This window comes from Oryzias latipes (genome assembly GCF_053564925.1).
Source record: "Oryzias latipes strain Hd-rR chromosome 1 unlocalized genomic scaffold, Olatipes_Hd-rR_3.1 chr1_Y".
NCBI classification, from domain to species: Eukaryota; Metazoa; Chordata; class Actinopteri; order Beloniformes; family Adrianichthyidae; genus Oryzias; species Oryzias latipes.
Genome location: NW_027616335.1, coordinates 6,757,782 through 6,818,729, shown reverse-complemented (window position 1 = coordinate 6,818,729; position 60,948 = coordinate 6,757,782). Strand labels below are relative to the sequence as shown.

At 42.1% G+C, this 60,948-nt stretch overlaps 1 protein-coding gene and 1 long non-coding RNA gene across 2 annotated transcripts; one reads left to right on the top strand and one right to left on the bottom strand.

Annotated features, from left to right (window-relative positions):
* The first annotated feature begins 555 nt into the window (after positions 1-555).
* On the top strand, positions 556-29,418 carry LOC144990322 (uncharacterized). Its single transcript, XM_078943505.1, has 2 exons — positions 556-963; positions 28,211-29,418. The coding sequence occupies exons 1-2, from the start codon at positions 792-794 to the stop codon at positions 29,401-29,403; spliced, it is 1,365 nt and encodes a 454-aa protein (XP_078799631.1). The 5' UTR covers positions 556-791; the 3' UTR covers positions 29,404-29,418.
* A 22,597-nt stretch (positions 29,419-52,015) lies between these two features.
* LOC144990326 (uncharacterized) lies at positions 52,016-58,990 on the bottom strand. Its single transcript, XR_013654325.1, has 2 exons — positions 54,110-58,990; positions 52,016-54,031 (listed from the first exon to the last, which is right to left on the bottom strand). It is a non-coding gene; the product is annotated as an uncharacterized LOC144990326 (long non-coding RNA).
* Between the last annotated feature and the right edge of the window lie 1,958 nt (positions 58,991-60,948).

Genomic DNA, 60,948 nt, shown 5'->3' with positions numbered 1-60,948 from the left:
TAGCCGCAACCAAAACATTTGAAAGAGTCAGAGGTAGCATAAAGCACGTAGTCATAGTCATCCACACGCACATTGAACACAGAATTCAAGTTTTCCTCCTTCTGGAAGATCATGAAGACCTGTCTGTCTGAGAGAGCGGAATGAATGACGGGGTTCAAACACGCCATTTTGATGGGGATGCGTGTTCGCCCTTCAACCCTCTCCACAAAGAAAACAACGCTCCGTTCATTCGGGCAGCAGATTTAATAGAAGCATGTCCGATTATTTGCCCCGCGGCCAAGGCCACATCCTCCCCGCTGTGCAGGGAGCGGCACCTGTTTAAATGCCGGGTTTCCTGGTAGTGAAGTGAAGTGAGAGCCTTGGCGGCTCCACACCCACCACCCGATAAACCCCCCGAAAACACCACACAACCAAAATAAATGCACCAACAATACACCGTTATCACAGAAAACTAACACCAAAGTGAAAAAGTAAAGAAAAAACAAAGGAAAGACCAACAGAATCGCACACTCCCCAGCTCCTTCAATCACAGTCCTCCCACACAGAAGAAGAAGGAAAAGCGCGGGAGGAGATGCTAGCATCGTTAGCTTGTCGTTGGAAAACGCTGGTGTTTCGTGAGGACGTTTGTGAGTTTTTTCAGACAGAAAGGGGGATACGTGGTTGGTGTCCGAACTCTCAGCAAATTTCAAAGTGCCATAAAGACAACGTTGCTGTGGTTATCGGAGCTGCAGCGTAGGGGACAGCGGTGTTTGTGTGAGTTTAGGCTGAAGATCAGAGCGGTTGCAGTAACCATGTCTTCACTTCAGTCTCTGAGAGAACTGATCAGGGAGAGACTAGCTGCTGCTGCAGAAGAAATCTTCCGACTCTGTGAAGGAACTATCCTCCAGTACGAGCAGGAGCTGTGTCGTCAGCGCAGACTGCTGGATCTCATCTGGAAACCACAGGTTCAGCTGCACGATATAGGTATGTAGGAAAAGTTTTTTTTTTTCTTATGGAGTCCCAAACTGTCCATAATATAATTAATTAATAAATAAATATGACCTTGTGCAAATACAAAAACATGTGTGAAACCTGCACTCAGATTTGAAATTAGCAATTATATTATTAAATATATTTCATTTTGCTTTAAAAGCCTGTTCATTATTTTAAAACAGCTTTTTAATATATTCAGTTTTAATCACATTGAGTATTATTATAATTCTACTGCTTTTTTCAGACACTAAGATTTCAAAATCAATATTTTACGAAATATCTTTGTTTTTATTTCACATTTCTGTTCTTCAGAATGATTTGTTTATTTCATAAGAGCTTTTTCAGCTGAATTAGCTTGTCTGTCAATCAAACCGGAATAGGCGGAGACGCTTTTGTGATTGGCTACTCCTTTACATAGACATAAGCAGTAACACCCTAACTACATCGATCAAAGTTGCAGCAGACAAATTGCTTGTTTCTATTTGATCATCTAATGTCAGCAAAGCCGTGCAATGTCCCCAAAATATGTCATCTTTCTAACTTTTTTTATATAACTTTATTGTTTAAAACAGAATTACAATACAAAACACAATTCTACAAAATAAACTTCAGATATGCCAGGGGAGCATACATATTATAGGCATTTTACATAAAGCGCTTTGGGATTTTATCTAAAATGTAAAGCGCATTCTAAATAAAATTTATTATTATTATTATTATTATTAAAACATTCAGGTTTCTACAACTTTCATATAAACATACAGCTTTCTGATTAAGACTCTTAGAGATGTTACTGATACATTTCAATTTGTTTGATTAACACAGGGGAAAAATAGAAGTTGAAGAAAATTTACATTTATGAATATAACATTTGCCACAAATAATAAGATTGATTATAAGTTTATTATTAGAGTCCAAGTTTTTATTATGAAAGCCAAAAATTATATATTCAAACTTCAGAGTAAAGTTGGGGTGAACATAATTTCTAATAAATTGTAAACACTTTTTCCAAAAAATTCTAATTTTAGTACAATTCCAAAAAAGATGGTTAATTGTTTCTAGATATTCTTTGCAAAAAGTATAATTACGATCAATTGTTTTAATGTATTTTAGCATGAATTGATTAGTGGGGTAAATTATTTTAAAAGAAACTTCTTTCATTTTATTATTTATCATAAATTTTTTGGGTCACACTCCAGACTTTCCTCCAAAAACTGTCAGGAACAAAATGTCTCTAGTAGGTTTTAGTACACGGTACAGAAATGACATCCCTTTGAAACAACACACTTTTTTTGTTGTTGTTCTTGTGGGTAATGGGGTAAATCAAATTTTTCCTGTGGTGGTGTCAGTTGCATCAATAGAGGACATTTCTTTATTGGTAGCAGTTGTTTTAAACATTTGGCATATTTCTTTGGAAACAGCATCAAACACAATGGCATATTCTTTACAGGGCTCCAGACTAACTTTTTTCACTAGGAGCACTGTGGCCCCGAACTGAAAATTAGAAAAATAGAGCCAGCCGTCTGTCTGTCAGCCACAACCTTCCTCATGTTTCTTTTTCTCTGTGACCCACTTTGAAGGCTCAATGTCCCTCAAAAACCCGAGAGGGAAAATAATAACAAAAATAAAATTAGGGGGCCTTTTTATTATTATTATTATTATTATTCTCACCATTAAAATAAGAAAAATATCAGTTTGGTAAAGTTTGAAAGAAATTCACAGATTTAGTCTTCCGGCCTCTATAACTCTTCTGATAAATAAATAGATTTAAATGTGACAACAAGTATCTCAATAATTTTGTAATAACACGGAGAGTAAATTACAAATGCATTTCAAAAGAAAAAAGATAGTTTTTCCCTTTGATGAGAAGTATTCTTTTCCAGACATGTAGCAAGCTTTTTCTGTTGAAGAGCTGAGCCGGAAAGAAGCTAGGGTTAGCAGTATGCTAACACGGGCTAACAACATTAGCTTTGGGTGGTGCTGCAATCTGCATCCTGGCTGCACGTAAACATGTGGGAATAACATCAGCCTTTATTTTGTTGGGACGCGACTGCAAACACTAATCCACGTGATTGTTTGACTGGGGCAGTCCGCATGTGAGCCAGTTTCTTAGTCAGGGCTCCAGACTAACTTTTTTCACTAGGAGCACAGTGGCCCCTAACTGAAAATTTTAGGGGCACAACCAGAAAATTTAGGGGCGCATATCGTAAATCAACATTCTAACCAAATCTACTAATTTCCACTGTATTACTAATAAATACTTTAATAATAGATGCAGAAATTACAATGTGCTGTTTAAAATTCAGTGTCACATTTTATTCTACACTTTTGAAGATGCAACAAGAAGGTAAACTGACAGCACCATCGCTGTCATGACAGTACAAATAAGTAAAGAAAACTGATGGAAATTTATCTTTGTGACACCAAATAGGTGCAGCCAAGATGCACAATAAGCGTGTTTCAGATCACCCAGGAGAACTCAACGCTGCGCAGATCACCTGGTGTGTGACATATATTTTTGTTTTTGCTCCAACATCAACTGTCAATCATCACAAAAATATCGCGAGAAAGGGGTGGGAGCAAGGGGCAAACCTACCCGGACACAGCTGGAAACTGAACTGACTGAAAGCTGCCCTGATGACTACAAAACAATGCATTATGGGACATGTGTCCTGATGGTTTTTGTAGTGCAGTGATTAATTAAAATAATTTAAAATACCAATTCATTAAAAAAGGCTACATACATCACAAAACATTAAAATAATCATAAAATATATAAGAACACAGATCATACTAAGGGGGAGAAGAATATTAAAACTAAATTGAATGTTAAGGACAACTCCAATTTCCTGTTCTCTTTCAGTCTTGCTGCAGATTCGCTTTCATCTCACAGCCACCCCGTCTGGTCTCCCCAATGATCCAGGCGAGGTGCTGGTTCATCTCAAACACGTCTATCGTTGCATTTTCCCTACGTATTTTCAGTGAGTCTAAAACTAATGTTGTTTTTGCTCGAGCGTGTTTAAAGTTCAAACCCTGTTAGCTGTCACGCATGTAGGTGTGGGACATTTATTCTCCTCAGCTGACCCGACTCCCGCGGGACGGGAGCGGTGAGCTGCCGTAACGACATAACCGTTTGATGCGCCGCCGTAACCAAAACCTAAACCTTCCTCCGGGTCTGTGCGGCCCAGAGAAAAGTTCAGCACGGACTGCATGTATGTAGAAAATTACGAGCGAATAAATACGTTATAAAGGAAAGTAAGGAACTCCTTAATGTGGTCCGGGGAAGGGGCTGTCAGGTGTCCTGCTTTCAAGCCCGGTCATTGTCACGCGCCCAATAGTCATATACCCCACTGTGATTGGTTGCTTTGTCAGCTCCGCGCACGACAATGTAAAATTGTCATTCAGACAAACTGGCGGGCTGCAGTAACACTAAACCTTTATATTAAGGCGGGGACAGCAAAATATCATCTTGGGGGCCGCAAATAGCCTGCGGGCCGCGAGTTTGAGACCCCTGCTGTACACTCTGGCACTGGTACACTAGCCGCAGGTCGGAAGAACGAATCAATAGTTCGCTTACCCATAGTTCAGACGCACATATCAGGTTGTGATATTTGTCTCCGTTTCCTTCCCACAGATGTTTACGCGCACTCGATTATCTATAGGTCCCTCCCCCTCCACGCATTTTAGCCACTCACAGTGGCTTTCCCTATTCTTCTCACACGCAGTGGCCGCCTCACAGACAGGTATCACGCGAGTATGTACGTGCTCGCGTTTCATGAGTATGTGCTCGAGTGTGTGTGTCTGCCTGCGTGCGTGTGCGCTCGCGTCTCATTGATTATTTCATTGATCATTGACGTGCCCCTTCCAAGTTTAATGTATAAAAAATACGAAGAGTGGGGGAGGCAAATTTACTGGTCGCGCGTGTGCGACTGGATGTAAAATTCAGTCGCACACTCTCACATTTTGGTCGCAATATGCGACCAATTGCTCGCAGTCTGGAGCCCTGTTAGTAGCGCTTGATGGATTTTGTGACTGAACTATTGTGGGATCGCTGCCAGCAGCAGGAGGAGACACACGAGGCAATCCGGGCCTTATAAACGCTCTAGTGGTCTTCTGCCATGGACTTGACAGGCCACGGGGCATGCAGTCGCCATGATCATGTTTGTTTATAATTCCTTTTTTGGTCACGTGGTTAGTTAAGACGTCATTTAGGCGCACCTGTCACCTGTGTTAGTTTGGTTTGGTGGTTTGATACAGAGAGGGTGCACAGGGCCCAGAATTTTTTGTTGTCCTCTTTTATACTTGATTATGAACTCTGCTTTGATGGATCACATCATATGTGTCATCCGTGGCAACGATGAAGTGGAATAAATCACGACACACAAACGTAGTGGATTTCTTGGTCATATTTTGTGGAGCGCCTAGCAAACAGGATCTGCCACAGCTAGCAGCTCATGAACCCGCAGCTGCTACAGGGCAGTTAGCAACTTACTGACGACACTATTAATTAATAAATAAACATGATGACACTAAGTGTAACTAAAGAAATCCGATTTTTGATGTCATTTATATTTTGAGGATTCGAACAAAAAACAATTAAATGAAACATGCGTGACCCATGACAGTCAGCTGCGCTCGAATTACTGAACAGCTTCAAGCATTTGTGGCGCCTGCAGACTTTCATTCAGCTCATTTAGGTGGCCTGTCAGTCATATCCACCAAAAAGTGCAGCTTTTCCAGCCACTCAGTATCTTCCAGTTGCGGGTAGTTCAGGTCTTTGCTTTTCAGGAATGTTTTCACGTGTTCTAAACACACGACAAAGTGACGCATAACGTCACCCCTGGACAACCATCGGACTGTGTTGTGTAGCAGGAGATCAGAATATTCGCTTTCAACTTCATCAAGCAATGCACGGAACTGACGGCGGTTCCATTTACATCAGCCTCCTGTTTAGCGGTCTGCTGAAAGTGAAAAACAAAAAAAGCACTGCTGGTAGAAACGTGTGTCGTAAGCTATGACGCAGATCTCTGTTGACAGAAATGTTGAAGTTTAATATAATGACCCAACCGGACCGTAACCTAAGCGGAGATGCAGCAGCCAAACCACTTTTCTGGAAACTTCTCTGGAGAGCTGTCCGTGTCTCACACACCGCACAACCCGGGACAGTCTCAGAGATAAATAAACAGCAGGAGAGGCAAAATCTCCTTCACAATAGTAAGTCCATTTATTTGAGCACACACACACAGGCCAAACAGCATGGACCTGACTTCAGTTCACAACACTCTTACTCAAGGTTTTACCCCAAAACTCCCACTTCCCATGAGCCTTAGGGGCTGTAGTGGCGGTCATGTGCATTTTAGGTCTGTTTGCAGCAGGGGATTGTGGGACGCGGTTTCCTGATCTAATTAGGGCTCAACATGAGCGTTTGTTTGCTCACGTTTCTTTTCATATGGCAGTCTTGTTGTTCCACCTTAGTTTGTTCTTCCTGTTATGTTTGTTTCTTTTTGTTGTACCACAAGTGTGGAAGGAGGAGAAGTTGATGATTTCTGTGCAATGTTCGATGTGTTGCGTGTTCGGAAGAAACGGGACTTGTGGTGTCGAAGAGGAAAGTGAGATGCACTCAGCTTCCCTCACTACCCCCACCTCTTCAAGACTGTGCAGAGTTGTGATGTTCTCCAGCGCAGCCTGTTGATTGGCAGTTCAAAAAGATAGCTTGGCTCTCGTTTTCCAGCTACAAGTGACGTACTTGCTGGGCGTTACAATTTTAATTCTACAAGTTCTTACAGCATTGGAAAACGTTAAGAATATTTGTGAATATTTGTTTTCCCTCCTACAGAAACCATATTAGAACCATATTAGAACAAAAAATATATTTCTGTCCCCCATCTTTTTACATTTTCAAACATTTTAAAAAATGCTCCAGGGAGCCACCAGGGCAGCGCTGCTCCGGAGCGGGTTGCCGACCCCTTGATTAGACCATCTACCTGACAATGCCTCAACCGGCGTCTGCTCCATGCGTTTATGTTTCTCACCATAGCAGCAGTCTGGACAGCATAGGTTTTAACGGTAGTACTACTCATATTTATCATGCTTATGGATACTGTATTTTAACGGTACTCTTATCAATACTTTTTGAGGACGAAAAATAAACAAATAAATAAATAAATAACAAATTAAGAACCTTTTTGTGGAGATGACCTCATTACCGTGATGATGCGGTGATGCGGTTATCTTCACAGCCCTAGTGTCACGATTCTCCAAATCCTCTATTCGATTGCATTTTCGATTCTAAGGTCACAGTTCGATTCGATTCTTGATTTTTACATTTATTCTTTTTAAAGCACAGATTGTCATGTTTTAAACTAGACTTTAATGCAATAGAATATCTGACCTTTGTTTGCAATGTACTACACTACATTGTCAAATTTAAAACTTTTATTAACAACATAATGTTTCAATGGCTTATATCTTTAGTCAATTCAATGTTTTAAAATAAACTTCCATCCAGTTTCTCTTTTGTAAGTGCAGTCTTCTTCACAAAAGATGACATTCAAGTTCACAACAAAACACCCAAAACCAATAAAACAGACATAACGATAGTCTCTGAACAATTAAGTGTCAAACTATTTCTGAACAGATGAACATATACCACACTGATGTATTGTATTTTTTTTAATGTATTTTTTTCAAGGTCTGCTCAGACCTTCAATAACTTTCTCTTTCACATTATAGTACATGGAGGGAATCAGTGTAGCTGTGAGATGCGTTCTACTTGGGATTTCGTAGCGGGGCTCTAGCACGCTAAATGCCTAAAACCAGAGTTTTTACACCACTGAATAAGGTCGCATGTCCGCGGCTATGAATACTCCTACCGCACGCGAAATTGCATTTGCACGAGTTGAGTTGCTTGGAAGTTTAATTCCAAATGAAGACGGAAGAATAGTTTGTGTAGTTGTTGGTTTACAGATAAAACTATGTTTTTGTGGTGCCTGCGGAGATGCCCTGCATGTTAGTCGTGTTGCCCGTGAGAGAATACGGTACACGCACATACATAGCCCAGCTTGCAAACCATTGTTTTTTTTGTCGACAACGTGAACGTTGTCAACACAACTCCAGGGGTTGACATAGCCCAGAAATTTGCACTGGCCCACAGGGCCAGTAGTTTTTGAAAGTTACTGGCCCTGCCTGAAAGTTACTGGCCCGACACCGCGCATAGCGGGACCCGCCGCTCCGCAGGTGCTTGCAACTTTAGGGGGGTCCGGGGGCATGCCCCCCCGGAAACTTTTAATATGGTGCAATTTGGTGCATTCTGGTGACATCACTTATTTCTACACTTTTCAATGACTGAAAATAGAGCATATCAAACTTAAATCTGCTCTAGTCTGTTTCAGATGTTTTGAAGAGAGCACTGCAGTGTAGTAGGTAACACTAGTTCAGAAGTTTTCATGGTGCTTTTAACGGCAAATATCGCAATAAATCATAAACCTTAAATGTGTTAAAACAATTTAATGGCAGCTTGAACCATTTAACGAATCAAATAAATCCTTTAATGCATTTGACCAATCGGATGGACGCCTTCACATTGTTGACCAATCAGATGGAGCCCTGTTATGTTAGATGTTTGTAACCTATGTCAACGTGGGTCATTTGGAGTATAATTTTTAAACTGGGAATGGTTATTTGGTTATTTTACTGTTTGTTTATATACCGCAAATTATATCGTTATCGCAATTTTAATCTCTGATATCGCATATCGCGAGTTTTCCTCATATTGTGCAGGTCTAACTGAGATCATTCAGCTAACTAGAAATACTTACTGCTTACAGTGTTGTAAAGAAAAACAAAATTAAGTAGTTTAACATTCTACTGCATTTGAGTCTGAGATTCAGGTATTTGGAGTTGCCTTTGATTCTTTGACATTCAGCTTAAAGCTTAGTGGATACAGTTTCATCTTCAATGCATTCATTAAATATCTTGCTGTCCATACTACTAATTAATAACTACTAACATATTCCTATCTATTCCTGCCATGTCTTCCACATCTCTGACATGCTTCAGTCTCTCTTCAGTGACGGTGTCGGATTTATAATCAAATGTAATAATAACCCACTGGCTTGTTCCTTCGTTGTTGCTGTTTAACATTGTTTTGTATTGAATTGTTACATTCAATAAAGTCTGAAAAAAAAAAGTAGTGAGCGCGTGCCGCGTGGTGCTCGGCAGTGAAAGCCGCGCGCGCGCAGGCGGGAGAGAAGGAGAAGTGATCAAAGGTTTCCCATAGAAACCCTTGAAGTCTGAACACAGGACTAGCAGAAAAACTAAATTATGAAGACGAGGTAAATGTACACGTTTTCGCAAAATTTACTTTATTGAAAAAGGTGAAGAATATATAAACCGTTAGATATTTTAGTGGCCCGAGCGGACAAGTGAAAAGTAAAGTCTTGTGGTCCGCACTGCTCGAAAAACAGGACCGGGCCAGCGGACAAATGGCTATGTCGAGCCCTGCAACTCACTGGAAATCCAAAATACCTCCACACCAGCGACTTCTGTGAAAGAGGAGGGGATTCGAGTTCTGTCAATGGGTCTCCTGCATCTGCAGTTGCCATGCTATCTTTTGAGTGGCTGTTAGAGGAGGATGACTTGCAGCACTTCTTTTTTTCAAACTTTATTAACAAATAGACTTGCAGCACTTTTTCGCTTGGCAAGTAACCAGACGCAACATGGGGGCATGGCAGCATCGACGATTCCATTTTTTTATTCGAAGTTCGAGACTGTGACGTAATTTCGATCGATTTCAATTTAAATTCGAAATCGTGACACCCCTACTCATTATGCAACAGCATTGTTTTTTTAACGAAACATTTTACTTTATACATGATAATGTTACAGTACAAACCTGGAATGCACGTGGATGTGCTAGACCAGGGGTCAACAACCTGTACCTCTCAAAGAGCCATTTGGATCAGTTTCCCACTGAGATGAAAGCACAGGGAGCCGCAACACTAACGCTGTGTCCGAATTACTGCCCTTACCCCTAACTACTAAAACCCTATATAGTGCGGCACTATATAGTTCTCTATATAGTTCTCTGAATTTTCAAAGCAATTCAGACACCCGTGCTCACTAGTTTTCTCTTTCGGGTGTTTTCAAATGGCGCTTGGCACGAAAACAAAGTGGCGCATTACCGCCACCACCTGGTCTGGAGGGGAACTACTTCTATTTAACGCGGAGAATGACACCCATTTGTCAAAGTAAAAATATAATAAATATGAACATTTTATGAAGACTATTTATGAATCTGCTGTGTTCTGATCATGGAAAACGTGGCTGATTTATAAATAATAAAATTACAAACACATTGGTGTAGATTTTATGTATTTGTTGAGAAATAAACCCTCAAGTCATTAGTCCATGGCAATATTTATTTTTGTGCCGCTGAAAGATTTACGGGCTCTTGCGAGGAGGCATTTTTTTTCTGTAGTTTTCTCTTCTACCTTATTGAAAATAGCTTTATATATGAATCTGTCCGTGTTCCTGGCAATAATTCAAACGTTTTTCATGGGATCAAACCAAAAACGAGCAGATATGCAGCATCACAGGGCGGCAAGGAGAAGCAGACGTCTCAGAAGATTCCTTCTGGATGCCCCTGACCAGACATGAACAACTTGTGAGTTAAACTTAAAGTTTTTTTATTAGTTCAGTTTAAGCATTTGTTACCAATTGTGCTCAAGGTTACACAGTCTGCTGGGTAAGAGTTTAACATTCTTTTTCAACACTGGACTATGAACTGTATAGTCTAACTACATGAAACACTTGTGAGATCAAAGTTTAGTATTTTTTATTCAGAGTCAAACCATATCACTTGTTTTAAACAAAAATACTTTAATTTTTAAATATTTATATAAAAATCCAAAAACCCAGCAAAAAAAAAAAAACACGAGATTTTCCAGCATTTATAAATACGTCATAAACTAAAATGTAAGACATCAGAATAAAATGAAACATTCAAAAAAAAATCAGATTTAATTTTCTCAATGAAATAATTATTTTTCTATTTTACAGGGTCTTCCACGTCTCTACTGCTTTGCCAACATAAAGGTGTCTGTCGTGGCCCTTCACGCTGACGGTCAGTCCGACACAAGACCAGACCGGCAGACCCGCAGATCGGTTGACCCGCAGGACCATTGAGCATCTGGTGGAGCAGCTTCGTGTTCCTCACACTCTGGGGGGGGTATAGGAGACTGAGGTCCTGGTGTTTCTTTTCTGGCTGTCGTGTGGCACATCTTACGGTGTGGTAACCAGGGCCTTTGACATGCCACGGTCCACTGTGAGTGACATTGTCCACAGGACGGCGGACCGCATCCTCCAGCTGATGAGCAGGGTCATCCAGCATCCCAGTGGGAATGAACTGCCATTAGTCACCTCTGGTTTTTTAGCAGCTTGCTTGGTCTTCCACCTTCCAAAAGGTCGTAGGGAGCATTGATGGCTGCCACTGAAGAACAAAAGGCCCTAAAAGAAAATGCAGCTTGTTATTTTAACAGGAAGCTTTTTTATTCCATTCAACTGCAGGCTGTACGTGACTAATGCCAAATTTAGAGATATTTTTGTTGGGAATCAAGGATCAGTCCACAGTTCACAGGTTCTACGTAAAAGCCCAATTTATGTAAATAAAAGATTACCCACCTGAAGGATCCTTTTGGGTGATGGTGGGTATCCCTGCATTGCTCATCCCATCACGCTGCTGACACCCTACAGGGAACCCATGAGGAATGCGGTTCAGGCCCGTTACAACCAGCACCACGCCAAGGCACGCTCTGTGGTGGAGAGAGAGCATTTGGCAGATGAGGAGGAAAGCAATATTTCTGGGGGCACTGGAAGTAAAACCAACCTTTGCAATGAAAATCATTGCCTGCAGTTCAGTTCTGCACAATCTGTGCATCAGCAAAGGAGACTGCTGGGAGCCACAGCAGGACGACACCAGGAACCAGTAGGACGGGTAAAGTGGCGTCCGTCTGCGAGGACAAATCTTTGCATTCCTTTCAGCTCCAACTGTGACACACATGACTCTAGAAGACCAGGATTATTGTTAAGATGTATAAAAATAAATGTTAACATATAAAACGAAAATGTAAATATGTACATTTGATATTTATATGAACATTCTTTTGAGATTGTTAAAAATGGCTCAGATTTAAATAATACATGTAAATAATTCATTTTTGTTCCTGCATTTATTAAACAAATTGCAAAAACAATGACGACGTTACATTTTGTGAACAATATTTTAAACTCAGGTAAGCTTAACAGACTCTCCTGTCACTCTTTGTCCCTTCGTGCTCTTTCCTCCTCTCCTCTTTCAACAACAACCTTAACCCCAACATGACATCGATTACAGTTTAATGATAAATAAATACAAATCTGATCAAGTGTCTCTTATCCCATCCGGCACGAGCTTGCCTGAAAACAAACAGTCTATCTTTCTCCATCCACAGATGGATCAGATTTTCCTTATCCTCGTCAGTCCCTACATATATAAACACATTTAAAAAATGTGTTAATAACTTATTACTACGGTTAGAACTCACTCATTTTTTTATGTAATATCAACAGCGTTTGTTTTTAGCATTCGGCGCTAATTCGCGCTAGCGTTAGCTTTAGCATTACCGAAATTGATGAGCTTCAAAACAATGTAGATAGTCGATTGAGGAATATAACATATTAAACACATCATCTTATGTATTTACAAATATATTTTACAACAGATACTTGATATACTTACATTTTAAGTCCTCTTTCTCGCGCAACCGTCCGCCATCTTCGAATAATTCAAACGCAGTGTATTGTGGGTCACACACAATGCATTCTGGTATGAACGCAGTGCATTCTGGGCAATATTCGCCGATCGAGTGAGCATCGATCCACACTGTTTTTTCGTAGAGAATTCTGGGAAATTTCTAGTGCACATGATTTGTGAACTGTAGATTCGGACAGCACTACAAAATGGCGACTGCACTATATAGTGCACTATATAGGGGTTAGGGCGGTAATTCGGACACAGCCTAAGTGTGTTAGAAAAAATGTTTTTGCCGATATATTGTGATAGTTCATTTGGCCATACTTGTATTGATTCAAAATGATGTCAGGATATTTATTTAATTATTTAATTATTTGTATTCTTTATGAGAGTGATGTTTCCTTTGATCTTTTGTCAATTTTCCACAACCTTGAATATAATTTTCTGTCTGTCAAACACCCAGAGTTCAGATGAGTGAGATGATGGAAACAAATTCACTTTGATGCAGACTCCTTTCTATTTTCCTTTTTTTCTTTTTTAAATCCAGTAAACCCAATCAATTATATTAATTTAATGGATGACAACTAGGCCTGCACAATATACCGTAAATTTATCGTTATTGCAACATGAAGCTGTGCAATATGCATACCGCAAAAGATGGCGAAAATCGCAGTAAATGGTTACCTTAAATGTGCTAAAACAATCTCATGGCAGCTCGAAATATTGAGCAAATGAAATAAATCACTTTATGCATTTAACCAATCAGAAGGACCCGTTTCCGTTGTTGATCTTTCAGATGAGCCCTTTTATGTTAGATGTTTGCCTCCTACGTCCTCCTACTGACAAGGGTCAGTTGGAGTACAAATTTTAAACTGTTGCAGTGAAATGGAAATGATGTTTTTGGTTGTTTTGCTATTTGTTCATATACCGCAAATTATATCATTATGGCAATATTAATCACCAATATCGCATATCGCGTGTTTTCCTCATATCGTGCAGCCCCAATGACAACTATGTTTTATTAGGAAGCAGCTGTTAGTTTGTTGTGGGGTCTAGAATCATAAGCGGTGGGTCTAAGCCCCGCCCCCGCCTCTCTCCATCATATGGTCAACGTAGCAGCAAGGTGACAGGATAGTGGGGACGCCCTGATGCAAATTTAATTAATTTTATGCGAAAATAGGTGGTCTTATTCTAGCGGGATGAAAGTCATTTTTGTTTTGTTTTCGGGCGCTCACGTGTCCCCTACAAGATCAGCACTGACTCTGCCGGCGTTCACAGCTGCAGACCCGCCCCCTCCGTCAGTCAATGTGCTTATGCTGCTCTCTTCCTTCTACCTGCTTGGTACTACTTGACGGTGTTAAAGGTACCACGACACTCTTACATTAACATGATAGTTATTTTACAAAAACACAGAGAGCCGCAGCACAGTGAGAAAAGAGCCGCATTTTGGACCATTTGGCTCTTTCCGCCATCGTATATCTTTGGTAGCATTCCTGTGTGCACATGCTGTCTGAACAACTGCTTTGCCCCCTGTGCACACAAATAGACAGACAGACCTCTCCTCTTCAGCAAGAAAAGCGAAAATAATATAATCATAAATTACGGAAAATCGACTGACTTGTACAGTTACATATGGAAGATAAAGTTTATATCTTGTGGGACACAAAAAAAGCGACTTCTCCAGTACCGATAGCAGAACCGTTGAGGTCAGATCTTATCGATACTGCAGTCATGAAGAATTTTGCCCCGGGGCTCGTTTAATACCGGGGTCCGGTACCCATCCCTACCACTGATCACTTTCAGTCAGCATACATCTTGCCATATCAAAAAGGGTGTGACAGCTCCGCTCTGCAGTGCCATTCTAATATGGCGAGTATGGAGCCAATGTCTTATGTCCAGTGCAATACTTATTCAAAAAGCTGTTCAGTAGACTTATTACTATTGTACTGAGTTTACCAGAAAACTGGAGGTCCAGGAAACTACACAGAAACCTTTCTGCAGCAAGAACAGCATAATTCTTATTCTCTATGAAATACACTTAGATTGCACTATAAAAGTCTACAGTAAATGAAACTATATATCTGTGACCATCTCTGGACTCTGGGTGCAGTGGGATAGCCAAGTCAGTATGAACAAGCTTTGAAGACCTTTTACCTCTTACATCTGGCTCTCTATTTCTGGTTTGGTAAAGTTTGCCCTCAGTGCACACTTCACATATTAAAAGTTTATTAGTTGAACTCTTGGTTTTCATACCATCAACATTTTGCCCCTTCTGAATGCATGGTTACAGTGTCCCAGAATTTAATGCCATGTATTCATATCAAAGCATTCCTTAACATTGGTCATCACATTGATTAACAGAGGTTCTATCAGTACTTGTGTGTAAACAATATAGCCTACTTCTGTGAATCAATACGTCCTTCCTTTTTTGGAAGATCACAGTCACTCTGCCAGCTCTTGCTGTTTCCCCAATAAGATGTCCTGAAGATGGGTAGCATGAGATGTACAAGGCCTACTTCAATACAGCCTTCACACTTCTGCCTCTGCTGTCACTCAGACAGACCTCTGCGTCACCGCGATGCTCCGCCACCCCTTTACACTTTGTGCCATCAGCCAGCTCCACACAGTGAGATTTGGCCTGGAAGTTTTCATCAAAACGCCTGAACCTCCAGAGATCAGTGATGATATGTGAAGTTGCTCCACAGTCGACCATCAGGCCCTTCTGGTTGATGCCTGTTCCCCTCGTTCACTCAGAGAGTGAACTCTGTATCCTGGTTTTCTGTCTCACAGCAGGCTTAGCGTGCATCATCTTGTTCTCTGTGCTGTTTGCGTCTGCAGGTGCTTTCCTGGTGCATGGTGCTCCTGCACAAGCTGCACCAAAGCTTACGCTGGCAGGTTCTGGCCAGATGTCCCTTTAGGCCGCATATGAAGCATAAGAAGTCCGTTGTCGCCTTCTCTGCTCCTCGCTCAGGCCGGCATGTTGCCCTCTCTGGTGCATGCAAGCCTCACGTTGTCACCTGCTGCAGTCGCACGCCTCTTTTCAGTGTCCTCCTATCTCTAAAGCTTTGTTTTAAACTCAGCAAATGACAAGGTCTCACCTTGTTGTCTTACATCGATTGCAAATGGTTGGAACGATTCAGGTAACCCCTTCAGTACAATGGCAACCAGCAGACCATCGCTCCGGGTTTCACCAGCGTTTCTCAAGGCCGTGATCACAATCTCAGCATAAATTATATATTCTGTCACACTTTCTGTCACACTTTTTTTCAGTGATGTCAGTTCAGTATAAAGACTGATGAAAGGAGGCTTACCTCATTTTAATAATAGTCTCTCAGGATCTGTAGCGCATTGTGCCCCTCATTTGCTGCATTGCGCATTACCAGCAACAGGCTCTTGTCATCTAGAACAGTGTTTTTCAACCAGTGTGCCGCGGCACACTAGTGTGCCGTGGGAGATGGTCAAGTGTGCCGTGGAAAATTGCCCTCATTAACTGATCTAAAAGCATTTCCCATCTCCAGGATTTCAGCTCTTTGTTCATCCAAACAGGTCCTGATAAAACACTGAGTAGTTAGGAATATAAACGATCATAAAATACTTTTTTCTTTGTGTTTATTTGATTCTATTAAAGACATTTTGATAAGAATGACGGTAACCCGAAATAGCTGCAGCTATAACTGTGTAAGGAAAAGTCCCGCAGCTTTTACTGTCTCCACGACTCCACCAATCATTCTTGAAGGCTTAATCACATGTCATCAGTCTGACCAATCAGAAGTGGTTAAAGTCTCCACTTCCTTGTTCCAATTTAGCTCATAACTCAGTCAGTTCCGACAAAAACACCAGCTAAAGCTCGTCTTTAGCGGTGTAGCTTTCCACAGAATCCGATATCAGACCGTGGAACAAGTGAACAAAACCATGAAGCTCAGAGACGCGAGTCTTTCTGCCGTTTTCTCGCAGTTTTCACACTACATCTCCCATGATGCATTGGCTTAAAGGGACAGCGTCTTGAAAACACAACGAACATACAGTTTGTATGTAACTTAACTTTTATTACATCTTTTAGAAAAACATCTGCAACTTCCTGCATTTTCTGCCACAATTATCACAAAAATGCACGTCTTGCCGCCGGGGGGGGGGGGGGGGGGGGGGCTGTAGATCAAAACAGACTATGAGTTTCTGCTTTTTTTTTTTTTTTTTTTGGGATGCTGGTGTGCCGCGGGATTTTTGTCAAGGTTAAAGTGTGCCGTGGCTCAAAAAAGGTTGAAAAACACTGATCTAGAAGCTGGATCAGTTCAGCATATACGTCTGCATTTCTAGCTCATCGTCATCATCAGGGTCAGGCGCATTCAAAATGGTGTTTTTCAATCCTTGCAGTCTCAGGTGACCCAAGAATTTGGTCCCCCATGGTTCATAGTTTTTCTCATCTTTGTTAAACAGAAGCCGGGACCAGTGGCTTGTATCAGCTGTCAGTATGGAATTACAAATCTGCCATAAACTGAAAGGGCGTAAAGACAACTAAGCAGGCGTATTTAGGAACTGAGTGAGTGAACCTTAAAACCGCGCAGGCGCAATTCTAACCCTGAAGTGATCTTGCGCGGTCAATTTCTTTTTGCGCGCTCATGTGGATTTACGCTCAGTGTTAAGGGGGCGTTTTTGTCACTTTTGGGGCAGGAACCTTTCTGGTTGATCTGATTGGCGGAAATTTGCATGGCCTATCGGCGAGGCAGAGGGGCGGGACCTTCATTTTTCAGTGCGGGGGGGGGGGGGGGGGTTAACAGCCGGCTCTTGAGCTGCGTGCGGCTCTCTGCCTTTTATCATATTTTCTATATTCAGTACTTTCACAACCATATGGCCGTGAAAGAAGACCCCCCCCCCCCCCCATAGTACAAAGGAGCAGATATGTGAATAATGCAGAACAACTTCGTTTGGAAACCCTGGAAATGCAAAGAGACACGATTATGAGTTTAAACTGCAGCTATCAGCTACGCGGAGGAACACGGGAATAGAGCAGCTGCAGTTCGGTTAAATTAGATCTTCACAGATTCGGACTTCCTGCTTCAATAACTCTTCTGATCAATGTTCAAATGTGTCAGCAAGTATCTCACTCATTTTGTATTAACACTGAGAGTGAACTACAAAAGCATTTTTAAAGAAAAAAGTTCGTTTTTATTGCCTTTTAATCAGAATTGTTCGTTTCAAGCTGTGAATGCAAACAGAGCAGCGAGCCGGCTGCCAAGGGACCGTCAACAAAGTGCAACCTCTGTGAAACACCATTCTGTAAATATCAGTAAACTTTTAAAAAGTGAATAAATGTCTATATTTATATGAACTGGTAATGAAGACTCGTCAGCATAGTCATGCTACATTATTATTTATTATACTAAATTTTGTTAGAAAGTCAAAGTTAAAATTTAATAGAGATATGAATCATAACATAAATGCACTATAGCTCTGAAGATACTAAAGCTTCTGTCACCAAACCTCCTGTACTGACTAATCATGACCTTATTGTCCTACTGCAACAAAGATTATGTCATAATTCACGTTGTTTATTGTTAGGAATTTTTCATATTAAAGTATTGATCAGATTTGGTCAAAAATGCTCAATGGCTTTGAAGATGCTGTAGTTACTGACACAAAACTTCCTGTACTGACTAATCATGACCTTATTTTATTTTATTTTATATTTTCCTACTAAAATAAAGATTATGCAAAAAAAAAAAATTCTGGCATCTTCAGAGCTATTGAGGATTTTTGACCACATCTGATCCATTTGTAAATATGAAAAATTCCTATAAATAAACAAAGTGAACTATTGACATTCTTTATTTTAGTATGACAATAAGGTCATGTCAAGTTACTGATAACTTTAGTCATGATTCATATTTATTAAAATTTGAAAAAGTATATGCAACAAGATAAAATGAAGATGGACTTTCCTACAAAATATGTATTGTAACAAGAATATGCTTTATAATAATTTTATGATCTTTTTGTAAGATTATTGATTTTTACACAGTGGTGTTTCACAGTTCACAGAGGTTGCACTTTGTTGACGGTCCCTTGGCAGCCAGCTGCTGCATGTCTGCATTCACAGCTTAAAGCGAACAATTCTGATTAAAAGGCAAAAAACGATCTTTTTTCTTCAGAAATGCATTTGTGGTTCACTCTCTGTGTTAATACAAAAGGATTGAGACACTTGCTGACACATTTGAACGTTGATCAGAAGAGTTATTGAAGCAGGAAGTCTGAATCTGTGGAGATCTTTCTAACTTATCGAACCTCAGCTGCCAGAGAATTTAAAATAATGAATCCATGGTTCACAAGTGAGGACGCTGGAAAACCAACTCCGACAAGACAAGAAGACGCAGCAGCAGCTGAGTTTCCACGAAAAAGGAAAGGCCTGTGTTGGAAGATCGACTCGAGGCTCAGCGCTGCTACTTCCAGCAGATGACCGTGAAAAGAGCCATCCCCCTCCCCCCTTACCGGGACGCAGCGCCGGTGTGGGTACCGGATGTTCTCGGGTTGCCGTATGTTCTCGGGTCCTTCTGGGTCCTTCCAATGAGTTATATCACTAGAGGAGACATTACGAGGAGAGCACCGCCATCTTGGTGAGGTCAAGTTTTGAAGACCAAACCACTTTTTATAACATTTAATAAAGAGCTCTGTTTTTACTTTCAATCACTTTATTATATGAAAAAGAAGAATGGCTTGAAATTGCTTAGTTTTGTTCAGAAATACAAACTTCACGAGTACCCCTAACTAGTATTAGACTATTTAGATTTTTTCTATGTTCCTTTATTTTATTTTACTTATGTTTTTATTTATTTGTGTGTTATGGTCCTTGTTTCTTTTTTTCCCCTCTATTCTTTATTTTCTATGTTAATATGTTATGTTTGGCAATGGTGATTGATCTTCGAGGCAATATTGATTACATTTTTATTGTTCGTTGTTAACGTTAATGTCATTGTTAATGTATGATACCGCAATTGTCAATAAAGTTTTTAAAAAAAGAAATTAGCGACGTTAACTCATTGGTCATGGCAACTTACAGCCAATCAAATAGTGTGACGTCATCATTGGTCGAAGGACCCCGAAGGACCCCGAGAACATACGGCAACCCGAGAACATCCGGTACCCACACCGGCAAGTTACTTTGGGACTGCAGGACTTAAACTTGGCCTGAGGAGTCTGCTTTAACTGTTCTTTGGATCCGCATAGCAAAGAGACGGACTCTGATGATGAGGAAAGGGAAGCTGGCTTGTTTGATAGAAATGTAGCCCAGCTGTTCCAGATGCAGAAGATGAGGACTTTGATGGATTATAAATGCTGATTGATGACTGAAAAAATAAATCACAACCAACTCAGTTTTGCGCTCGCTGCCTTTTTTAAACACACACCAGCGTGCACGTTTCACCGGTATGTGTGTTTACGTTAAATACAGAAAAAACACTAAACGGCCCCGCTTAATCCAGTGCTGTTGTGAGGAGAGGAGGGGGTTATGAGAAATAACATGGCTTTAATTGTGTGTGTGTCTGGCAGGTCAGTGTGTGGTGTGGCTCTTTGGCTATCAGTTAGAAATGTCAGCTCTTTGTGTCAAACTTGTTTGTCCCCCACCCCCTGTTAGAGGCATTCATAGAAAAAAACGCGGATGTAACGTGGATTAAAACATTAACCAACGACCCAAAACCAAGGTAAGAAAGTGCAGCGGGTTTTTTGTGCTGTAAGTTTTTCTCATGTGAAATTCACTGTATTTGTTACCGTTTTAATGCTTTTAATCCACGTTACAGCCGCCGTTCCTTTTCTATTAAAGCCCCAAAATGAAAGTCTCACCTCGCTGCTTGGCATGCAAATTTCAGCCAATCAGATCAACCAGAAAGGTTCCTGCCCCTAAGTGACAAACACACCCCTGAATACCGCCCCCAAGTGACAAAAACGCCCCCTTAACACTGAGCGTAAATCCAGGTGAGGGCGCAAATGAGAATTGACCGAGCAGGATCACTGCTCAGTTAGGATTTCAGCCGTTCAGTTGTAAAATACGGGGTCGCTTGGTTAGAATTGCGCCATCACAGTTTTAAGGTTCACTCACTCAGTTTCTAAATACGCCCGCTTAGTTGTCTTTACGCCCTTTCAATTTTTGGCATTTATGTAATTCGATAGTCAGTCTGCGCATGTTGTCATCTACCTCACAAAAAGTGGAAACCACTCTGATAGTATCAGGTATCTGGGCCCATAACCTGTTGTCAAGTTGGTAACTGCACTACAGTGCTGCGTGGTACCTGGACCACTGTGTCAAACTTCACCGCAATAAAGTTCTCAAGAATCACATTAGTCACACTTGCAAACAATTCCTTTTTATCTGACTTCACTCTCAGCTACCACCAACTGGGAGTGATTGCCACATTTATTTAGAGACATTTGGACCAGAAACAAAACAGGAAAACACACAAACCTGTTTCAACATAAAATACACATTAGAAAATAAATGCAAAATAAAACAGAAATGGAAATCACATTTCAATAATATCAAACTCAGCTTACATGTTTTGATGATTTAAAATCATTTGACTTTGAACTGTGTCTTCTGGTTGGCCTGAAACAAATACTTGTCCATGTCCACATTGAGTTTTCTGTCTCCGTGGGCGTACTCCTACAATGGTCAAATCCATGTTTATGGGAAGCATTGTGGCAATCATCTATTTTCTTCTTTTGCAATTTATTCTGACTCCAGCTGGGTTTGAGAATAGCGTTTATGACGATGTCATCCATTCAGTCTGGGTTGATCATCAGCTTGGATGTTCAGTTGCCACATTTCAGCTCTGATTTCAGTCAGAAGTTCCTCTTAAAGTAATGCTGATCCTCATTGGGGGTGGATTGCTCGCTGGTCCATTGCTATTGATTGCTTGGTCCATGGTCTATGGTTTGTCCGTGACAGAGTCTTAAAAAGGTCACGCAGGTATGAGGAGGACATGGGTGAGAGGAGGGCATGGGTGAGAGGAGGACAAGGGCATGAAGGGAACAAAGGTGAGAGGAGCCTCCTTTACATCAGTAGCAGTCCACTTAAAATCCAGCCATCTGCTCCAGGCACTTTAAAGAAAGCTTGGACCCACTGGAGCTCACTTCCATGCCTTTGTTTCTTCTTGTGCTATGGACACACTAGGCATGTGTTGCACATTCAGTAACATGCTATACGCAGTTTCGGCCTGTGGGGTTCATACCGGACAAACCAGAAGCAGCAGGGAGGTGCTTCTTCTTCTTTTACTATTGTTTAGTAGTGCTTGTTTGTCATTTATCCTATATTCATCCAGGCAAAAAATGTTAATCTTTAAGATTTAAAATTTTAATTCTTATCTTCTTATCAAACAAATTCATAAAAATGCTGATAAAGGGCTTTTTCTGTCAATCTGCTCCCCTTTAGTAAAACTGTTCTTGTTTTCTCAGCAGGTTTTAATTTGACTACAGCTTGTTCAGACTACAGGTGACTGACTGAAACTCCTCTTCTCATGGGGCAATTGTTCAGCAAGAAAACAAAAAAACAACTCATTTGTGATTGAAAATAAAACATTCCGTAAAAACAGCAAAAGCAGAGATTGAATAAAAATCTATACAGGAATTCCTTATAGAAAAAAACAATTGTTTTTATCTGATGTTTATATTATGTTGTGACTTCCTCTCTGCTTGCATTTAACATATCATCATTTTTTTGTAAAAGTATTTTTATTGTCTTTTAAGCATAGTTTTTAACAAACACAAACATTGCTCAGCAGAACATTGGTCCAGAATCATGTACATTTTTGCAAAAGTGTATTCCAGATTAAAGTTACTTTTCCTACGATGCAGATAAAAATAAATAAAACAAGTAACAATAACAAAAATAAAGTTAGTCCACATTCACGTTGTTTAGTATGGAAGCAGTAGTGAGACTGGAAAAGTGGAGATAGGGGGTCCACGTTTTGAGTGGAGCAGACAGGTAAAGTACTCCAGAGGAAAGAGTTCAATGATGAGTCTATGCCAGTTTGCTTTGGATGGAGGTTTGTCACTGATCCATGACAGAAAAATATTTTTACGTGCGGCATATGTTAGGATGTCATACAATCTGCTAGAAGTAGAGATGACTTTATCAGCGCTATAACCCAGAAGCAACGAGACCGGATTCAGGGCCAGGGCTGTCCCAAATATTTTTTCCATGTCCTCCAAAATGTCTCTCCAATATGATACAGTTTTAGGGCAGAACCAGATACAATGAGAATAAGTTCCCAGTGCTGATTTACATTTTAAACACATTGGTGATATTTGAGGGTTCATCTGATGTCTTCTGTTTGGAGAAATTTGCAGTGTGTGAATAATTTTATACGGTAAAAGCCTGGCATGATTACAAACAGATATTTGTTTTGTCTGGTTCCAAATAGCATTCCATGTATCCTTATCAATAAACACACCCAGGTCGGCCTGCCATTTCTCTATTGCTTTAGTACAGTCAATGAATTGGTCTGATTCAGAACATTATAAAAGCATGTGATTATTTTTTTACCAGGATGTTTGAGCAATAGCTTCTCTAGTTGTGAGGGCGTAGCATCGGAGGTCAAGGTGAATTTCTTAAATATAAAATCTTGTAGGTATCTAAAGAAGTGACTGTTAGGGAGGTTATATTTGACACGGAGCTGTTCAAATGAAGACAAAGAATTTCCTGTAAACAGATGAGACATATTCTTGATCCCCTTTTGTGTCCAGATGTTGTAACCTGCATCAATCATGCCCGGCTGAAACTCAGGGTTGCTTTGTATAGGAGAAAGCATAGGAGTTAAAAGAGACCTCCCCTCCACCCGCCTGGCCAAGAACCACGCTTTAACTGTCTTAGTGATTATAGTGTTGTTACAGCACAAATTTCTGACAGATTTAAGATCTTTACAGGACAAAAGGCCAGGAAGTGAGCAGTGAGTCTGTGATTTTTCGAGGCCTAGCCAGACAGATGTCGGGTCGCCCCCCCACCCATTTTTCCACAAATCTTAAAATAGATGACAAGTGATGAAGTTTATAGTTGGGTACATCTAGGCCTCCTTTGGAAATGGGAAGCTGTAATTTTGAAAGTTTAAGCCTTGGTTTCCTTTTATGCCATATGAATTCACTCAGCCAACCATTGAGTAACTTCAAAGATTTGTTGGAGAACAATAATGGGATCATTTGTAAGGGATACAATAATATTGGTAGCACATTCATTTTAATTAGTGCTACTCTACCAAGCAAGGAGAGGGGAAGCGGGTTCCATCTTTCAAGGTCCTTTCTAATAGTATTAAGGAGAGGTGTAAAGTTAGTCCTGAACAACTGATGAAACATGGGAGTGATCTGAACACCGAGGTATACAAATCCTGATAATAACCAGCGGAAAGGGAATGGTACCAGTGTGTTAGTTCTACTTTTGAGTCTTCCCATTGGCATGGCTAAAGATTTGGAAAAGTTAATTTTGTAACCTGAGAATGTCGAAAAATGCTGAATCATTTCAATGAGTCTAAGTATAGAAGATGGGGGGTTTCAATACATACAATAAGATATCATCAGCATACAATGATATTTTATGTTGAGTTCCACCAGCAGAGACTCCCCGTATAATCAGGTCCTGCCTGATGGACTCAGCTAAAGGCTCTATCGCCAAAGCAAATAGTGCAGGGCTGAGAGGACAGCCCTGACGTGTTGAGCGATGCAATGAAAAACTGTCTTTTGTGATAACTGAGGCCAAGGGGTTATGGTACAATAATTTAACCCATTGTATAAATATTTCCCCTAAATTGAATAAATGTAGGACGTAGATAAGGCCACTCAACGTGGTCAAATGCCTTTTCCGCGTCTAGTGAGATGACTAGACTGTCCATATCTTGCACTTGACATATATTAATAATATTTAAAAGTCTCCTAATGTTATGACTGGAACTCCTACCTTTAATGAAGCCTGTCTGGTCCTCTTTTTATTAAAAAGGGCAGGACATTTTCTAGTCACAGTGCCAAAACTTTTGATAATAATTTCAGATCCAGGTTCAGCAAGGCAATAGGCCTATAACTAGAGCAATGTTCTGAGTTTTTCCCTTTTTTTAAAATAAGTGTAATATCTAGCATGGGGCGGCCGTGGTGCAGCGGTAGGGCGGTCGTCCCATGATCGTAAGGTTGCAGGTTCGATTCCCGCCTTGCACGCCCATGAGTCGAAGTGTCCTTGGGCAAGACACTGAACCCCACCTTGCCTCTGGTGGTAGGCGGGCGCCTGTGTTTGGCAGCGGAGCGACCACCAGTGTGTGACTGTGTGTGTGAATGTGTGTGTGACTGGTTGAATGGGTCTGTGACTGTAAAGCGCTTTGTCCTTGTAGGAAGAAATTTACCATTTACCATTTACCCAGAAAGGGTTCTAGCAGCACATGATGGAACTCTTTATAAAATTCACAAGTTATACCATCTGGCCCAGGAGCTTTACCTGATTGAAGTGATTTAAGTGCTCCTAGTAAGTCTCCTCCTTTGTGATAGGAGCATTCAGTTCAGCTTTCTGAGTTTCAGAGATATTAGGGAGGGTCAGCCCTGAAAGAAAGGACACCATCTCATCTGAAGCTCCTGGATGCAGATCTGACTCATATAGTTGTTTGTAAAACTCCTTGAACATGTTATTAATGTGTATATTATCAAAGTAGTGATTGCCGGTAGCATCAACAATTGAAGTAATTGTTTCAGAATCAGTCTGGGCCTTTATTAGATGTGACAAATATCTGCTAGGTTTGTTTCCAAACTCATATAGCCTCTGCTTGGAAAAAAGACGGACGCTTTTTGCCCGCTGAGTTAGCCATGTATTTAAAGCGGCTTTTAAAGCACAATTCTCCTGTAATAATAATAGATCAGATGATGTTGTTAACACTCTCCTAATATCCTGCAGTTTCCTTTCAAGCTTTTTTTGTTGCTCCATTTGTTTCGTTTTTTTGGACGCAGAATAGCCAATGACTAGGCCCCTGATAAACGCCTTGGATGTTTCCCATAGCAATGAGGGATTATTGCTAGACTTTGAATTGATATCGAAAAAGATTTTAAATTCTTTAGTAAAATATGATGTAAATATATGATCTTTCAAAAGGTGCATATCAAATCTCCACCTCCTACTACTCACAGAAATACAGGTGACGGTCAATTCTAGATACAGCACTGCATGATCACTAACCAAAATATTTCCAATTTCACAAGAAGAGACTTGTTGCATCTGAATTTTTGGCAAGGCAAGGCAAGTTTATTTGTATTGCACAATTCGTACACAAAGTAATTCAAGGTGCTTTTGGAATAAAAAAATGTCAATACGAGTGTGGCATTTATGAGGAGGAGAGTAGAAAGTAAACTCTTTTTTAGTGGGATGAAGGGTTCGCCAAACATCAGCTAGACAGATTTCGTCACAAATGGCAGAAAGGGCTCTGGCTTGGTTGGTTGGGGGCGAGCTTCGAGAAGGATATCTATCTTAAGTAAGCAGTTAAAATCACCTCCTATCAGGGAAATGGTGGAAGATAATTCAGAGAATTGAGAGAATGTTTTAGTCAAAAAATCAGGGGAATAATTTGGTGGGCAGTACAGATTCATAATGGTAATTTCTTTACCTTGCAAGACACCTTTGATGATAACATACCTCCCATATTTATCTTTGATACAAGTCTCAATCTGGAAAGGAAAATTCCTATTCATAAGTATGACCACGCCCCTGCTACTGGTTGTGAAAGAGGAAAAATAGACCTGACTAACCCAGCCATGTTTCAGTTTCAGATGCTCATTATCATTGAGGTGTGACTCCTGTAGTAATGCCACACCCACTTTCTCCCTGCGTAGAAGAGAAATCACTTTCCTCTGTTTAATTTTCCTCCGCAGACCCCTTACATTCCATGAACAAAATTTGACTTTAGTTGGTGACATTATAAGTAATGAGATATATGAGAGACTGTAAGAAACAAGTATAATTATCTGGGTTTGCACTAAATAACATAACAGACCAGTGCTGAGCAGAAACAACATCCAAGAACACCATACATAAAAACTAAAAACAACAGAGAACAATGAACTAAAACGAAATGGAAAAAAAAGGTGAGGGGTTTCTCCCCAGGTTGGGCGGGGATTGCTTTCCTGAAAGACACCGGGGAAAGGTGCACAAACAACCAGCAGGAATGCCATACTGTGGCAGGCAGCTACTTAATGTTTAACTTTAGGAGTAGTTCTCCTTTGATCCAATAAAGATGCTAGTTATAAATGATGCGGGTTCGGTATGATCACATCTTCAGAAGAAGATGAGACAGAAAAAAATAATAAAAATAGAAATAATTAAAAATAAAAAAAAACACAGGGCATGAACATGAGTCATAAGGTAAATATTAGGAACAATCAACGCCTTATTTAGAACCACCGGTGTCCTCATTCAGCCGTTATTTGTATGTATGTTTGTATGTTGGATACATACGACAGAGCCTCCGTCGGAGAGAGGAAAGTTTTCCTGGAGCCGTTGAATGAGACCTGCAGCCTCACCGGGAACAGTATGGAGTATTCCACGCCGATTTCTCTCAGACGCTGTTTGGCCAGTGTAAACTCCTTTTGCTTTTGCAGCACCGCAGCCGACAGGTCGTTGTAGAAAGAGATCTTCTTTCCATCCACCATGATTTCGCCCTCTGCAGCCTTTTGCCGCACCGCTGCCATCATATCATCTTTTTTTTTTAAATAACACCTATAGTTTTTGTTTGTAAAATAATGGAATAATTTGGTTGGTAGATTTTTTTTATGTACCAACAAACTTGGCTGGTGAGTCAGAAATGAGATTTTGGTCACTGGAGTTGTGACTTTAAACTTGGAGCGTCAAACCACACACAGCAAAATCCATTTCAAAGCAGTTGTTATCAAAAATGTTGCCAAGTGCGTTCAAGTATTTCTCTTAATGAGATGCTCAAGCTAGCAGTAGCTCACAAAACATCTGCTGTATTGATCTGCAAATATTTCTACAGGTTTTACTTAGTTGAACTTTGTGTAAGAGACAAAATCCAAAGGAGATGTTGAGATAAAATAGTTTTTGTTAAATATAATCCATAATTTGTTGTAAAAGCAGGGAGAGAAAAAATAATTAAAATTAAAATTGGAAAGAAAAATCAAAAAATCTCAGATTGTATTTATTGGCCATTTCGCCCAGCTCTAATAAACATATATCTACTCTGTATAAAACAATAAGGTCAGCAAGGCAGAAGGACAGACAACAACCTCTTTTAAAAAATAAAGGCAACATTGATGCTGATGGTAAAATTTACTGGCATGTCCATCGTGGGGCCATTTGAAGGATAGTAACAAAGCAGTAAATAACAAAGTGTTATTTACTGCAGCCTTATTTGACACTGGTGGATGTTTTCAGACAGAGGAAATGCTGTTCTTGAAATTAATATTATTTATTTTGTTTATGTGTCCTTGCAGACCCTGCCCAACATTTTCTGGATAACCAGGAGATAACAATACACAATTCACACTCTTGTGTGAAGCATGAGGAACCAGAACAGCAACAGTACAAGCACAAGCAACAGAATTCTCCTCAAATTAAAGAGGAGCAAGAAGAACTCTGCATCAGTCAGGATGAAGAGCAACTTGATCTGATACAGGAGGAACCAGAACAGCAACAGTACAAGCCACAGCAACAGAATTCTCCTCAAATTAAAGAAGAGCAAGAAGAACTCTCCATTAGTCAGGATGAAGAGCAACTTGATCTGATACAGGAGGCTGGTACCTTGATGGAGATTCCTACTAATGAGGAAGATGAGAGCAGTGAAGCAGATCTAAACAATCAGCAGAACATTAATGAAACTGATAGTCAGGATGAAGCAGGGAGCCAACATGAGTCTGATGAAGAACCATATGTCTGTAAAGAATGTGGTACAGGCTTTACACAGAAGTGTAATCTCAAAAGGCACATGATAATTCATACAGGAGAGAGGCCTTTTTCCTGTAAAGAATGTGGTAGAAGCTTTAATCGGGCGTCTATTCTCAAAAGTCACCTGATAATTCATGCAGGAGAAAAGCCTTTTCCCTGTAAAGAATGTGGTACAGGCTTTACACAGAAGGGTGTTCTCAAAAGGCACATGATAATTCATGCAGGGGAAAAGCCTTTTCCCTGTAAAGAATGTGGTACAGGCTTTACACAGAAGGGTGTTCTCAAAAGGCACATGATAATTCATGCAGGAGAAAAGCCTTTTCCCTGTAAAGAATGTGGTACAGGCTTTACACAGAAGGGTGTTCTCAAAAGTCACCTGATAATTCATGCAGGAGAAAAGCCTTTTCCCTGTAAAGAATGTGGTACAGGCTTTACACAGAAGGGTGTTCTCAAAAGGCACATGAGAATTAATACAGGAGAGAAGCCTTTTTCCTGTGAAGAATGTGGTAGAAGCTTTTCTCAGGTGTCTATTCTCAAAGCACACTTGAGGATTCATACAGGAGAAAAGCCTTTTTCCTGTAAAGAATGTGATAGAAGCTTTAATCGGGCATCTATTCTCAAAACACACCTGAGAATTCATACAGGAGAGAGGCCTTTTTCCTGTAAAGAATGTGGTAGAAGCTTTTCTCAGGTGTCTACTCTCAAAACACACCTGAGAATTCACAGGAGAAAACCAAAATAAAATAACACGACCTAAGAAAACCACATGATGAAATGTGTCTTTTTTTCTTTTTCCTTCATGCATATAGTTGAGAAGTTTTGGCTTATGTTTAGAGATCCAACAAGGATGTTTAATAGGAGCAAGGTCACCTGTACAAAAATGATGTTTAACCTTCGTGCAGCGACCCAGATCTCTGCCAGAGGAATAGTAAGAGAGCCAAATCTTCCCAAAGGGCAGAAACTTTAGCTCACTGCTCTTCAGTGATTGGGGAGTCTTCCAGAGTGAACAAAATTTATTTTGGGGACAGACAGAGAGGCCCGACCTCAGTTGGAGTCAACACGTAAAACTCACCCAAAAAGTAGTCCTTGTTTCAACGTGACAGTAGCCGCGTTTATGTGGCAGGATTAATGAGTAAGCCCTGGCTGCAGCCTGCAGAATGGGTCAACATAGTGGAATGCTTTGAACGCAGAGGAATGTGAACACGCTGTGGAATGTTAACCCCGCCCACATTGAGCCCGTCTGCTGTGGAAAACAGACTAAACTAAACTGTTATTCCTGCCCTTAGACCCCCCCCCCCCCCCCTTCACGGTAAGGAAAAACTCATTAAAAACCGGTAGGTGGCAATATTGCACATGGAAACTTGTAAAACCAATGAAGAAGACAGGCTCAAAGTGGGCGGGGTTAACATTCCACAGCGTGTACACATTCCTCAGCGTTCCAGCATTCCACTATGTTGTGCACTTCTGCAGGCTGCAGCCAGGGGTAGTTGGAGATTAATTGGCTTAGGTGCAGTCGGGAGGATAATTACTAGCAGTGGCCTCATAGGGTTGACTTGGCCATGGGCAGCATTTGGTCATTGGAACCGCCCACTTCCTGTTTGCACACCTCCGGTTAGCCTCACAGGTAAAGTAGCGGTGGTAGGCTAATGACAGGAGTTTGTTCGCTTCCTCTTACTGACACGCTCTTTCAGCTCCGGATGAGACCTGCAGGCACAGATATTGAGAAAAATACAGCCTCTGCAATTGAGTGTGCCTCCCAGGTGACGAACAGTCTGTCTGGTAAGCTGGCGAGGGTCAAGTCCTGCGTTTGCCTTAAGCTGTTTGTTTTATTTTGGTAATGTTTGTTGTTCTTGCAGCGCCGGGACTTTCTGACGCTTCCACCTGCTTTTAGCAATATTTTAAGGAACTGTCACCGCTCGTGATCAGAATCCCTGCAGACTCCTGACCAGGGTTCTGCCGGGCCCGGGTGCTCCTCAGCTGCCTTTTAGCCTGAGCAACGGAGGACTAAACGGGGCGTCACGCCTGAATCCTCCACCACCAACGAGAATAAAAGTTCGGCCGCGCTCCGTTCATTGAGCAGCACCCTACGGGCGGACTTACTCTCACGAGAGTGTCTTTTATTTTGTTTTTAGCATTTTTATACAATTCTTTTAGTACTGTGTTTTAGTTGTGCATTTTATTGTGTAATCCACCTTTGTTTCCCCCCTCCCTCAGTGCTGAGGACTCAGGTGCCAGCCCTGAGTTCTAGGTGGAGGCTATCCCCCCAGTTTGGAGTGACGTGTCCTTGGGTGAAGGGTTCACAAGTGTGTGTGTGTGTGGTCTGCATCACGTGAGTGGGTTGAAATTTTATCTTTGTTCTCTGGGAGCCTCCACCTCCCTTTAAGTCTCCTCAGCATACTGAATCTGTTTGTGCATGTCTTTTAAACAGGTCCATTTTTAATTGGTTTTAACGGTTTGTAATAAAACAATTTTAATCTTGATACCTCCGTCTCCTGCCTGTTTGTGTGCATCTGCCAAAAGAAAAATAAATTCCCTCTTGACCACATTTACATGGGCAAAAGGAATCGGAATGAACGCCCGATCGGAAGGAAAATGCGTCATGTAAACGCGCCGTTCGGAATACTCTGCCCCAATCAGACTTGTTCCGATCGAGATAGGTGGGTTGTACCGATCGTTTATCCGATCGTGGAGCATGTAAACGGTCATTTCGATCGTGTGTCACTACTGCTTTCGTTTACGTCACGCATAGATGGTGTTTCGCTGAGAGAAAGCTTTGGAGCGCATATGGGACCGAGCAGCTGCTCTGCGGAGGCCCCATGAAAAGCACCGCTCCGCTCTCGCCCCGCTGGCTCTCCCCTCTCTTTCACCCCTCACGAGGGAGATGCGGGGAAGGAGCGCTTCGTGTCCCCCTGACGCTCACTCGGTCCACTGGCACCCGAGTGAGCAGAGCAGCTGGATTAATAATTTTGTGTCTGGGGGGTGGGGGGTGGTGCTTTTTTACGTGTGCATTTTGTTATGTGTGGGAGAATTCAGACTGCGAGCCGACCCACCGCTCTGGGTTAGCGGCTGCAGGACTCAGGAGGAACCGTGTTCGAACAGAGCCCGGGCCGCTAGCTCACAGAGTGGCTTTGGGGCGGTTTGTGAACTTTTCAGAGCAGAAATAAATGTCGCTCAGTCCTTAGAAACTGTTCAAACAACCACGTGGATTTGTGTTTCCAGTTGTGTCCCGACAAAATAAAGGCTGATGTTATTCCCTGTTGTGAAACCGGAGGAACTTTGCAGAATCCAAGCGCGGACACAAAAATGGAGTGGCGCACTGGGTTTTAAAATTATGTGGCAGAGGGGATGAATGGAGGGTAGGAGAACAGGAAGGCAGATTAGCAGACTTGCAGAGTTTGCTGACAGACAGGGAGGCAAATACACGGGCTGGCAGATTTTCATAATAATCTGGCGTTGCCGACGGCTCCTTCTCTGAATAAATACTCTCTGTAATGAGCTGCAGGTGAGGAGATGATGAGGAGCAGGTGAGGAGTAGTCACTGCGGAGGCACGCCCACGGAACCACAACAGTCCCACATATTTATGTGCAGCCAGGATGCAGATTGCTGCGTTTCTCGCACGGTCCTGGATTTTGTGCCAATCATTGCTAATGATGTTAGCCTGTGTTAGCCTGTCCTAAGCCTTCTTCCAGATTAATTCTTTCACAAAAAAGCACTGACCACACGGATTAAATATAACGATGAGCGAACAGGCGCTTCATATTATTCATAACATTAATAAAAGCACATTTGGAAGATCGTCTCGTATTACGGAGCTGCTGCACATGCTGTCTGTCTGTGACAGCAGTTTGTTTACAACGGGACCTATTTCCTCATCCGGGTGATTTTACACTACTGCGCATGCCCAGATGATTCATTCCGACCGAAAGTGTGAGCCATGGGAACGTTAGTTCTAATCAGAAAAAGATTTTCTGTGCCCATGTGCACGGGTGAATTTTAAGCCGACCATTGATCCGATCAAGATATTCTGCCCATGTAACCGCGGCTAGTGTTATCGGTAGGGTTAACGATCTGGGCAACAGAAACTTCCTCTGGGACTGATGTCACCCAACACGCAACACCAGTCCAAACTTTTCTGAAATATTGGGCTTTAAGTAACCGTCAAAGTCCATAGCCACTGGACTAGTGCCTGTTGAATAGGGGACCGTTACAGGGACCAGAGCTTCATTCAGTGGCGGAATAGGCAATACGCAGAAATACGCAGAACGGGGCAGGAAAACTCTGCTTTTATTTTTGTGGGAGGTAGTGAGTTACACCACAATTTGTGAATGGATTGTAAAAGCTTGGGCTGACGTGTCTACTTGGAGCCGTGCTGCAACGAGACAGGCTCTGATAATGAAAAAAGGGAAGCTGCCGTGTTTGATTGAAATGTAGTCCAGCTGTTCATTTACAGAAGGTACAGATGAGGTTTTTGATGGATTTTTGGATGCTGTTTTATAAATGAAAAATGAAAAATAAATCACAACCAACTCAGATTTGCTCCTGAAACATTTTAAAACACACACTGACTGTGCTCACGCGTGTGCAGAAAAGAGGGGGGAGACACTCGGCACAAGTCAGTGTGTGAGCATTCAGTTTGTGTTACTCTTTTAGGAAGAACAGTAATAAAAAAAAGTTTCCTCTCAAAGAAAGGAGACTGATTCTATTATTAACCCGCTCAGGAGGCTCTGAGGGTCAGAGCAGGGTGTGTACGTGGCCGCGCCCTAACAGCCGGTGCGCCTTTTGAATGTGTCAAAGACTGAAAAATCACCCATGACTGAGACTGCACCCTATAACCCAGTGCGCCCTATGGTCGTAAAAATACAGTAAGTTATTCCAAAGGTGAAGACCTTGTTACTAAAAAGAAACATTATGATTAATGAAAAAAAATGTGACCTTGTTCTTCAAAAAGATATTTATCAAATTTCCCCAAACACTGGTGAACAAGATATGAACATTTTCATTAAAGCATTCATTTTCAGTCACTTTTCCAGTCTGCTGCAGGGCACACAGTCACTCACTAGGAACACTTTAGAGTAACCAGTTAATCTCTAAGACCAACACTACATATGCAGGGGGAGAACATGCCAACTCAGAAGGAACCACGCCGGAATTTGAACCAGGGCCTTCTCACCGTGAGGCAAGAGCTAGCCACATTCGGAGAATGGCTTTACTGGGTATAGCGATTTTGTCTTGGGTGGTCTTGGTTACAGCATCCCTGGAGGTGTGAAGTCTTTAAAGTCCCCCTCCGATGAAAATCTTCTTTTAAGTGCGTCCAAGGGTGGATCTGTTGGCCACAAGTATTTAAAATGAATCTTAAAATTAAGTCCCAAATGTGTTCTCCACATTTGTGTTCACTCTCTGACAGGGTTTGAAGGCTTGCATCCCGCATTAACCAGAAAGACTAAAAATAAAAACAAGAAAAAAATCAGGAGACCTTTTTTAATATTGCCTCAATGAAAATAAGAAAAATATCAGAAAGTTTAGGAGGATCAATAAGGCTGGCTCTTCATCCTGCAGTGGGTCTCTGTCTGGCCGCCAGCTGGCCTCCCAGTAACCGGCATAGTGATCGGGATCGCTCCAGATCCATGAGCCATGCAACAGACTGTCCAGGGTGTATTCACCTTCAACCAAGAGTAGCTGTTGGTTAAATCATCACGGGGGACTCTAAAAACTAGAAGGAGATGCACATATGATGAATACACATATGCTGCATGAGCTCCCTCCACAGTTAGTTCAGTATAAAAACTGCCTTCACAAAAATCCAGCAACTCAGGGAGAAAGTTCATGTTTCCTTTATGGTGGAAAACAGTGGTACATGAAGACTGTTGAATAAAAAATAGTTAAATCCTTCACAGTTCTATAAATAGATTTTTTAAAAAATCTGAAAGAAACAGTTATTTTCTTTGCATAATTTCAATGTTAAAGATAAGTCTGAAAAAAAGTGTTACATTGAAATGGATATGCATTATGAATTCAAAGTAAATGAATGATGTAGTTTGGGGTCCCCAAACTACACCGATCATGGGGGGGAGTCAGACCTGAAACTGGATAGTACTGGATAGTATTGATTCCGTAGACTACACGGTTTCAGGTCGTTAGGAGTATCTTGTTCTCAGCTGGAGTAGGAGACAATGGATACCTTCCCCAACCTGGTCATCTGTTTCAGCTGTTAATGACCGAGGTTAATCTGGTTCAGTTCGTTTGGGTTTTAGAACACTGCTGTAGATGCAGTTTCAGGTCTGACTTCTCCCCGATGAGCACATATAAACCAGGGGCCTCATTTATAAACGTTGCGTACGCACAAAAGAAGGCGTACGCCACTCTCTACGCAATAGTTGAGATTTATAAAAAGCAAACTTGACGGGAAAATGTGCGGTCCTCCACGCAAGCTCTGACCCAGGCGTACGCACAAAAACGGGTGAAATGAGAAACGGCGACACCGTCGGTAGATGGAAGAAACACGTGAAAGTGACAGTGTGTGCCAAATCGTGCTGGCATGTGCTGTGCTACACAATGTGGCACAGCTTAAAAACGTGCCTCTACCCCCTGGCGCTGATTGCTGTGTTGGCCCCGACCCTGAACCCCATCCCCACGCATTTGAGCCATTTGCTGCTGCTGTGCGCCAGCGTTTGGAAGTGATGCGTCGCTTATAAAGAAAAAGAGGTGTGGAAAATATTATTTATTTAAGAATTCCCTCATGGTGCAGTTTATTTCAGTCAGTCTTGATTTCGCCCAACTCCTTGGCCACCTCTCTGATTGAACTACTGACTTCCCTCTGCATTTCAAGGACTGCATCGGTGAGGACACGCCCACTGCTGGAGGGTTGAGAGCCGCGTGCCGTGGAGACGCTGGGTCCAGACGGTTGCTCAGCTGCAGCATCGTAACCACTGGCCCCGCTGGAACACCCAGCAACTAAAATAAAATTGTTCTATATTAATAATCTGTAATTGTGTAGCCTGCATACACGTGACTTGACTGCATTCATTTGAATTATTTCTCTTACCTGTGTCACCCTGACCCTGGCGCGTCGGCGTCCCCTCCGTCTCAGTCAGGTGACTGAGGCGGAGGAGGACGCCGATAAGGGGGACTTAATAGGGATTCCCCAATAATAGCGGCCAGTTTCTCATCAAGAGGGGTCAGCTCCGGTCCCCCACCCCCCCGTGGCGGACACACTCTGCCGATGCAGCGCTAGACGTTTTTTTGCCTCGACTTTGATGTCCGATCATTTCTTTCATTTCGGCCACGGTCCGAGGTTGTGAGGCTACAGCATTTACGGCGTCTGTCACCGTTTGCCGCTCACGTGCCTTTTCGGCATTAGTAATGCCCACACTGTGCCCTCCAAACAACACTTTTCTCCTCTTTTCCACCTCGCCAACGATAACTTCTACTTCACATTGAGTGAAGTTACGTTTTTTTGATTTCCCCTCTGTGTTTGCCATGATTTAGCAAGCCATGAATATTCCTTTGTGGGCGTTTCACGGACTATTTATGGGCAACTATGGGCGTGTCATGTAGCCGCAAAAGCTGCGCAGCATTTAGAATCGGTTGTGATTTATTAAGGAAAAGATGCGTAGGATGTGCGTGCGCACGGTTTTATAACTCCGAATATTTCTGTGCGTACGCACGTCCTATGTTTCATCCGTACGCCACTTCTGACGCAAATCCTACGCAAAGTTTTATAAATGAGGCCCCAGGTCTTTTACCAGCTTTTTCAGAATTGACAAAGCCTTTTGGATAAAAGGTGAAATGTCTTCAACTTCAAAAACCAAGTCCAGATGACAACCTTTAAACCTAGTAAGTAAGTAAGTAATTTTTATTTATATAGCACTTTTCACAGAGAGCGACTCACAAAGTTCTTCACAAAGTAAAAACAATATAAAATCAGTAGCGATACCCAATAAAACGCACACAGGCATAGAAATAAACAAACAGGCAAAAGTGAACACAAGTAAAAGTCAGCTAAAAGCTCTCCTAAATAAAAAAGTCTTAACTTGAGCTTTAAAACACTCGACTGAGTCAATCTGGCGCAGAGACAGGGGGAGGTCTTTCCAAAGTCCGGGAGCAACTGCCTGAAAGGCGAGGTCTCCTCTTGTTTTAAAATGAGTTTTTGGAACACATAAAAGATTTTTTCCAGTGGACCTCAAAGAACGTGCAGGAGTGTAGGGAGTTAAAAGGTCAGAAATATAGATCGGGGTTTGTCCGTGCAGGGCTCTAAAAACTAAAATCAAAATATTACAATCTATTCCAAAATTAAAAGGAAGCCAATGTAGAGCTAAAAGCAGAGGGGTGGTATGAGTGCGCTTATTGGTTCCAGTTAAAAGACTTGCAGCAGAGTTCTGGACCAGTTGGAGACGTTTAAGAGACTTTTTGTTAAAACAAGTAAAAAGAGAATTACGATAGTGTTAACGACAGGAGATAAAAGCATGGATGATCAGCTCAAGGTCAGACCTGGTCAACATTGGCTTCAGTTTAGCCAAATTCCTCAGGTGGTAAAAACAGTTTTTGATCAAGCGCTTCGAATGAGAGTCTAAAGACATAGCTTTGTCAAACCAGACACCAAGATTCCTGAGACTGGGCTGGACAGAAGAGCTCAGTGAACCAAGGTGACTTTTGATTGAGGGAATCTTGTCATCAGGAGCAAAAATTATTGTCTCTGTCTTGTTTGGGTTCAGGAGTAAATGGTTGTCATTTAACCAAACTCTAATGTTGGCCAAGCAGTCTAGGAGATTTGATAGATTTGTGTAATTATTTTTACCAAAGGAGCAATAAAGTTGAATGTCATCAGCGTAAAGATGATAAGAAATATTTGAAAATTTGCTGATGAGTCTCACAAGGGGAATCATGCAGAGAGTGAATAGAATGGGTCCCAATACAGAACCTTGGGGAACGCCACAAGACAGGATTTTTGCTTCTGAAGATAGAGAGTCAACACATACCTTATAAGATCTACCACTGAAATAGGAGACAAACCAGCTTAGGACAGAACCAGAAAAACCGTAGTCGTTGTGAAGACGTTCGAGCATGATGACATGGTTTACAGTATCAAATGCAGATTTTAGGTCTAAAAGAACAAGAACGGTGAATTGACCAGAATATGCCGCCATGAGCACATCGTAAGAAACTTTTATAAGAGCTGTTTCAGTTGAGTTGTTCTTTTTAAAGCCAGATTGGAAAACGTCACAAATATTGTTTTGTTCTAAGAATGACCTTAGTTGCTCTGCTACAACCTTCTCCAAGATCTTAGCAATAAAAGGAAGTTTTGAAATGGGACGGAAATTATTTTGATCTGAGTGGTCCAAGTTAGGTTTTTTAAGCACAGGATTTATTATAGCGTGCTTCAGAAAGGAAGGAACGGATCCAGACGTTAAGGAGAGATTTATAAGGTCAACCACGGCAGCACCAATACACTCAAACACTTGGAGAAAAATAGGAGTTGGAATTATATCAAGGGGGCAAGATGAGGGCTTGATCTTATTGAGCAGAGAATGGATGTCCTCTACTGTGACTGGAGAAAAATTAGACCAAGTCTGAGAGAATTGAGGGGATGGAGGTGGCTGAGCACCGACTAAAGGAGGGATGTTATGTCCACCATCTGAAATCCTAGCCGAGACGGTCTGGAGAAAAGTGCTACAATCCGATTGAGAAAGATTGAGGAGTTGAGAGGAGGAGGGTGATGTAAGAGTGTAAATGGTGTTAAAAAGAGTTTTGGGGTTTCTTTTGTTCATTGAAATAAGTTTATGAAAAAATGTTGACCTAGCTTGCTTTATCATGCCATTTAGGGTGGAGATCAGCTCTTAAAGATGCAGCCTGTGCACCTCCAGTTTTGTTGTTTTCCAAAGATGTTCTATTTTTCGGCAAAGTCTTCTGAAGGAATGAATTTCAGCATTTATCCAAGGAAATGACTTTTTGGAAGAGACACTCTGTCTGACAGGAGCAATTGTGTTTAAAATAGTTTCACAGTGACCGTTAAAAGAATGCATAAAAGAATCTACATCGTTAAAATTATTAAAAGAGTTTGTATCAAACAGATCTGTGAATCTTTCCGATACATTCTGACTTAAAATACGTCGCTGCATTCTAACAGGTGAAGGTAAAGATGGGCGGGGGGAAATCACACTGAAGAAAATCCAGCAGTGATCACTGATGTGACTGTCTTTAACTCTGAGCTGCTTAATATCTAGACCTAGGGGGAAGACTAGGTCCAGAGTGTGTCCTTTGTCATGGGTGGGAACAGAAACATGTTGAATCAAATTAAAAGACTCAGTTATAAATAATAATTCTGAGGCAGAGGCACAGGAAGAGTCATCAATGTGGATATTAAAATCACCAATTATGAGTACAGAGTTAAAATTGATAATGCCTGATAAAAACTCGGCAAACTCATCTAAAAATACCCGTGCAGGGCCAGGAGGTCGGTAAATTAAAATGCAATAAAACGGAGAGTCAGATCCAACCTTGGTAATCTGCAGTTCAAATGAGCTGAAAGAATCCGACCTCAGCTTTGAGCAGGGGGAGATATCCCGGTAAACGACAGCCAGTCCGCCCCCACCCCTTCCTGATGAGCGGGGGGTGCAGAGCACAGAGCAGTTCGGGGGGCACAGTTCGTTGAAATGGATGTGGTCCGTCTCCCGCTGCCATGTCTCCGTCAGGAAAAGGAAGTCCAAGTGCTCCGATGTGAAGCTGTCGTTCAGATAAAAAGTTTTGTTAGAGATGGACCGTGCGTTTAACAACGCACCTACTACTATGTTAGAATCAATCTGGACGAATGAGAGTCTTCATAGACAAAGCTTGTTTGAATTGAAATGTGAGCCAATCTAAAAATGTTGCTACTGCAACTTCACTTTGCCCCCGTCATAGAATTTGAACGTGACCCGCTCCCCCATCAAAACAGAAAAATGACAAAAAGTTTGGGTGAGGGAAATATTGATTCAGAATGCAGGGTATTTCAACCTAAGAAGTTGATCAGAGAGAACAAACAGTGGTGTCTACTACGCTAGCCCCTTGAAAACCTCCAAAACTGGATTATAAGAAAAGAACACAAAGACCTTTAGAAACTGCTCATATGAGTCCTTTAAGAGATTCTGCTCTTACAACTGAAGTTGAACATTTACCTAAGATTGCGCATGGACAACAGAAGCTTTATTTCTGTGAACAACCCACAGAGATTTATTTGGTTAAATATTGATTTTCTAAAATCTAAAATACTGTTACTATATATTTTCTGACTTTTTATGTAAAGAACCCATAGAGGGTTATATGTTTTTTAATGATTTCATAAAGAGTGTTATTATATATTTGCTGATTATCATAATTTTTTTGGGTGAAAAACCCAGAGAGGATTATTTGATATCAATTTTGGTTATTAATGTTTAGTTGTGTGGCTTTCAGTTTACATTTAGGCATCCCTGCAATCGTCACACTTTTTCTGTTTCAAACGGACCCTTTCCCCGATCAGAGAATGGAAACGTCATGTGGCCCTCACTGGAAAAAGTTTGGGGACCCCTGGTTTGGAGTCGTAAAGGTGTGTGAGCTGCATGTGTCACTCTTTACCAGAAACAGGTATGCTTTAATGTTTAACTGTGACTGTATAGTGGGCAAGAACAGCGGGAATGTTTCAAAGATAGGATTAAAATGTAATTAATAAAATGTTTATACAATTTTCAAAACCCCATGAGTTCCACTGCAACTCTTTTCATAGCCCCAAAAAATAGTCATTTTATGTCAAGACTCACCAATTAAACCCTTGATGCCTGAATTTAATTCCAGCTATGAAAAAAAGCTCTCGTGTTTTTGCTTTCAAGTAGATGCTAAATTAAGATAATTTTGGATCCAAATTGGTTTGATGCGAATTTACATCAATAGGCATCAAGCAAAAAAAAAACATGAAACATGTTCTTAGTCTGTGGGAGGAAACTGAAGTTTCATAGAAAACCCACGTATGTTCAAGCAGAACATGCGAACTCCACACAGAAAGGACCCATTCTGGTACTCTATGTTGTTGCCCCTCTGAAACCTAAGCTTGTTAGACAAAACCGAGTAGCACCGTGATTTTACTGCTGAAACACGTTCTCTTAAGCAAGTAACCTGTAAATTGGAAAGAGAACGCTCTGGTTCAGAACAGTCTCTGAATACCTGGAAACATAGCCTCTTATATTATAAAAAAGCTCTGTGTAAAGCTAGAACCCAGTACTATTCAACCTTAATATCAGAGAATGGAAACAATCCAAGATTTCTTTTTAGTTCAATTGCTAAATTAACTAGCAGTCACAGCTTAGTAGAAACACGTATTCCTGTTTCTCAGCTCTGATGATTTTCTTACATTTTTTGATAATAAAATCTCAAGTATTAGACATAAATTAAATCAAGTTATTCCCACTGTCAGCCCAGAGCAGGCTGAAGTGGCAGAAGTGGAGGCATCCATGGGACTTCTATAATATTAAACTGCTTCACTGCTGTGGATAAAGCGGAAGTAACATTATTAGTTATTAGGTCCTCCAAAACCACAACTTGTCTCTTGGACCCAATTCCCACTAAGCTCTTTAAAGAAACCTTCACCCTAATTAATGAATCCATACTAACAATAATAAATACCTCTCTAGAAACAGGTTATGTGCCACAGTCTCTTTAATATGCAGTTGTTAAACCTCTTCTGAAAAAGCCCAGTTTAGATCCTAACAACTTGGCCAACTATAGACCAATATCAAACCTCCTCTTTATTTCAAAAATCCCAGAAAGAGTTGTAGTTAAGCAGCTTTACTGCCACCTACAGAACAATAGCCACTTTGAAGACTTTCAGTCGGGGTTTAGACCTCACCAGAGAACCGAAACTGCACTAGGTAGAGTTTTTTAATGACTTATTACTGGCCTCAGAAAAGGAACTACTCTCTATTCTGGTCCTGTTAGACCTCAGTGCAGTCTTGGACACTATTGACCACAGTATTTTACTCCAAAGATTAGACCACAACATAGGGATCAGAAGATCTGTCCTCCAGTGGTTTGAATCCTATTTATCCGATAGGTACCAGATTGTTAATGTAAATGGACAGTCCTCTCATTGCAGTGGAGTTAGCTACAGAGTCCCACGGGGCTCAGATTTGGGACCCATCCTGTTTAAATGCTACCCTTAGGAAACATAATCAGGATACAAAGAATTCATTTTCATTGTTTTGTTGTATTTATCCATTAAACCTGACCAGAATGACAATATAGAGAAACTGAATGCCTGCATCAGAGACATCAAGTCCTGGATGACAATCACTTACCTCCTTCTAAACCCAGAAAAAACTCATCAAAAGTCATTATTCTAGATCCCAAAAAACCTCAGACTGATATGGTGCCTCTGTCAGACTCCTCCCCCTCTCCTCTCCGCTTGGCTGCTGATTCTCCCCAGCTGCGACCACTTACCTCATCACCTCATCCGCCTTCTTAAGGAGCTCCAGGATCATCAGTCTTTGCCAGTCCGTTGCCCCTGATGGTGCATAGTTGGTCGTCAAGTCAAGCTATTATTGTTTCGCTACGTCAAGCCTATGACTAAAACTCTCTCTCTCTCTACTCACCTCCAGGAATCCAGTACCACGAGTGGTCGCCCGAATCAGCTTCCAGCCAGACTCCCCAGTCTGTCCTCCCCTGCGGTCCCACCTTGAGCCTCTGCCGTTACGAATATCCTGTCTTACGCTAGCATCTGCCTACGGAGTAATCCACCAGTGACGCCGTCAACTTCTGCCTCCCGTCTGGAATCTTCATCCAGTTCTGCTCTCGCTCCGTCTTCTGATTCTCTGATTAAAACCTCTTACCTGCCACGCTCGCCTCCCGCTGCGTTTCTTCTGGGTTCGAAATTGTTCTGTAGCCATGACAGAACGGACTGGCCATAATCCCGACCCAGCTGACCCAGAAGGACTCAGATTAGTCGTTTCCCAACAAGGCATTATGCTTGGACGTCAAGCGGACGCTTTGTCACAAATGGCTGCTGCCCAGCAGGACCTCTTTCATCGCCTAGATGGTATGACTCAGACCTTACATGAATTAACCAGTCAGTTTTCCCAGGTCTCGCCGGCCATAGTCCATGCTCCCGTCAACCCAGCTTCTTCCGCTTCCGGATCGCCGTCCGCCCCCGAAAACATCCGACTCCAACCGGAACCCTTCTTCGGGGACGTGGAAGCCTGCAGAGGATTTTTGCTGCAGTGCCAGTTAATATGTCAACAAGCTCCCAGATTCTATCAAACCGACCACAGTAAGATCACACTCATTATCAATTCTCTACGGAGTAAAGCTCTCCAGTGGGCCCAAGCCTTTCTCTCTGCCAATCCCATCTCTCACCTGTCTTATGAACGTTTCCTCAGTGATTTCCGCCTTATATTTGATCAACCTCGTAAGCAGGAAGAGGCGACCCGGCGGCTTCTCGCACTCAAACAGCGGAACCGGCCCGTTAGCGATCACGTCATCGATTTCCGCATCTTAGCGGTTGAAGCTGGCTCGCCCGATCTGGCCCTCAAAGGTGTTTTCTACCAATCCCTGAATGAACAAATTAAAGACCACCTTTGTTCTCAACCAGATGCACGATCCTTTGAGGAATTAGTCTCTGCCGCTCTCAGGTCGGACATTAGGATTCGTGAACGTCAAAAAGAACGAAGTCATCCGCTTCCACGTCTCTCGACTAAGTCAGTCCACGCTCCACCGATCGATCCAGGCCTGAATACGGAATTTCCTGCCCCTTCCAAAACTATCGACAAACCCATGCAGATCGGCCACTCCAGTCTGTCAGAAGAGGAGCGTCGCAAAAGACTCGAAGCTGGAGCCTGTTTTTACTGCGGGGCCAAAGGCCATTTAGTCTCGGGTTGCCCATTACGTTTAAACTCTCAAGCCCCTCGCTAGACGACAGGCTGCGAGGGGAGATAACTGCCACAGACTCTAGTAAAGAATTTCTGTTTTTACCTGTCAAGTTATGCCTCGATCTCCAAGTTCATGATCTCAGGGCCCTCATTGATTCTGGGGCGGAACAGAGTCTCATCGACTTTAATGTAGTAAACCGCTTGTCTATCCCCACAGAGCCCCTGGAAACCCCCATTGAAGCCTTTGGCCTTGGGGGACAACACCTGTCACGTATCACCCACCGTACCAAGCCCATTCTGCTCGTCACGTCTGGTAACCATAGGGAATCCATTCAGTTTTTCATCACTCAGTCCGCTCATACTCCCATAGTGCTAGGGTTTTCCTGGCTTAAATTACACAATCCACAATTTAACTGGGCTCAGGGATCTGTCACTCAATGGAGTTCATACTGCCTCGCTCACTGTTTACTGTCAGCGGTTCCCCGTGTGTCCTCCATTGATTCCGAGAGTCCAGTCTCTATAGATCTTGCTTCTATCCCGTCTTGTTCTCACGACTTAAAAACTGTTTTCAGCAAAACTAAGGCTAGCGCCCTACCCCCGCATAGACCTTATGATTGCGCGATTACTCTCCTTCCTGGTGCTCCTCTACCTAAGGGGCGGCTGTTCAACCTGTCGGGCCCAGAAAGAAACGCCATGGAACAGTACATCCAGGAAGCGCTTTCACTAGGTCACATACGACCCTCTTCCTCCCCTGTGGGGGCTGGATTTTTCTTGGTGGAGAAAAAAGATAAGACACTCAGGCCTTGCATCAACTACCGCGAACTTAATCAGATCACTGTCAAAGATAAATACTCCTTGCCATTAATCTCATCCGTTTTTGACTCCGTTCAACAAGCTCGTATCTTCACTAAATTAGACCTCCGCAATGCGTACCATTTGGTTCGCATCAAAGAAGGCGACGAGTGGAAGACTGCATTCAAAACCCCATTAGGACACTATGAATATTTGGTCATGCCCTTTGGCCTCACCAACGCCCCTGCAGTCTTCCAGAGGTTGGTTAACGACGTACTTCGTGACTTTCTTAATCGGTTCGTCTTCGTATACCTTGATGACATCCTCATTTATTCACACGATCAGGCCCAACATGAACATCATGTACGTCTCGTGCTTGAGAGGTTACTGGAAAACCAACTCTATGTCAAATTTGAGAAATGCGAGTTTCACGTTTTAACTGTTCAGTTTCTCGGCTATATCATTGAGGCCGGTTGCATCCGACCTGATCCCTCTAAGATAGAGGCAGTCACCAACTGGGCACCTCCAGACACTCGGAAAAAACTTCAACATTCTCTTCAACATTTTTACAGGCGCTTCATCCGGAATTACAGCAGCAATGCTTCTCCTCTCACACGCCTTACTTCTACTAATCACCCCTTTGTCTGGTCCACTGAAGCCCAACAAGCCTTCGACAAACTAAAGAACCTTTTCGTATCCGCACCCATCCTCATCCAACCTGACCCATCTCGTCAATTTATTGTCGAGGTGGACGCCTCTCCGCCTCTCCGTCTCCGCCTGCCCAAAGCCCTAAAGGTCCACCCGTCGTTTCACATCTCCCAGATCAAGCCAGTCCAGGACAGTCCTCTGTGCCCGCCGTCCGCTTCCCCACCACCCACCCGGGTCATCGACGGCGCTCCAGCCTGCGACGTCTGCCGGGTTTTGGATGTCCGTCGCAGGGGTCGTGGGTTCCAGTTCCTGGTCGACTGGGTGGTCTACGGTCCGGAGGCGCGCTCATGGATTCCCCGCTCGTTTATTTTGGACCCCTCGCTCATTGAGGATTTCTTCCGTGCCCACCCAGATCGCCGCCCTTGACCGCCTGGAGGCGGTCGTTGAGGGGGGGGTACTGATATGGTGCCTCTGTCAGACTCCTCCCCCTCTCCTCTCCGCTTGGCTGCTGATTCTCCCCAGCTGCGACCACTTACCTCATCACCTCATCCGCCTTCTTAAGGAGCTCCAGGATCATCAGTCTTTGCCAGTCCGTTGCCCCTGATGGTGCATAGTTGGTCGTCAAGTCAAGCTATTATTGTTTCGCTACGTCAAGCCTATGACTAAAACTCTCTCTCTCTCTACTCGCCTCCAGGAATCCAGTACCACGAGTGGTCGCCCGAATCAGCTTCCAGCCAGACTCCCCAGTCTGTCCTCCCCTGCGGTCCCACCTCGAGCCTCTGCCGTTACGAATATCCCGTCTTACGCTAGCATCTGCCTACGGAGTAATCCACCAGTGACGCCGTCAACTTCTGCCTCCCGTCTGGAATCTTCATCCAGTTCTGCTCTCGCTCCGTCTTCTGATTCTCTGATTAAAACCTCTTACCTGCCACGCTCGCCTCCCGCTGCGTTTCTTCTGGGTTCCAGCATCTGGGTTCGAAATTGTTCTGTAGCCATGACACAGTCACTCGCTAATCAGATAGTCTCCCTGGATGGTGTCAGAATAGCCTCCAACTCCACAGATAGAAACCTTGGGTTTTATTTGACCAAAATTTATCATTTAAGGCTCACATATCTCAGGCGGGCAAAACTGCATTTTTTCACCTGCGCAATTTAGCTAAGATCAGAAATGTACTCTAAAACCGATGCTGAAAAGCTCATCCATGCATTTGTTTCGTCTTGGCTGGATTACTGTAATTCTTTGTTAGCAGCATGTCCTGAAAGTTCCTTAAGAAGTCTTCAGCTTGTTCAGAACGCAGCAGCTAGATTGTTAGCAGGAACTAGCAGAAGAGATCACATTACTTCTGCGTTAGCTTCGCTTCACTGGCTCCCAGTTGAATCTAGAATCACGTTCAAGATCCTCCTGTTAACCTATATGGCCTTACATGGAATGGCCCCATCCTATATTAAGGACCTCATAGTCCCTTACCACCCAAACAGGACACCTTGCTCGCAAAATGCAGGATTGCTTTTGGTTCCTAGAATTAAAAGCACAGTTAGAGGTAGAGCCTTTACCCACCAAGCCCCTGTCTTATGGAATAAGCTCCAAGCTCATGTAAGAGAGGCCGACACGGTTTCTACATTCAAAGTTTGGTTTAAAACATTCATCTTAGGACAGGCCTATCGCTAGACTAGCTAGCAATCAGAGAATATTTAACTTACTGTGAACACATTTGAATTAAACTTAATTAGTTGCTAATAGGCTGGTCCAGATCCTGCATCTTAACCCATCTCCGACCTGATCCCGACCCGACCTGAACTGACCTGACCTGACCCGACCCTACCCGACCCGACCTGACCGGACTCTTACACCACACACACTTCAAGGAATGATCTGATCCCATTGCAACCATACTAATATTTAGAGTTTAAAGACTGCAAGGATCATATGTTGTTGTTTACTACTTACTGTATGTGTTATACCAGGGGTCGGGAACCTATGGCTCGCGAGCCATTTATGGCTCTTTTGATGATGGTCACATGTGGCTCGCAGACAAATCTTTAATTATACTTTTTTTTTCATTAGACCAGTCCTTCTCGGGCGCGATGCGATGCCAGAGGCGCGCAGTAGTATCGGTGCTTGGGGAGAAGAATCTGCGCCAGCATTATCAGTTTACTATTATCTAATTTTTCTCAGAGTTTGTACCACCCGGAAACCTGTGAGTTGCCGTGCCTAAAACTGTTGCGGAGATGGGATGTGTGAGGAAGAAGGCAGAGGGTGGGGGTGGGGGGTTGCGGGAACCGGCAGCAAGGTGAACCGCGCAGGGATTGTAAAAACATAAAACCCGCTGCCCGTCACTCACTGCTGCAGCGTGTGAGTGTGTGTTTGGCTCCAGGTCTGCATGTGTGCAGTCTTTCTCACATCTACAAAACATTCATACCAACCTAAGATCACGCTTAAAGTCTTAAAGCCTGCATGAAGCAGAAACTCACCACGTATGAACCAGACTAGACAATCAGCAAAACTACCACAAGAAATACTCATCATTTATTAGCAACAGCCTAACGATGTTATTGAAAAGAATCCACAGACTTATTGTACTTTAAAAATGTTAAAATTACATCAAATGCACACATTCATTTGTATATTTAGTTTTAAACATATTGTCGCGGACTGAGTTGAGCTGGGTGGCTGTTGGGCCGCGTTATAAGTTCTGGAGTTCATTGAACGCATCATGCAGCGATCTGATTGGCTCTCAGTTCTGTCGCTCAGCCTGTCGTTAGGTAGTTTGGACCAATGGGGTTCAGCTATGGGCCAAATAAGGGAAATGGGAGGGCTGGAGCGGCAGTGAGGGAATATAAAGTTGGGAGAAGCTCTCTCGTCTCGGCGGGAGAGATTCAAGAGTTGCTGAATTAATTGTACGGCGTTTGTTGCGGTCTGCAGTAACCAGAATAAAGAACCTTAAAAGAGGTTAAGTCTCAGTGTGGGAAAAGGACACCACATTATTGTATGGCTCTTTCGAAATTACATTTAAAAATATGTGGCGTTTATGGCTCTCTTGGCCAAAAAGGTTCCCGACCCCTGTGTTATACAATGGAAAATTAAAAAAAGTTCCATACAAAATTTTCATAACTAGATTGAACTCTTGTTCAATCAAGATGTTCTGAGCAAACAGATCTTTGATTTTCCATCTTTTGGTGCAGGATTTCCACCTCCTTCTGAGTAGCTACAATCTGGGCATCAAAAGGTGAGGTCTTTGTGAGCTGCCTTCAAATGTTCAACCTCTTCCTTCAGGACAGTCTTTGTTTTGGATTCTGGAGCTTTGGAGTCCATCTGTCATCTGAGACATTTTATTTCTCTCTGAATTTTGTTTAGATGATGTTATCTAATGTTGTTTTTTCTCCCTTTAGCCTTAAGTTCTTTTGAAAACTTTTCTTCATTTTCTACGAAGGTCACCCTTAATTCCTCATAATCTCTATGGAGGTCCTTCTTGTGTCTGTGTTTGATGTCTTTTGTCACCTGGTTTGCAATTTCGGCCGCCCTCAAAACTTCTGGATCGACATTTTTTTGAAGCCTCTCCAGTTCCTGTTTGATTTCTTTTCCATCATTAATCTATTTCTCCGTCAATTGTTTCTGTTTGGCCAGTTGTTGTTCTGCCTCTTCCAATTCTTGATTTTATTGGGCAATGAAATACTCGGCATGGAACCGAGATTCCACATGTCTCTGGCTTCCGTAATAACTCTGGTGGGGGTTGTTAGGCATGGCACGTGGTTGGGACTGCTGGGAAATTTTCCTCTGTAAAAACACTGCTGTCCCTGATGAGCCCTAGTCTCTTTCGAAAAATTTGTGAAATAACCCTAAAAATCAAAATGTAACCTGAAGTTCATCAACTCTCAAAAGTTGTTTAAAAATCTCCCAACTTTGCTCAAACTGCAACGTAACAAGGATTGAATGTTGTAGAAAGCTCTCTGAGGCTTGTTAAACAGCTGGGCTGGAAGTTGGTTTCTGGACCTAATCTCTTCTATATGTTTTAGATCTATGATGTCATGACATGTAACCACAACAAAACTCTTTGTGACATCATAAAATTACCCCCCCCCCCCCAGTGATGTCAATGTGAAATTCAAAACGAAGAACAACAAAATGATGACATCACAGCAACATGTCATGTCTTATCTTCAGCCACAACTCAATTGACAGCATGTTTTTTTTTGGTCTAGCACTTAAGGAATTATTTTATGTTTTACCGTGAAATGTAAAGTAGATACTCTAAAATACTGTACTTTAAATTTTTAATATTAAAATCAAATTTAAATTTCGCATCAATATAAATCCCACCATTATGAGAGCTGTGCTGGTATATCAGCTCCAATTATTGGCGACATTCCATGAGGTCTTTATGTATGGCATGTCAATGGTCACAGCAACAGAAATCAATGCAATCGCCATTTTTAACAAAATAGATGTTGCCATGTTGGAGGAGTTTTTTGTCCTCCTTTTCATTGTTTGCTCCGTCTTGTTGTTGTGTGGCTCTAAGTGTGGATTACTGGAGGTTGTGACTGTGTTGGATTGCTGTAAGTTTTTTGTCTTCCTTTTTAGTTTTTCTTTGTGATATGGCCTGCCGGATTTTGTTTTTTTTCTTTTCGTAATTTTGTTTGAGGAGTCTTGGATTTTTGAATTTACTGGACCACTCACATCAAGATGGAGGACGAACTTTAAAGACTACGATTATCTCATGCTTAAGCATTGACTGATATTTTCTCCGGCCATGTCTGTTTCTCCTCATTATCTCTTTTTTTGTGTTTTAGACTTCATTACAGTTGTTCTTTAATGGACAGCAGACATCCTCGATTCAGGTTTTCTTAATGTTTCTATAACGCTTTCGGCTGTGTTTACGATAGACTGTTCTCGGTTGTCCTCAATAAATCCTTACATTTATATTATTAATGATATTAATACTTTTGTTTAATTAAATTCTGATTGAAATAGACTTTGCCATAATCTTCTATTTTTATAAGAAGAGAGATGATAAATTAAAACTATTAAAAGTATATTACAAATGAAAGAATTTATAAAAGAAAAAAAGAAAACTGCTAAACTTCCTAATTACAAAACATGTCAGCTCCAATAAGTGTCAACAGTCCATGATGTCTCTAAGTATGTCATGTCTATGGCAACAGCGACAGAAGTCAATTCATTCGCCTTTTTTTCACAAAATACATGCTGCCATGTTGGAGCCAGACGTCGCCCGTAAACTTCGATTGGTCAAAATCTGTATGAATCAAATAACATTTCTATGGCAACCGTCCTTGTCTTTTGAGAGGGAGCTTGTTTCAAAGCCACACCCTTACCACTTGAAAACGAGCTCGGGAGAATGTGTCAATCACTTCTTTCCAATTTGTGTTTAGGGGCTGGTGGACACCAAATGCTTTTATTGAGGCAGCTGATTGGTCAAGTTATAATCTGAATAACCTTAATTGCGGAAAAAATATATTTAAAAAAATTCAGATTAGCAAGAAAATGTTGACAGGCAGTCAATGATGCATACAGATACTCCACTAGGGACAAGAATCAGACATACAGCCACTAGCTGAGCAAGGGCTCCACCCCGCTGTCCTATCAGCACCTTTCACCACAGAGGAGCCCGCAGCATCCCTACCCACTCTATCTAGGCAAGGCCCCACAGTACCCAACCAAGTTATTTCTAAAACACCCCCACTTCCAGTTCTCCAACCCAAGAAGACAGTTGGAGCCAAACTTTAAAATGATGTTAACTCTTTGGGACCAGAGAAGAAACTGTTTCTAAATTTTTATTATTAGAGTTTCAATTAATCGCATCCTTCCAGTCTCAGGGCGAACACTCTACCGCAAGTCCACTGTGATAGATTAGGTCAATTGGTTAAATTGTCCCTGAGTTTGAGTTTCTTTGAGTGATTGCAGCCCTGTGACAGACCAGCAACCCAGGGTGTAGCCCAGGGTGTACCCCACCTTCACCCAACAGCAGCCAAGACAGAAAATGGATGGAGGAAATCTCCACCACTTTCTACCCAATTGCAGAAACTACGGCAAGACACAAGTCAACAACACTAAAAAACGAACCTTTTTTTGTGGCCTACAAAAATGATCATGATTACTGTGGCCCGTCTCACGCGTGAGGCCTTCACTTCCTTAACCCCATTTCTCTCTCTTTCTGTCTCCCAAACCATCCCATTCAGCTCCACACACAGGAATCTGCTCACACCCCCACCAGCTACAATTAGCACCCCAATTAACACCCTGAGTAGGGGTGGGATTATATAAGATTGCTTCTTCCCACTCCTTTTCAAGCAATAAAACAAACTCTACTTTTTAATGAGTTTGTTAAATATGTATAAATTCGTTATTGCTTTGACTACAATGCTTGAAATAAATCAATAAATCAAATCAAATCAAAATCAAATACTCCAGTTCCTATGGTGTGAATTATTTAGCAATGAATTATTAATAAATAATAACAAAGGGGCCTGGGAGAGAAGCGGCTTGGTCAATTAGTAGAGAAAGGAAGAAATGAGGCAAGAAGTGGGGGGTTGGAATAAGGAGATGTGCAGCTGATCTGATCCATGTCTCATCATTATTGCTGCCCGTCAGACGCTATATTACTTCACTTCCATGCATGCTGGCACTTCAAACAACAGGCAATGCGTCGACTCTGACTGCCTGACTCTGACTGACACACGTCCAGCCGATCTACAGACACAGATTTTCATCATATGTTACAACATGACCAGAAAAGAATGTTACCATACACCAAATGAGTTGCTAAACTAAATCTAGTTCTGTGAACGAGGATGATACACATAAAAGTGTTTAGCTTTGCTTTGAAGCTTATTTGTCTTGTTACAAGCTGAAACTCAAAAACACAAAATTAAACATGGAAGAAAATGGTCTGAACTAGAGAATGTGTTGATGACTTGAATTCAACGGCAGCAATAGTTCAATAGCAATATTCAACTGCAACAAAGGTGGTATTTGTCAGGGTTCTGACTTTTTCCTTAATAAAGAGAAGAACCACACAGGAGATGAGAACTTTTGCTAGACTTCTGCAGAAGGAGAATCGGTCTGTGACAGCGCGAACTGTCACAGAGGAGTTCTCCCATCCTAGTGCATGGAGCCTTCTTTTATTGAAAACTGAAGGTTGCAGACATGAATGTGGGTCATTTAATCAGAAACAACAAGAACATCATATTCTCGTATAATCACAACTTTTCAGGTCATTGTTTTCTTACTGAAAGATAGAAATGAGACAATCATATTATGGAGATATAGTGTGCAAGCAAATGATAATTAGTTAACTCTAATATCCCTCCCTTTTTATCATTTCAAACACGTCATGAGTAAACACCATAAGGGGAAAGTACAAACGTGAAACATGTTTTTTTAATCATAAGAACAAGGCATCACAACATCATTTCACCACTTGCTTTTGCACTTTCAGTGTGAGAGATTCATACGATGCCTCTGGAGTATTAGCAGTCACGTGGGGAGGGTTCCTCTTAAGCTTGTTGGACAAGCTGGTAACGAATGAAAGTCTGCATGGTAGCCTTTGCGATCATGGACATGACACAAGGCAGAGCGTATGTTGTAAACAGACAAAAACATGCACAAAACGATGAGTATAGGGGTCAATAATTTCAGCAGGAGGTGCCGACATGGACCTGGTGTTAGCCAGGACCAGATGTCACTGGTGGGAGTGGCACCAGGAGTCGCAGATTTAACATAGGCTTGCAGCCCTGTTAAGTCGTGCAGTGCGGTAGAAATGTCCTGTCCATCACTGGTACCGTCCGGGATGAAAGTGCAGCAGGTGTCTCCAACCATTCTGCACACCTCCTGATGATGCAGTCTGGAGGTCGAGCACGAGTCGATTTTGCAGAACCATAGTTCTTATGGCCGACATCTCTGCTGCTGATGCATTGGAAAACTTGTAGGTGGTGTTAAGGAGTCTCAGCAATGCGTACCTGTTGCTCTCGATGTGGTCTCTTACTTCTGCCACTCTGATCCATGGAAGGAGTGATTGTCCGAACTTTGCTCCTCCACCCCAGATGCGGAACTCCCATGGGACTCCAGTATTGGTAGTCATTTGTAGGGCGTTCATGTGGAACTCCGGTGCAGCACGTTTCCGTCGTGCGGGGTGGGGTGTTCGGACGGTTCTGTTCATGAGAACACAGGTGGAACCAGAGGGACCAGAGCACAAAGGCCTCCCCAGTTTGGAGAAAGAGATGCATAGGCAGTGTGTCCGCACAGGAAGTACCAATCAGCTAGGACCCTGGATCCTCGGTCCCCAGGCACTATGGTACAGCAACCTGCTAGGTTTTGCCTACCTTTGGTCTGGTTTGTTATGTCAAATGTCCGTTTGATCAGGAATAATCCACAGCTTCCTCTGATCCTGTTGGTTTTCTGCATACAAGCTGAGTAGTTAGATCGAACAAAGATATCACCTCCGGGAGCTTAATGGGGTCTTGTGGTAGTGGCAACAGGTCTCTCATTGGGCCACCTGATCCACGGGGGTTATTGTGAGGAACCCAAAACCGCTCAAAGTAATTCCTTTTTCTCCAGGAGTTGAATGTCCTCCTGTTAGTTCAGTTGTAGCCAGGGTGTGTGCTGAGTTCATACAGGCAATCTTGTTGTCTTCTGGTGATATTGCCTGGACGGAGACCTGTATTGTGGGAAGCATACGGCATGAAAGTACACACATAACAGCTGGTGATGTTGCTGTCGTGTGTAGTTCTGTTCATCAGTTGCCACCAGAGATTGGTACTGTAGGAATGATCATGGGTGGCAATATTGAGGTGAGTTGTCTTTTCATACAGATCCCATGAGCGGTGGACGAGGTTGATACCGCCTTCTCCTGGTTTCTCCATTGCTAGGAAAGTCAGTGCGACTAGAAGACGTGCTACAGTCACAGCGCAGCTCCGCGCCCACCTGCTGCGGTCTCCCAGCAGTGGGCCTTCCATGCTGCTAGGTTGCAGAGTCACTTCAAAGATCCAGGTTCTAATGGATGTTGGGTTCGGCTGGTTTCTTCGCTGACGATTGAGACGAACCGCCACTAAAAGACGGAACCCCTTTGTAGTCAGACTTCACCACAACAGCCTCATTTAGGCCTCTGGTGCACGCTGCAACTTACAGTGACTGAGATGTATCCAGCTGGGGCGTTCAGCTATTTTTACTGCCGTGGGTGTTGTTAGGAGGACTTGGTATGGTCCCTCCCACCGTGGGCTGGCCCAATTCTTCCTTTTTAGGACCTTGATGAACACCCAGTCGCCTGGTTTCACCGGTGAGCTTTCCTGTGGAGATAAGGAGTCAGATGGCAGTAAATTTGCATTGGACACCTCCTTCTGGTTTATCATTCTTATGATAAAATCTGCTATTGTTTTTTCTTCATTAGCTTTTTGTAAGTCTAAGGCTACTATAGGTAACCTATAGGGCCTTCCATAGACTATTTCAAAGGGTGTCAGGCCATCTGATGTAGGTCTGATTTTCGTGTATAGTTTTACTAGATCTAAACACTCTGGCCATGGTCTTCCTGTTGTTTCCATGCATTTTTTGAGTCTGCTTTTTACTGTTCCATTTGTGCGTTCCACAAGTCCTGCACTTTGTGGGTGGTATGCACAGTGATTTTTAAACGTCATTTTTAGGCTGGCGGCCATGTTTTGGATGATGGTGTTAACAAAATGGGCTCCATTATCACTATATATAATTTCTGGTATTCCATGATTGGGAATGATGGTTTTACAGATACCTTTTGCTATTGAGATCGCGTCAGCTTTTTTGGTAGGGATTATTTCTACCCACTTTGAGAATGCGTCTATTAGCACAAGGCAGTACTTATAGGGGCCACTTGCCGTAAGTTTAATGAAATCCATGTGTAATACCTGGAAAGGGTAGGATGGCTTAGGAAAAGCTCCCTAGCTTTGGTCGCATATTACCCTGTGGGTTATGCCGTATACAGGTAGGGCATGTTGTACAAAACCTTTTTAAGTATGATTGTAGGCCAAATGCTGTAGAGTGACTTTGTATGAGCACTGTCATTCCTCCTGTCGACACATGGCATGGCCCATGTGTCGCAACTGCTGCTGCTTTGAACAATGATTTCAGGAGTACAGGTTCACCATGCAGTTCATAAATTAGTTTTTCAGTTATTCCTTCTCCTTTTGATAACCACAATTTCTTTTCCTGCAGTGGAGCTGGGCTTTGCATGTCATGCAAGATGCTAGTGTCTATGAGTTGTGTGTTTTCTGTTTCTGCAGAGTATGTTTCTGTGTTGTGGTGTCCTCCCGCAGCTTGTTTTGCAGTTTTATCAGCAAGCCTGTTCCCTATTGAGATTGTGTCCATGTTTGCAGTGTGTGCAGCACATTTACAAACTGCTAACCTTGATGGGGCCTTTATGGCTTGTAAAAGGTTAAGTAAAAGTTGTGCGTGGGTGATGGGTTTGCCTGTGGAAGTTTTCATTCCTCTGCGTTCCCATTGTTTGGCAAAATAAAAAAGTGTGGAAAAAGCATACTGGCTGTCTGTGTACACTGTAAGGTCTTTTCCTTTGGCTAATTCACATGCTCTGGTTAACGCTGTAATTTCAGCTTCATTTTGCTTTGTAGAAAAAAAACGTCAATGGCATGAGGGCCTAAAAGTTGTAAAGGATGAAATAATATTACATCTGCCGAAGAGGTTACAGCCATCGATGCAGCACAAACTGCCTGTACACATGGTGGTAGAGATTGGGCAACAGGATCAAGCTTTTTGGAGTAAAAGTACGGGGGTGTAATATGGCTCTGTGTTTTTGCATTAATTAAATTTAATTTTATTTCTATAGCACCTAATTACATACATAAAAACAAACAAAAATAAAAGAGAAATGACTATAAAAATGCTTAAAGAAAAGAAGTAGTACGTAAAAGAGCTAAAATATAAAAAAACAGCTAGTAATTGAAAATATAAATTAATATAAATCTATACTAAAAAATGTATAAAAATGTGTAAAACACCTAAAGTAAAAGCAAGTCTGAAATAAAAGCACCAAAAACATGAAAACTCTTATAAACTAGCTAAAAAATCTTAAAATTGATCCTAAAGCTGAGGGTGAGCCAGTGCAGTTATTCTAAGATTGGTGGAATGTGCTCCCTCTCTTCCTGGTTCTGGTTATAAGGCGTGCAGCAGAGTTCTGGACTAGCTGCATGTGATAAGAAGGGTTTTCTTTACACCAGAAAGGAGGGCATTACAGTAATCTGTTTTTGATGTGATAAAAGCATGAATTAAGATTTCCGCACTGGTCAAAGCTAAGGTCAGCATCTAACATCAAACCAAGGTTTCTTACTCTCACATACAGTTGGTTGACAGATAATAAAAACCTTATCTCTTTCTCTGCTTCAGAACCGATAACTAAGATTTCTTTTTTTTGTCTTCTGTTTTGTTTCTGAGCTACAAAAGTTCTCTCCAATTCACATTTTAATGTCTGAATTACAGTTTAAAAGCCTGTCCAACAAAAACACCATTCACACACCAAACCACAACTAGTTTGTTAAAACACAGACAAAGCACAGGCTAACACATAAAATTACTTTTAACAGTTCTCTCCTAACTAAAATAAAAGCAAAAAATGCACAACAACTAATGGTAAATTAACACTTAGCAAAATAAACCATTTCACTGAAATGAATCTTTTAATGTAAGACTAGTCATGTTTTCCTTATCTTATTTGAATTCCTCTTTTCTCTCTCTCTCATGGTCACACGCACACGCACACACACACACACACACAAACACACACACATGCACGCCTACTGCGACAACAGAATTTCACTCAGGCACACGCAGCTGCATTATCTCACTCATACTGTCTCTAGTTTAACAACTACTTTTTTCTATTCTTCGATTTTTAGTTGTCCTTTCACACCATACTTTATCTTTTATTTCAACATATAGTTTAGGCTGTTTTGGGTCTTTTTGCACCATATATATTTTTCTTCCCCCTGTAAAGGAGCCCCGTCAGGGGATTTACTCAAGTTAATACCCATAGTCACAACTGTAGGCCGTTGAATTTAAACACAAATCAATTTTAACCGTCTGCAGTCCACACTTTTGAGGTTGTCGAAAAGATGCAAAAACTCTGAGATTACTTTGGTGACCTTGGCCAACCAGGAGGTATGGCACGCTATATCCCAAGTTCCTGGTCCAGGGAGATCGAACTAGCATGAATCTCCGACACCAAGGTCACTTTGATATTAATGCGCAAATATATAAATTTATATGTGTGTCTATATAGTAATACAATTTTATATATTTTTAATTTTTTTTTAATTTTTTATTTTATTTTTATTTTTTAATGTTCCCTGCCACCTGTACTGCCTTTTTACAGGAGTACTCCAGAGAGGGTCTCTAAAATACCTCTCCTTCTTTTTTACTTTTGCATGCTGGGACTGGTTACCCGTTTTAGCCAGAAAACCTTTTCTGCTATTTTATTCTTTGCGCTTGGGACTGGTTACCCGTTTTAGCCAGAAAACTTTTCTGCTATTTTTTCTTTGCGCTTGGGACTGGTTACCCATAGCCAGAAGAAACTTTTCTGCTACTTTTCTTTTGCATGCTGGGACTGGTTACCCGTTTTAGCCAGAAACCTTTTCTGCTATTTTATTCTCAACACTGTGATCGTATGCAAAACTCACTCAGTCCTGTGGTTCATCATTTTCGGGTCGGATCTCGTCAAGCCACCGCTGGCAGATGAGGGTTAGACCTATGACGCTGGCCCGGCGAAGAATTCACCTCCTGGGACTTTCTTCCGGACAGCCTATATTGTCCGGGCGTGCGCACGGCTTCAGCGCGTCATCCTCAGTCCACCACCGGTGGGTATGTTGAGATCCGGGTCACGGCACCAAGATGTCAGGGTTCTGACTTTTTCCTTAATAAAGAGAAGAACCACACAGGAGATGAGAACTTTTGCTAGACTTCTGCAGAAGGAGAATCGGTCTGTGACAGCGCGAACTGTCACAGAGGAGTTCTCCCATCCTAGTGCATGGAGCCTTCTTTTATTGAAAACTGAAGGTTGCAGAGTAAGTCAGTTGGGAGGTGATGCTGTACTATCGCGAGACCCAGCGAGACGAGTGTGGTGAGTCGACTTGGCGGCGCGTAAGCATTTGAACAAACATTTTCGATCTTGTTTCATTTTTCCGCCATATTAAAATATTTCCTGCTAACTAACATAACCTGTTAAGAGTATTAAGCTTCTGTCAGCCTGGAGGACCTGGAGAATTTCATTGACGAGTGTTTTAATACCTGCAACATGGTGAAGCCCAGAACCGCCACCACCACCCCCTCCGCCAAGCGTGAACGGCCTGAGGACTCTCCCGGGGCTGTGTCCTCTCCAGGCAGCGGAATGAGCGATATCCTGGATTCGATTGATAAAAAGCTCTCCAGCTTTGATGGCTGCCTCAATTTGCTGGAGATCCTCCATAGAGAATTTCAAGGTCTGCGGGAGTCTCTGGAATTCAGCCAGCAGCAGGTGCGGGAGCTCGCAGCGGAAAACCAGGCCCTCAGAGAGACCGTCAAGATCCTGGGCAATGACACCGCCCGTCTCTCCGAGGAGAACCGATCCATCAAGGAAACCCTCCTGGATCTTCATTCGAGGAGCATGAGGGACAATCTAGTGGTCGCGGGGGTTCCAGAGGAGGCAGGAGAAGACCCCGAGGCCACCGTTAGATCCTTTTTACAGGTCCACCTGAAGCTACCCAAGGAGGAGGTGCAGAAGATCTCTTTCCACAGGGTTCACCGCCTCGGAGGAAGAAGGTCCGACCACCAGCGCCCGCGTCCTATTGTGGCTAAATTCGAACATTTCAAACAGAAGGAGTTGGTGAAGGGCCGCGGACGGGAACTGAGAGGCACGCATTACAGAGTTAATGACCAGTTCCCGGCAGAAATCCTCCGCAGAAGGAAGATCCTGTTCCCGCTGAGGAGGAAGCATCTTGCTGCTGGTTCGAGAGCGATTGTGGCCGTTGACAAACTTTACGTGAGGAGACTTTACGTGAGGAGACTTCAACCTTGTTTTGGACCCTGAACTTGACAGACTCAGCACAGCAGCAAGTCAGCGTACATGGCGATCTGCAAGTATTCTAAAGCAGTACATGAATGATCTGGGTCTCTGCGACGCGTGGCGCTCATGTCACCCAAACACTAAAGGGTTCACCTTTTTTTCTCCAGTTCACTATTCACACTCCCGTTTAGACTATTTATTAATCAGTAACTCTCTTTTAAAAAATATTCAAAGCTCCAATATCCATCCAATTATTATCAGTGATCATGCACCAGTCTCTGTAAACATTTCTAGGGAAAAATCCACACCCTCTGGTACAACCTGGAGGTTTAATACGTCTCTGTTAAAGGACCAGGAATTTCTTGAATTCTTTAAAAAAGAGTGGGCAACCTTCTTAGACTTCAACAATACTCCAGACATCCCACCGTGCGTTCTTTGGGAAGCAGCAAAGGCAGTCATGAGAGGGAAAATCATTTCTTATTCAACGCATAAAAAACGCAAAGAGAAAGCAGATTTATTAGAATTAGAAAATAAAATCAAAACCCTGGAGACTGCTTATGCTGCTTCTGCACAGGAACACATTCTGGGAGATCTGAAAAATTTAAAGCTGCAGTTAAATGACATCATTAATAAACAAACACAATTTCAAATACAAAGGCTACGACTTGAAAGATTTGAAAACTCTAATAAATCTGGCAAATTTCTGGCTAATCAGCTTAAAATTAACAGAGAAAAATCATCAATCACCTCTATTATGGACCAAACAGGAAATGCCACCCATGACCCGGTCAAAATTAATAACGCATTTGAAAACTTTTATAAAAACCTGTACACACCGCAGATCAATCCGTCAGAGCAAAGTATTGACTCATTTCTTAATAATGTAAACCTACCCAGGCTAAATGAGGATCAAATCACAAACTTAGATTCTCCGCTCTCGCCGTCTGAACTTCATGAAGCTCTGTTACTTATGCCCAATGGTAAAGCACCAGGGCCTGACGGCTTTCCTGCTGAGTTTTATAAAGAATTCTGGGAACAACTGGCACCAACATTTTATAAAACTGTCACATCTATTAATGAGAGCCAATCAATGCCACCTAACATGAACTCAGCCAACATAATTCTTCTTCTAAAACCGGACAAAGATCCCACTAGTCCTTCAAGCTATCGCCCTATTTCTCTAATCAATGCAGATGTAAAAATTATCTGCAAAGCACTAGCACAGAGAATAGAAAAAATCACTCCTCACATAATTCACTTCGACCAGACTGGATTCATCAAAGGCAGACACTCGGATGATAATGTCCGTAGACTAGTTAATATAACAGACTTTGCCACCATTAAAAACCAGGAAATGACGGTACTATCGCTGGATGCTGAAAAAGCCTTTGACAGAGTTAATTGGAAGTTCCTTATTGCTGCCCTCCATAAGTTTGGTTTTGGAGAAGCATTCATCAATTGGATCAAAATATTATATCACAACCCCAATGCATCAGTTAGAACTAATAAACAGACTTCAAACAGGTTTTTTCTTGGAAGAGGAACCAGACAGGGCTGCCCACTCTCTCCTTCTCTTTTTGCTATATTCATTGAGCCTTTAGCTGCAGCAATAAGACAGAATGAGAGCATTATAGGAATAAAAACCAAACACAGCCATCATAAAATTAGTCTTTATGCGGATGACATATTACTGTTTTTAAGGAATTTACATTCTGTAAATGAAACAGCAATGATCATAAATGAATTCTCCTCCATATCAGACTATTCCATTAATTGGAATAAGTCTGTTTTATTACCACTCAACAGGAATATGGAACAAAGACTCACAATTCCAGTTAAAACAGGAAATATCAAATATCTGGGTATCTACTTTTCCCCCAAACTATCAGAACTGGTGCAGCTAAACCACACCCCATTACTGAAAAGCATACAGGACGATCTAACACGCT

Excerpts from the sequence above, each read along its gene's own strand:
- LOC144990322 (XM_078943505.1), top strand. The coding sequence starts at position 792 with ATGTCTTCACTTCAGTCTCTGAGAGAACTGATCAGGGAGAGACTAGCT. Across the intron at positions 964-28,210 it reads GGTTCAGCTGCACGATATAG|ACCCTGCCCAACATTTTCTG; the intron begins GTATGTAGGAAA and ends GTGTCCTTGCAG.